This window comes from Eucalyptus grandis, chromosome 4, assembly GCF_016545825.1.
Source record: "Eucalyptus grandis isolate ANBG69807.140 chromosome 4, ASM1654582v1, whole genome shotgun sequence".
Taxonomy (NCBI): domain Eukaryota; kingdom Viridiplantae; phylum Streptophyta; class Magnoliopsida; order Myrtales; family Myrtaceae; genus Eucalyptus; species Eucalyptus grandis.
Window position 1 is genome coordinate 37,980,691 of NC_052615.1, and position 71,756 is coordinate 38,052,446.

The following is a 71,756-nucleotide window of genomic DNA, read 5'->3' on the forward strand; positions in this document are numbered from 1 at the left end:
TATTGAGGTGTCGAAGAATTTGTCTAGTAGGGGCTCATTCCAGGTAGTTAAGTTATTTGCCAGTAGGTCCGAAACAAATACAGGTTCCCCTCTTATTTATGGGCCATAGAGAAGTCCCCTTGGTAGCCACCTAGCTTCTCGAATTTTGATCTGAGATCCATTGCCAATCGACCACTGTAGATTAGGTAAGATCGCCTCCCTTCTTGCTAGTAGGCTTTGCCAATCCCAGGAAGGGCGGGTGCCTTTTTCGGCCTTAAGAAAATTTGTGGTTGGGAAATACAGGGCCTTAAACAGTTTACTCCAGAGGGAGGAAGGCTGTTGTAATAAGCGCTATGCTTGTTTACCAAGCATTGCCTTGTTGAAGGCTAGTAGATCTCTAAAACCCAATCCTCTCGAAGCCTTCATATTTTTTAAAACCTCCCATTGCTTCCAATGTATACCTGACTTCCTACAATCATTTTGCTACCTTCTGCTCAATAGATTTACAAATGGATATAGGCAATTTAAAAACAGACATAGAGTACTGAGATATGGCCTACATAATAGTCTTAATCAAGGTTTCCTTTCCACCATTGGAAATAAGATTCTCCTTTCACCCTTCAAGCTTGTTGTTCACTCTACCCAAGAGCCAGGCAAACATGTCCTTCTTGGACTTTCCCTAATCAGAAGGAATGCCTAAATATTTACCTGTTCTATCCAGCACAGGAACTCTCAATTCACTTGCTAGATTCTCCTTAAGGCGCGATGGGCAGTTTCTGTTAAAGAAGATCCCCGATTTATTTCTATTCAGTTCCTGTCCCGTGGCTAGGCAGTATAGATTCATAATGTTAGCCATATTTTGACATTCTTTAATAGTGCCATCTAAAAAGAAAATGGCATCATCAGCGAAAAATAGGTGAGAAAGAGTAGGGCACAACCTGTTTAGTTTGATACCCCTCAGGTTTCCCATATTAATAGCTTTGTGGATGAGTGTTGATAGGAGATTTGTCTGAATGATAAAAAGATAGGGGATAAAGGGTCACCTTGACGAAGACCTCGTGTAGGTTGGAAATATTGTAGTTGTTCTCTGTTGAATTTAATGCTAATAGTCATTGTTGAGATGCATTGGGAAATCCACTGGACCCAGGTAGGATGAAACCCTAGCTTAAGTAAATATGTCGTGAGGAAATCCCATTCAATTCTATCGTATGCCTTCTTCATGTCCGTCTTTAAAATTGTCTAGAAATTTCTTCTTCTTCTGTGAGTCTTGAGCTGGTGGAGAATCTCTTAGACCATAAGAATGTTGTCCTGGATTTGTCGTCCAGAAACAAAGGCGGTTTGTTCCAAGGATATAAGTTCGGGTAGTAGAGGTTTGAGACAATTGGCTAAGACTTTAAAGATGATTTTGTAGGCGTAATTACATAGGCTAATAGGACAGTACTGCTCTAAACTTTCTGGTGATGGAATCTTCGGAATCAAAGTTACTGAAGTCTTATTAAGGTCTGAAGGCAGCACACCTGACTGGAAAAAATTCTGAACTGAAGCAAAGATCTCATCCTGAATTATAGCCCAGTTTGATTGGTAGAATAAGCCGTTCAAACCATCCGAGCCCGAGGCTTTTGTAGAGCCCAATTGGAAGGTTGCAAGGTGAACCTCCTCTCTAGAAACCTGAGCTGTCAAAGCAGAGTTCATTTCAAGAGTCACTATACTCGAAACTTGGTCAAGAATGGGGTCAAAGTCTCGGTATCCCACTGTTCTGAATATATTTGAATAGAACTCCTGAGTTATCCCCTTCAAGTTTCCCTCATCTCTCACCCATCTATTGTTGGCGTCTAGAAGCATCCTTATTATGTTTCTTTGTCGTCTCTGAATGGTCGATGCATGGAAGAATCTCGTATTTTTGTCACCACATTGCAGCCAATTTATTCTTGACCTCATATGCCAATACTACTCCTCTTGGTGCCAAAGCTATTGAATTTCTATTTTGATCTTGGTTGCAGTAGTTTTATCGAAGTGGGTAACACTCTAGTTTGTAATTTGTTGAAGCTGAAGGTGCAGTTCTGAGATTATGTTTTTGGCTTTATAAAATTTACTATGACTCCATCGGTTGAGTGCCGAACTAACATATCTGAGCTTTTGTGGCAGATCAGAGTCAGAGCTGGTGGCTATGTCCCATGCGTTGGCAATGATTGTCTTGCAATCCAGATGTTGTAACCAAAATGCTTCAAAGATGAACGGCCTACATCTCCTTTTCCGAATGGCATCAGTATTCAAAAGTAAAGGACTATGAACTGATCCCATTGCTGGTAGGGCAAACACCTTAGCTTCGGGGAAGGTAAGACGCCAATCCAGGTTACAAAGAATCCTATCCAAATGTTCTTTAACAATTTCATCACCCGCACGGTTGTTCATCCAAGTGAACGCACAGCCCTTACTCTCCAAGTCTAATAAGGAGCAGTCATGAATTACCTCACGAAAAGTGTTCATTCTGTGAAAATCCGTTAAACGTTTACCTACCTTCTCCTAGTGATAAGATATCTTGTTGAAATCACCATCGCAGATCCAAGGTAGAGAGTTGCAATGTACAATGCTGTGGATCTCATCCCAAAGCTGTTGCTGGAACAGAAACATTGTTGGTGCATGAACACATGTCAAACGAAAAGGTAAGTTTTTCCCCGATTCTAAATATATCAAGTCTATGATGTACTGGTGCAAATGGACGATGTTGATAGAGATGTGTTTCTACCAAAATAGGGCCAGTCCTCCTGCTGAGCCGATTGGATTAACCAAAAAGGAGTTCTCAAATTTAAGCCGTCTCTGTAGTTTGGTAAGCATCTCTTGTCTATTTTTGGTTTCCATAAATAAAAAAATAAAAATAAAAACCAAGTCGGGTCTGTCTTTGGCCACTAGGGCCTTTAGGGCTAGAACTGTCAGGGTAAATCCCAGACCCTGACAGTTCCACCATACGATCTTCATTTCTTTGTTGGTGGCTTTTGTGAGCAAGCCACCTCAGCCCAATTGTTCTTCTCTTCAACTAGAAGGATTGGTGTATCCATTAGATGGGTTTCATCCCAGTCCTCAGTGATATGTATTCTAGACTCATAAGGATTATATCGTTTTAGCTTTTTAGTAGTACTTGCTTTTGTTGGAACTTTCGAGAGCTTTAGGTTTTTGGTAGTTGGGGCAAGTAAGTGCTATTCTTGGATACGTGGTAACTTTGTAGGAACCGAAGTAAGATCCCTCGTGGGAGATGTTGGAATAATAGATCTCAATTGAAGTTGATGCGAATGTATGTCACCATGTAGTTGCTGATCCTTGTTTTGTGTTTGTAGAGGTAGTACAGATAGGAGCCAATTATCTTGTCGCTACTTTTTATCACACATGAATGTCTAATATATTCCTTGGTTCTAAAATTGCAGGGGCTTTCTCACTTCTGGAAGATGGTCCAGCTTGCTGTCCATCAATGCCAGCTAGTCTGGAAGGAGCTTCAGTTGGAGGTAGCGCAAGGGTCTTGGGTATTAATGAAGGAGGGGTCTCTGGTATTTCATCCTCGGTCCCTTTAGATTTCTTTGGATTATAATAAAAGGTTAGCTAGTAAGGACTATGTTCTCTAACCTCGGCATGCAACCATTGACCAAAAGCCATTTGTTCTTTTCCTTCCATTTTTGCCTCTGTAAAAGGAATTTCCTGATAGTATGTGGCATAGTGGCCTAGCCTACCACAAGAGAAACAAAAGTGAGGGAGGCGCTCATACCGAAAGTCAAGCCAAAAATTTTTCCCGTTAATACAAATTAAGTGCCCTGATTTTAAAGGTTGATTAAGGTTGATATCCACATGAACTCTACCTACCCTGAAGTTAGAAATTTCCTTTGTGTCAAGTCTGACGTCAATCACTCGCCCAACATGTCTAACAACTTTACTCAGCATCTGTTTCGAGCACCATTCGAGTGGTAAGCCGAATATTTGGATCCAAAAGGCACATGTAGAAAAATCATAATAGTGTAATGGAGTATTTGGAATCCATGGTTTTAAGATAACCAAGTGGCTAGAGAAAGACCATGGACCACTCTCTAATATTTGCCTTTTCTCCTCTTTAGATTTAAATTTTGCAACATATATGCCAGTGTCTTGTTGAGTTATTTCTACCTGTTCTGTACACCGGGAACGTTTAAGAGTATTTTGTAAAGTCTGGAAATTTATCAAAGGGTTTGACAAAATTTTACCAACTAAGATAAACTTGCACTCTTCAATTTTCTGCAGTGGCGATGGGTCATCCCACACTTCAATTTCAAGGTCAACACTAAGATTGCCCAACCTGGTGCAAAGCGCGGCCAATTGTGAATCCTTCTCCAGGTCCTTCTCATCCATGGAATCAGGGTATGGAAGTAGATGTGGATATTGCGCACAAACAGGAGTAAGACAGCATGCAAAGGAATAGAACACGAAGGCCAAGATAATAGGGGAAAAGAAGATATGGTGATGCTGATAGGTATGAGTGAAGGTGGAAAATCGAGTAAGACAGCGAAATATGAACTCGCTAAGGAAAATCACATCTGAATTTGAAATTCAATGCAGACAGAGCATTCCAAGCAAATGCAATTTGGATGTGAAGGGCTTTGAGCAAGAACTAGTGGAAGCACTAACAAGAAGAAATGGCGGCAGAAATACGAAGGGGGATGACAATTGAGGGGATGAAGGGAGAAAAGCTTCGATTGAGGGGAAATCCATTGCGCAATAGGGTTTAGTTAGGGCAAAACTACCATTGTCGGTAGATAGTGAAGCTCTACATGACAAGAGGGTTTTCTCTAAAAGTCAGAGGGTATGTATCATCATCAGCTATTTTGAAAAGTATATATTTGGCGAAGATTTGATTTTTATCTTACGTACTCCATTGTTTTTAGCCTTAAACCCTAATCCTTTTTTGATCTTAAACCTTGGCCTTCAAGATTATGCACTTCTCAATCTTGCTACTTTCATTGCTCCTGAAGCTGTCGGTTGTTCCTCCATTGTTTTTAGCCTTAAATCCTAATCCTTTTTTGATCTTAAACCTTGGCCTTCAAGATTCTGCACTTCTCAATCTTGCTACTTCCGTTGCTCCCGAAGCTATCGGCTGTTCCTCCATTGTTTTTAGCCTTAAACCCTAATCCTTTTGTTGATCTTAAACCTTGGCCTTCAAGATTCTGCACTTCTCAATCTTGCTACTTCCATTGCTCCCAAAGCTGTTAGCTGTTCCTTTGCAAACTATATTGCTAAGTATGACAAGTTGCAGGTTGACAATTATTACAGCAATTGTTATTTTGATCCCCAAAATTGTTTTAGAGAAGATCCTTACGATGCTATTCCTACCTTTGCTTTAAGGGCACAAAAATACTAGAAGTGCCAAAAGTTGTATACAACAGAATACTAGAAGTGTTAAAAGTTGTGTACGACACTCATTTTAGTCCCAAAAGTTTTTGCTGACTCACTTTAGTGCCAAATTGGAGAAAAATGACCACTTAAGTGCAAACGGCGAGATATTCCAACAAAAATGATTGCATGACATTTATAATTAAAATCATAATATGACTTGGCAAATTTTTTTAAAACTCCAGTCCATGTGGTGTGCTTAAGTAATCACTTTTTAATAACGATTGGTGTTAAAGTGATTACTTTAAATAAAATTTAGTACTCAAATTATCACTATTTACAACTTTTAGACGGCGTCGTTTATGAGTTATATGTTGACCAGGCATGCTAGCAAGTCATGTAGGATTAAGAAATTAATAAGATATAGTCACGTCGGATTTCAAGTGACCCAAATCGAAGTTAAGCCTTAAGTGATCCCAAAAAAAAACTTGTAGCACTAAATTGAATATCGTACACGATTTTTAACATTTCGAGTATCCTTCTCCCTTGCTTCAAGCAACATTTTCAGATAAGTGTTGTTTTCCTCGTCCCAATGAAGAGAAACTTCCTTTCCAAGGCACCTCCTTGGATAAGGAAGGTGCAAAAGTCTCATGGGTGGATGTTTGTTTGCCTAAGGAGGAAGGGGGCCTGGGTATTCGGTCTATCAAGGACTATAACAAAGCCTCAATGCTCAAATTTATTTGGATCCTCTTTACAGATAAGGAATCTCTATGGTGCCGTTGGATACACTCCAACTATTTAAAGAAACATAACTTATGGGTTGCCCCTCAGCCTTCGATTTGTGCCTGGAGTTGGAAGAAGATCCTTCATCTTCGGGGTTGTTGTAGGCAATCCTTCGGTTGGGAGGTCGGTGACGGCCGGTCTACTTCATTGTGGTTCGATAGCTGGCTGCCTTGTGGCCCTCTTCATCTACAAGTTCCTCATTCTTTTTGTTGGACCCCGACGTTCTGCAAAGGCGACGTGCTTCTTTATATTCTTATGCTGGTAGATCCTGTAAAGTCCGGTTAGAGAATTGTGGCTTCTCGCTTCCTCCTCTTTCGGTTGATAGCGATCATTTTGTGTGGTGTCATGATTCTTCGAGGGCCTTCTCCGTAGCTTCTGCTTGGAACGTCATCAGAGCTTCTAAAGCCAAAGCACCTTGGACTTCTTTTGTGTGGGATAAGGATGTAGCCCCTCGGTTTCAATTCCTTTTGTGGCTTATTACTAAAAACCGCTTGCCAACGCAGTCACTTCTCCTCTCATATGGAAGGATTGATTACTCGGCTTGCACTTTTTGTAATACTTAGCCGGACTCGACCAACCATTTGTACTTTGATTGCAATTTTTCAAATACCATTATCTACTTTTGGGCAACTAGGTGCAATTTGCCGTGGAGGAACGGCACTTGGGCGGAAAACCTTGCTTGGGCTATGAAATTCCTTCTTTGCTGTAAGGACTTCTCTCACATGTCTTTCTCGCTATTCCTTTGGAGCTCTTTGCTATCTAATTTGGAAGAAGAGAAATGCTATGATTTTCCGAGGGAATCTCTTGATATTCCCGCTTTGAAGAACCACTTGATAAAGATGGTTAAAGATAAAGCAATTACCTACAAGGATGTCCCGACAATCCAAGGAATCGGCATCTTCGTAGGGGTTGGAATCTCGACCCTATTATCTTCACGTAACCCTTTGGGTTTTTATCATTTGATCTTGCTCGGTCGTCTCCGGTGCGGATGTTCGCTCTCGGATTCCCAGGCGTCCATGGAGGTCCGTGGCTGAATATGGTGGTCGTGTTGTGTCTGTTGTTTGCGCTCTTTCTGTCCTTGCCTCTTGAGGCTTTTGCGCGGCTCCCTTCCACTCTTTTGTTCGCATTGAGAGTGTAAGTTTTGGTGCCATTTGTGTACATTGGTCCTTAGCTTTTCAATATATTCTTACCTTTACCAAAAAAAAAAAACCTTCCTTTCCAAAAACCTTTTGTCATATTTGTCCAAACTATTAATTCCCAAAAATTTAGTTTATATTTGGTTGTCTGAATTTCTAATAAGGATAGAACTAAATAGGATATGATATGAAATTCATATTTTTTGCTATATATTATCCATTGTTTGATAAATTACAGTAATAAAATTGGATATATTCACATCATATACATTTAAAAGTTCACAAACGGATATGATAAAAATCTTTCACGACTTTTTTAATTATTTTATTTTTATATTATTTTTCCTCTCTTTTTAATTATTTTATTTTTATTTCTTTTTCCCCTTTTATCATTCTCTAGTAAAATGTTATCAAATAGTAAATTATACTAATATACCTAAATTTCTTTGTAGGAAAATCCGTTGATCTCATAGAGCTTAAAAGAAGAGATTTTTCGAAAGAAGATGCTGCTCTCTTCAGAAAAAACATCTTGATAAGCATTATCGTGAAATGCTTAAGCTCTTCTATCAAATCGGAGTTGATGCAAATTTAAAGCACGTTTTCCTGACTTCTATCCCCAAAGAATTATCTCAAACAGTAGAAAGAACATTTCTGTCTAAACAGAGAATGATCCAAAATGTTCCATTGGAAGAAATCCAACAAAAAATTCATTTGTGCCTTGAAGAACTGTGTATTAAACGACAAATGATCCAGACTTATGTCAATGACAATAGAGAACTTGACACAGCTTGTTCTCGCTAGAGGCTAAAGATTAAATGCTCCAAGAAAGATTGTGATGGTTCTTGTGAAAAATTTTCCAAAAAGAAGGAACACTTTAAAAAGCTCTGGATAAACAAATCCAGACATGACTCTAAGCATTTCCGAAGAAAGAAGAAATGATGGTCTTTTCCCAACCGTGGGCAGCTACGTTGGTTGAGAGTCTCATTCATCACCGAGGTCGAGAGTTTGAAACCCACAGTTGCTAATACATTGTAAGTGAAGGGCCATGGTGTTGGGGTCCTATACTAGTCTTCATCGAGTTATAGGCGTCAATCCTAAGGTGCCATCGGGCACTGGTGACCCTTGTGACCCCGAATAACGTAAGCGAAAGGGTCTAAAGGTGCCATTAGGCACTAACGGGCCCTGTGACCTCGAATAGCGTAAGCGAAAGGGGGTTCAGGCGAATTTCTCATTTACCAAAAATAAAAGTACATTGGTTTGAAATAAATGTGGCACCAGTTTATTAATATAGGATTTTTTGCGATGTAAAAATTTAGTTTAAGGTAAATGTGATGCGGATGTATTAATTCAGGAGTTTTTATAATAGACAAATTAGTTCCGAGTAATGTACTGTAAATATTTTAGTTTGAGGTTTTAGGTGATATTAACTCTTTAACATTTATGTAACGTTCTGTAATGTTTTCATACTATGATTTCCCAATGGAGCTTATATTCGGAGTGAGCATGTCGGACTGCCTAAATTGAGAAGTGCCTAAACTGGACCAAACTTGCTGATGTGATCCAATTCCTAGTTCCAATTTTATGGAACTGCTAATTTTTGGTCCATTTCTGGATTCCAAGGAGAACTGACCGATGGATCGAGACCAACTCTTTTTTTAAATATATATTTTAATCTTAAAAAAAAGCAATAAACTCTAAAATAGTAACAACTCTAATATTTTTTAAATTTTGTTGCTAAGTGATTTGTTCTTGGGACCAAACTAGACCGATCAATCGATTTACTTCCCGATCTTGAGAATGTCGATCTGATCCTAGGTCCCAAAAATTGAGAACATGTCCTTCTATCCAATTTCCGATTCTTTAATGGGACTAGATTGAACCGAGATCCGATCACCCCTAGCTTAGATCATCACTTTCTTTGCACTATGATATTTGAGCATGAAACAATCCACCTAAGAAAGCATAAGGAAGGTCCAAGAATCAATTCCAACAAATCATTTTGAGTTGTAAATTTCTTGCACAATAGTTATATAATAAAAATTCTATCTATTTTACCGAATATAAATAATTTGAAAAATATTTTTCTAAAATTTGATTATGAAATAATTAACTAATGAAAAATATTTTCACAATCGATAATAATTTGGGAAAAGACTACCAAAAACTCTAAATTTTGCCCAAAGTGATAAATTTACCCTAAATTTTTTTTGTGACATGAAAAACCCAAAATTTTGTAAACTATGACACATTTACCCCACTAAAGGTATTTTCATCTTATTTTTTATGTTTTTCTTTTTTCTCATTTTTTCTTCTTTTTCTCTCTTCCCTTCGCTAGTGAGGGTTGCCCTCGCCTAGGTTGGCTAGGGCCGGCCTCGTCAGCATCGGGTGAGGGTGGCCCTCGCCTAACGCCGATGAGGGCCGAGTGAGAGGTACCCCCTCGCCAATGTCAAGTGACGGGTGCCCTCGCTAGATTTGGCGAGGGAAGAGGGTGAGGGAGGCCCTTGCTCGACCTAGCTGAGGGCTGCCCTCGCTTGACGCATGAGAGGGCAGCCCTAGCCAGCCCAAGCGAAGGCAACCCTCGCCCGACGTCGGTGAGGGCTGCCCTCCACCATGGCTAATAGAGGGAAGAGAGATGAAGAAAAAAAATTTAAAAAGTAAAAAGATCAATATGTTCTATAGTTTATGATAAATGTGTCACATAAATAAAAGTTCAAGGTTTTTTGTGTCACGAAAAAAAGTTTAGAGTAAATATGTTATGGTTGGCAAAGTTCGGGGTTTTTTATGTAAAAAGAAAAATTAGGTAAATTTGTCATTTTGCCCAAAATTTGAAGTTTTTGGTGGTCTTTTTCATAATAATTTATTATTAAATATTATCATTAATGATAAAAATATTTATTTATTTATTTATTTATTTTACAAGCAATATAAACGATTAATTTTAGAAATTTTTTAAATTATTATTTTTTACGAAATAAATCGAGTGTAAACAAAAAAAAATTGATGAAGCAATTGACATTTTTTCGCATTCGATACGATGATTGCGGAAGATCAATCCATATCTGCACCAACGTCACGCGAAAAACGCAGTCGCGTCTTCCTGCCCCGTCGTCTTCACCTCTCTCTCTCTCTGCAAAAGACATGTCGAACGGCAAACCGGCGCTCCGCCGCGAGCCGCCGCCCCTCGCGGCCGCGGCCGCCTCCCTCGCCTCCCGGCACCACCTCATCGACTCCCTCACCTCCCACATCTCCCTCTACTCCTCCCGCTCCTCCTCCTCCTCCGCCGCCGCGATCCCTAGCTCCTCCGCCCCGCGGTCCTCCATCCTCAAGTGGCTCTCCTCCCTCGGCCCCCACCAGCGCCGCGCCCACCTCACCGTCGTCGACCCGGACCTCGTCCGGATCCTGATCCGGATGCTCGGCCACCTCCGCACCCGCGGCGCCGGCTCCTTCATCCTGCTGCCCGACCTCCCCGAGGGCGGCCTCCCGGGCCTCTGCTACAAGAGGTCCCGCGGCCTCCTGTCCCGCGTCGCCGCCGAGCCGGACGGGCCGGAGAGGTCCGTCTTCGACTCGGTGCTGCTTTTCAGCTCGAAGGAAGGGGAGGGCGCCGAGGGTTGCTCGGTCTCGGTGGATTGTCTCGACTCCGTTACCGTTAGCGAAGGGTTCGTGGAGAGTGTGGATTCGTTTGTGGAGACGATGGATAAGGTGTCGAATGGAGGGTTTTTGAGGGGCGAAGAGAGCGAGTTGGGAGCAGATTGGGTGGAATTGGGTTGGTTGAAGGCGAAGGGATATTATGCCCTGGAGGCTTTTGTGGCGAATAGGTTGGAGGTGGCATTGAGGCTGGCTTGGCTGAATTGTCAAAGTGGTAAAAAGAGAGGGGTGAAGCTCAAAGAGAAGTTGGCGATGGCTGGTGTTGCGGCCAATGTGTTTTGGAGGAAGAAGGGTTGTGTCGACTGGTGGTCGAATTTGGATGCGGAGGTGAGGCAAAAGGCGTTAACTTCAGTATTGGGAAAGTCCGTGAAAGCCCTGGTACACTTCAGGAACTTTCTTATATAGTTTCTCATCGAAAGGTCAAACAAGGTTTTGAACTGATCAGTTAGTTGTTGTCTGTTACTTATATGAACACTTTATGATGGATGGATGTTTGATTCTTTGACGTAGTATGCTAGTTTTCACTCCACAACAATTGTTTTCAATTGCCCTTTGTTAGGCATCTTGGTTGCTTGAAGTTAAGAAGATGGTATGGTCTATGGTCTAGTTTCTGACCTTTTTTTTTTTTTTTTTTTTTCAAAGACCCTGGAGATTCTGACGGAGGTAAAAAGTGCCTCAAAAGACAGGCTGTGGGCTTTCTCTCTGGAACCACATCCATCACTGAAGTACAATGAGAATGTGTCTTTGCAAAGAGTGGCACCAGAACGTGCATCTGATGTAGAGTTTGGTTCAATGGTTATGCATAACTCTATTTGCCAGGGACATTCTTTTTTCGCCAATGTCTTCAATCGTTTGCTTGTACTTCGAGATGCCATTACATTAAAATCGTGTCTGGAAAGTGACTTTGATGTACGGAAAGTATTTTTTAGCTCCCTGAACACTGTTGGTACTATTTCTGATTGTATACTAGCAAAACTGCGGGGATTTCTTGCGATTATATATCTTGAGTGCACAAAACTTGAGCTTCTAGGAGAAGAAAGTTGTAATTTATTGCCTAATAAGTCCAAGGAAAAGCATGGTGCATCAGGTTATAAAAAGAAAGGGAGGCCCGGTAATTTAAAGAGGCCGAATTCTACTGGTACTCCCAAAAAGGATCATTGTCTGACTGAAAAATCTTGCAAGGTAATCATTTATTTAAATTTGCTGACAGTTTTGTTGATGATGCCCCACGAATCTATTGATGATTCATTGTGAATAATTTATTAGGCTCATAATTTGTCATCCCCCAATACTTTGAAGTCAGCAAGCAAGATGCATGTGGTTCGTCAGGGGAATGAGTGTCAGTTGGAGAGGTCATCCTTGATAGTCGAAATGGTTGCAATGTTTTTTTCTTGTTCAAATGAAGTTCAAGTCTTCTGATTTTAACAGTCTATAACTGGTAGCATTTGGTCAGGAATCTGCCAAAGGAATTGTTGCTGGAAAAATCCAGACATCTGCTCGGAGGAACAAGAAAGCAAAACGTAAAAACAGAAATTCTGTCCTAGAAATTTCGAAGGAACATATAAATAATGAGAGGTCTTCCACCGGTGCTTCCTCTATCTCTAATACCTCTCAAGACAAGGCTTCAAAGTTGCTCGAGGGCACCAAGAATTCAACTACCTCCGATTGTGCAAATCATGATTTTAGCAGAGAGTACATCCTTGGTTCAGATTCATGTTCTTGCAGTTCTACATGTGGACCTTGTGGAGTAGAGGGGCAGGCCTCCAAAAGAGATAAAGAAGACTCCTCTATTGGTTCTACAGTTGATTTGGGTTTTGGCAGTTTGGAGTGTTCAGAGACTTCGAATACTGCTGTTGAAAATCCTGTTTTTTCTTCTGTATCAGAAACACTAAATGACAAATTAAGTTGTAAAAATATACCTCTCAATTGTTTCCCTAAAGAGACCGATTGTGTCCCAGTCAATGGAGAAACTGCCATTCAGAAATCTGTCAGCATAACTCAAGCTGATGTGAAATCTGCAGTTTCCAAGAAGCAAAGCACCGTCTGTGATTTGAAAGAGGACTCCATGAGGGAGTGGAGGAAAGGAGATTCCAATCAACCTGTACATATTTCTTCTTTGGAGTGGCTTTCACATGAGTGGCCCAATGTATCTAGCACTTACATTCCATCAGCTAACTCTCATCTCCCAACTGCCACTGATAGATTACATCTTGATGCTGGTCATAATTGGCACAATCACTTCCACCAACCTTTTTTATCAGTGGTACATCAGACAAGGAATCCTCCAATTGAAAGTGGGTGTAAACAGATGCTAACACGACCAGTACCCATGAGTTCAGATTGGCCCCCAGTGGTACGAAATGCTTGTGGAGTAGCAGCGTCATTGACCTGTGGTTATGACACCGGATTCCTCTCAAGACGTCATTCTACTTTCCATCAGGGTCTCACTACTAACAGTGGGCAGTATAATTCAATGGCAAACAACAATGAAAAGAAGTACTCTGCTGATTTTGTGGACATACCTGATTTGTTAAATACACAGGAACTCGTTGATGAGTGTGACAGCCACTGGATATCAGAAGAAGAATTTGAGGTTCATGGAGTGTCAGGGTTGGATTATAATCAGTACTTTGGTGGAGGTGTGATGTACTGGAATCCTTCTGATCATCCTGGGACTGGTTTCTCACGGCCTCCATCCCTCAGTTCTGATGACAGCTTCTGGACTTGGCAGGAAGCAGAGATGAATCGGACAGTTGATGATATGGTTGCATTCTCTTCTTCATACAGTACAAATGGTTTGGCTTCACCTACTGCTGCTTCATTTTGTTCTCCATTTGATCCTCTAGTTACGGGACATCAGGCTCTTGGGTATGTCGTGTCAGGGAATGATGTACCTGGTCAGACGCTGCATTCTTCATCACCAATTACGGACAAAAAAGGCGAGGATGAGGCTTCTGGATCTTCAGCCAGGTTGCCAGGTGATCTGGAGGGAAAGACTGGGGACCCACTTCCCTATCCTGGTTTAAGACCAATTATAATTCCTAATATGTCAAGGGAAAGACCAATCAAGCGAGGTCATGATCTCAGAAGTCCTCGTGTTCCTCCAAGTAGGCGGGAACAGCCTCGTATAAAACGGCCACCATCGCCTGTTGTTCTTTGTGTACCAAGGGCACCGCGTCCGCCTCCACCATCACCTGTGGGAGAATCCAGAAAACACAGGGGCTTTCCAACTGTTAGATCTGGTAGTTCTAGTCCAAGGCACTGGGGTATGAGAGGCTGGTATAATGATATTGGGAACTTGGAGGACAGTTCTCTGCACATTGATGGCACTGAAGTTGTTATGCCATCTTGGAGAAATAACAATATTTCAGCTCATCCAGTCATCCAGCCTCTACCTGGACGTTTGCTGCAAGACCATCTTATAGCAATATCCCATCTAGCTTGTGATCAGGAACACGTAAGTGTATACACTTGACTATGCTTCTTCCTTTGTTTTTGGTGGTACCGTCCATGGTGATTAGTGAATGGTGTTATGAAACAGCCAGATGTCGCCTTCCCTCTGGAACCACCAGAAGCAGACAATCGACCTTCTCGGACAGCATCTCTTTCTTTGATGCATAGCCTTCTTCACGATGAAATTGACTCATTCTGCAAACAGGTAGGAAAGTGGATGCAGAGTTTTTCCTGTAACATTTCCAGGCTTGTCTCTTTGGAGCTTCCTTATGATATCCTTTCCCGTGAAATTTGAATAATTTGGTTGGATGGTGCTTTGACTCTGTTTATATCTGTGGTCTTAGGTTGCTGCAGAGAATTTATACAGGAAGCCTTATATCAATTGGGCTATTAAGCGTGTCACGCGGTCCCTCCAGGTTCTTTGGCCCAGGTCACGGGCTAGTATCTTTGGTTCAAATGCAACAGGATTGTCGCTTCCCTCAAGTGATGTGGACCTTGTTGTCTGCCTTCCCCCTGTTAGGAACCTGGTATGAATAGATTTGCATGATTTTATAGTGTAATATGTGGTGTTCTGTAATTCCCTAGGTTGGAGAATTTATGCAAATCTATATCAGGAACCGATAAAAGAAGCTGGGATCTTGGAGGGGCGTAATGGTATCAAGGAGACATGCCTTCAGGTACATCTGCCAAGTGTTCTCTGTCCTCTGAAGCTTTCTCATCTTGCTTTCCAAATTGTATTTGGGCAGAAAAAATAGAACAGATACTATTTGAGAAGTACATCTCTTTACTCTTTTATTGACGTCACAAATACGCCACCTCACAATTCAAGGCTTGTTCAGACCTTTAAAATAATTTCTGTCTTACTAATACTTTAAGCTTTTTGGGTTGGAACTTCAAGAATGGTATTGGAGTCAAGTCTTAGTTCTTCATGACTCATTATTTGATAATTGGTTTACTATATGGTTCTCGATTGTCTTATTCTCTGTTCATGAATTCCACTTGACATTAGTCAGGTTTGCATGTGAGTTTAGTTAGAAGTATCCGATATCGGTTGACTTGACGTTAGTCTAGTTTGCATGTGAGAGTTTGGTTAACAGTATTCCATGTCACTTGGTAATGGGAGTTTGTCCAGATGTCATACATCTTTAGCCTCTTCACCAGAAATTTACTTAAGTCTTGGAGGTTGAGATTTTATTACTCTCTCTGTTTTCCTTTTATTGTTTATAGTTTGGGCAACATATGTTTAGTGTGAGTGATTTTTTATGTTTGAATTTGCCTATCATGCGTATGAGCTCATTGCATGAAATGAATGCAGTACTTTTCCTGCGTTTAAAGCTAAAACAAATAGCCAAATAGTTTTAGATTTATTTTATTAATGCTGATTTGTTTGTAAAAGGAAATTTCTATTATTGCATCTTCATTAAAGAGTACAATTTACCATTTTGTTATACGTGGGAGGACTCATATTGTGCCAATGCCTGTTTCAGCATGCTGCTAGGTATCTTGCCAATCAGGACTGGGTTAAAAGTGATTCCCTTAAAACTGTGGAAAATACTGCTGTAAGGCCATTCATGCTCTTCTGTTTTCACTTCTCCTTTGCCTTCTCTTTTCCGATATCCTCATAGTAGTACATTTTGGTAGATTCCTATCATAATGCTAGTGGTGGAAGTTCCGCAAGATCTGGTTTCATCCAGTGCTTCTAGTGTACAATCACCTAAAGAAGAACCAAGTCACAATGGTCAAGAATTATCCAATCTAGCACAAGCACATTCAGATGTGCAAGAAGATTCTGCCCCACAAGTGTGCCCCCAGACAAACTATAATAACACTGATAGTTCAAAATCAGTTCGTCTCGACATCAGCTTCGAGTCTGCTTCACACACAGGACTCCAGACAGCGGAGCTGGTAATTCGTTTTTCACTTACAGAGATATAGCTTCACATTTTAAAGTGTTAAGAGGATTACTGGAATCCAAGGGAAATTTAGTTGTGCCTTTTGTGAAGTTATTTTGTCAGAGATATCTCAATGTAATTGTTGATACCAATGTCAAAGACTGTTTCTTTAATAAACCGCAGAGAACACTTTTTTTCCTGGTTAGGGGTGTTATTAGAGTTATTTTCTTGGGTCTTTGATAATAGTCAAGCTAAATATTAAGGAAATGAATGTGAGTATCCCCATTAGCTATTCTAGTGTTTGTCATCTGGTGTTAGGCTTGTCCTCTTATATTAGCTGAACTTTAATGAATCACTGATTTTTCTTAGTAAAAGGTTAGTTGTTATGTTCTAGCTCCAAGGAGAAGAATATACCTTGCATGAATTTATTATGAAGGAGGTTCATTTGTATGAGCTGGAGCTGCATTGAGTAATATAAATATATATAGTTAATTTGTTTGGCTCAGCCCCAAAATTTTCAATTATTTCAAGATCTGGTTTTCTAATCGTTCAATTTGCACTATATAGACCTGCAAAAAGTTTGATATCATTGTTAGAGCGTGATGAATGGAATGTTGAGAAGTCATTATATTCAATGCTGTTGGTATTGTGTACATAGATTTGCACTACTTGCGAATGCAACAAACTTCAAGTGTGCTTATGCCTTGATATAAATGACTTTTCATGGGTATAGATGATGGCTGCACTGCTTTAAACATTTTGGGATAATCAGACTGCTAAATTCAGAAGTCTTTCTTAACCGTGCTTTTCCTGAAAATTTGGTCCTTGGTATCATAATATTCAGGTAAAGGAGCTAACTGAACGATTTCCAGCTGCCACACCTCTTGCTTTGGTGCTAAAACAATTTCTGGCTGATCGCAGCCTGGATCAGTCTTATTCTGGTGGTTTGAGCTCATACTGTCTGGTGAGTCGTGCTATATTATGTCTAATTATGTTCAACTCGTCTCAATAATGAAACTTATTATGGTTGATCATTTTGAGGAATTAACCTCTTTATAAGGAGATCTTGAAGACTGTCTGATATGTAGTAATTGCATTTACTCAAACAACTCAGCAGGTTACTTTGATTGAAGCTATCATGAAAATTGTCCATCCTTAGCAAGTGTTTCATTGTTTTCATTTCAGCTGCTGATGCAGACTTTGGTCTAATCACATAGCCTTTTAATGGAAGCTAAACCTTCAAAAATTTTATCTTCTTCAGAAAATGGGGCTTTTCAGTATCTTATTCTTGGAAGAGAACTAATATGATAGAAAGTCAAAAATAATATATTTTATTGTAATCTGGAGCAACTACAGATGTGTTACCAATATAATAGATCTTTTCTCTTACTTATAAAAAGCAAAGAACTAATATGATAGCTACTATATGTGATATCAGTTTTCTTAATTAATTCGGGATGAAGAATGAGGCATTTTTGAGTCTTGTCTAATATCATAAATGCCCTGATTGACTTGCACTAGCATGTTTCTTGACCGGATGACCGGCCAATGTGATCTTTTTTGCCATGTTGATTCTTCCATCCTTCCGCAGGTGCTACTGATTACACGTTTTCTTCAACACGAGCATCATCTTGGACGATCAATCAACCAGGTAGACTTTGATTTTTTTTCAGTCTCGATGCAGTAATTTTTACCTTTCGTATATAAAGCGATGATATTGTATGAGAAGCAGTAAAGCCATAGTGCATATTGTCAGAGATTCTTCTTCCCCTTTTTTCCTTTTCTATCTGTGCTTCTTGCACAGCTACTATACTCCATATAATTACCTTATTTCTTGCTGTGGAGAATATTTGTGCCCAAATTCAAGTTGCCTCTTCTTTGATTCATTCCTTTTTTCCCCCTCTTTGTGACTGGAAAACTGGAAGGTGATACTTTAAATGTTAGGTAGAGGTCTGCTGCTTAAGTAGTCTAGCTAATTCGAATGTTATGCTGTCCAGCTTTTGCCCTCTTGTTGATTTGAGAACAGCTTTGTTATGTGACTCCAACTGCTGTTCTAAGCAGTTTAATTAGATAAAACCTTACTGATAAACTAAGCAACTGTAATCTTTCATGTGATTCTGCATTGTATTGTTCAATATTTTTTAGCGCTATTACAGCCTTACTTCTTGTCGGACATGAAGCATGAACATTACTGGCATTTATATGTTTTGGCACTGCTTGTAGTAATGGATTGGATGTTTAAATTCTGCATTGTCTGGGAAGGCTTGGATATTGTCAACACAGCAAGCTGCAGCAGATTAAGTTATTGATGATAACCTGATATAAATGTATTGGTCCCTCTTTATCCACCCATTTGAGAGTACATCTTTATTTGGGCACATTATTTTGCGGCGGATTATAATGAACTGAAATTCGATCATTACTATTCTGGTCAGTATCTTACCAAGGTTGTGACGGTATTGATGGCCTATTTCCGGGGGGGGGGTGTGGTGAATTCTCACTTATTGCTTATGCGGGGAGCAAAACGGAATTTGAGGCATGGATCTCATCAGACAACAATTTCCACAAAAACATACGCTTTTGGTATCTGGTTCATAACGCATGTGAAAACACATACCTTATGCACTCCTCCTTGTGCATATGTTGGGTCTTACTTGTGATATATAGGACATGGACATTATCAGTTTAAATGCTAAACTGAGGAGCAAATGCACCATAACAGGAATCATGGAGAGTCTCTGGTACCATTTTAGACTACAGTTTTATGCAGCCAAGGAATAAATCTGCAATGCTTGTCAAGACTCTGGCATATTCCTTAATAGATGCTCCAAATTTCTTATCTTCTTATTGTATACTTGCTACAAGATAGATGGCTGGGATACTTAATATTTGTCACCTACTGCCTGTTGTGTAAAAGGTTATAAACGTTTTAATACTTCTTGGACATGTTGGACTGGTAATAATGCTTGGCCAAGATACTTGCCTACTAATAGCTGCGTGGAAGGTGTTAATATATCAACCTCATCATTTTCCAAATATGGTTTGCTCTAATAGTTGTTGTGATATGCTTATCATGCTGATTGATTAACAGGCATTTTTTGTGTTCTATGGATATGAGGTGTCAAAAAATGTTTAGGCCTTGCTGCAAATTTGCGTAATACGTTTATCACTTGATATTTGTAGCTCTATGTTGTAGTTGTTTTTGGCAATTGCCTTATTGTGGTCTGATTATTGGTGGCAGATTAATTCGTTTGATAAATTATTGGAGTTCAATTTTAATTTTATCTTGCTTGTGTTTATGTGAAAACCTTACTTTAACTGCAGTCATATTTTTTTGCAGAACTTTGGAAGCCTGCTTATGGATTTTCTTTACTTTTTTGGGTGAGTCAAAGCTAGAGTTTTCTTTTCCTTATTTACATGGTTTCAAATTATTCATCATCATGGACTATATCTAGTCTGTTAGTTTTGAAAGTTAATCCAGTTTGGCAGCAGTTATTGACGGGTATATAATTTGATTATCTAGGAATGTGTTTGATCCTCGTGAAATGCGTGTGTCTGTCCGGGGAAGTGGTTTATATCTAAAGAGGGAAAGAGGTTCCAGGTGACATATGCTTCCTGATTCTTTTTATGAACTCTAGATTGAAATCTGCATGATGGATGAGATATCTAAGATGACACCTTTTGATGAAATATCTTGCCTTCTGCAGCATTGATCCTATTCACATAGACGATCCGCTTTTTCCTACAAACAATGTTGGGAGAAACTGCTTCCGCATACATCAGTGCATCAAGGTGTGTGTTAGTGGAATTTCAATCATCTGGTGGGCATCTTGGCACAGTTATACCTAACTCATAACATGTGCATGTTGCATAAAGTGAATTGTAGAATATTTCCTCCAGAAATTAGAACTACTCAGTGCTTACCTTTATTCATCCTTCTAGAATATCTTCTGTTTTTCTTATCAGTAGAAGTATATCTATAAGAGGTGGCAAGGGGATGCCAACTTGTACAGAAAAATCTATATTTTCTACTGAAAGTTGTAGGCAAGGTACCTGCCTCTAAGAAAGGAAAAGCCAAATGAATGGAGGCACCTTATGAATGCTCAATAATTTAATATTGACATGTTCGCATTTTTGTCCAGAAATTTTGCATTTAGAGATTATGAAGAAAAGTTAAAACAAACAGGTTAGCGAGTGAAATTTCTGAAAATTTCAAACCGGAAGATTTGTTCAAAGTACTTAAAGAGTGGACCTAAATGAGTCTATAGGACTGATTAGTTACTATGAACCTAAAATTATAGTGAGAGTTTATGTTGCTTCATTTTGGCTCTGATGCTCAGTATTTTGTACTGGTAATATGAAGGAAACGCATATATCAATATAAGAACTTTTCATACTCTATCCTATCATGTACTTGGAATTTCCTTGTCAACAACTTCTTGTGCAGGTAGAGGATTTATCCTTTAATGTTATCTTTTCCATTTTAATTGATTTTTAATCATGCACTTCTGACCTTAAACGTATTTTAGGCTTGTATTAGCATCTTGAAAGTGTGATGATAATTGAGGAATTTTTAATTTAGATCTATTGTATGTTTATGATATTCTGGATTGTCACTTGTTGCAGGCATTTGCAGAAGCATATTCCGCTCTTAAGCAGGAACGAACTTGGATCCAAAACAATGGGGATGCATGTTCAAGGCCACCTTACAGGCTGCTTCCCAAAATCATTCCAAGCATCGATCCATCATGAGGTTTCTACAGTATGAGAATTCTCATCTTTGAGTGGCATTGGTCAACTGCTATAGTACAAGCGCCAAATGTAGTGGTTTCTATTTGGCACATTTGTGTGCATGCTTGCAGAAGTTTTAATGTCCCAGATGGTCGGACTGTTAAAGTAGAATATGCATGTCCACAGCCACACCTTGCCCGGGGCCCACAGAATGTGGGACAAGGTGACATTGCAGCTTTGGACGCTTATGCCTGGGCACTACAAAGAAACCCTTCTAAAAGTTTTTAATTGCTACATAGACTTTGCCTAGGTGTTCTCTTGGGGTTTGAGATAGCAGCATTCCTGCAACTCCCAATGTTGATGACAACGAGAAATTACATGTTAGCATTGCCATCGAGAAGCATGCTCACAGCAAATCGGTAAGTGAAAATCTGGGTGCTGCAAGGGGACCTTTCTGAAAGCTGTTGCTTGTGGCATGAGTTTTTCTTGAGGCGCTTCATCACACAGTGCAAAAGAGTTTTATGACTCACGTTGTGTTGTGTTTGAAGTATTTGCCAGAATATATGTTGGCTCCCAAGTTACAGGGCATAGCTGGAAAGCAATAGCTGAAGGGCAGAAGCTGGAAGGCACTCTTATGTATGTGGTCTTATGGGCAGGATGGTGAGTTTCCCGTTGCAATGACTGCTGCATAGTCTCCTGAACTTGCTATATTCTCCAACTTGTTGACTGATGAAATAGCCCCATCTAGCAATTGAAAAGTCTATTCCATCAACAAGCATGGGATATGGTGGAGACTACAAATTCTTCCTTTCGACGTTATCTATCTTCTCATGCAAAGCAGTGCTCCCACCAAGATATATATTAGCATACTAAGGACCACAACTCATTGAAATAATATCTGTAAGTTGGCCCATAAAATCAATTTGCTTATGGTAGCCTATAATTGCAATTATGGCTTCGTGATGTCATAGAAGGTTTCTGGCTTCGTAAGTCAGCTCATAAAATCAATCAGAGTGTACATGTGGTGTTAGTATTTTCTTTCTATTATTCTTGCTCTTTCAATTAAGGTGCAAGAGGGAAATTCCACTTTGCCTTCATTCTTGTTTGTGTAGCTTCAGGAAGTGTTTACCTGACTGTTTAAATGCATTCTTTCTAGGTTGCATTTGTTAAATGAAGAATGTCATTGATATCGGATTTTGGCTACTCTGCTCTTCACCAATCAACTGCTCTCACTAGGAGTTACTTTTCATGGACTGCAAAATCATGGTGAGATCCCTATGTTACAAGTGACATTAGCATGGCGCACATCGTGAGACGGAGCTAGTGTGTGAATGTGGTGTGTTTGGATTGGATGTTATTGTGGTTCATCAGATGAGATTCCATTCCAGACTATTCAATGAATGAAATGCTTAAATTTTCATTTTAGGACCTAGTTTTTCAGTGCTACAATTCAAAATGTCTTAGACATGCCATTTAAATTCTTTGCCTTTCCATAGTCACTCAAGGATATTTCTTGGTGTATTTCTTCCTGCAACTGCCTTCTGAGATTATTCTAATCGTAGAAACCTTTATTTGTAATTTGTAATTTGTTTTCCCCTTGAAAAACTTTCAAATGCTAGAAGAGGCTAAAGAAGCTGCGTTTTTCTGAAATAAAAGTCACCTAAAAAGGCAGCCTTATAAATAACAATTGTCCTGAAGACTTCAGAAGACTGCTCTGACTAATGCCCTTTTCTGGGGAGATGTGCTGCGTCTTTAACAAATTGTTATCGAAACTAATACACTTTGGACAGAGATTAAAAGGACGGGCGCTTGATCCACTAACATGAAGGTAATATGTTGCAATCCTACTATTGCATATGGTACTTGCTGCATTCTGTCAATTTGTAAGTCAATTTGCGCCAGCATAGCACCATTAGGTCTTATCAATGTTGCTTTGTTTGTGTGGGTATAAGCATTCTGGAATTGCACTAAACGATCAACAACGTGCAAAAGCTAATAGGAAATTTAGGATGTGCATGACAAAATTTTCGCTATGTCTTTATTTTTATTTTTCTATTTCACGGAGCAAGTTTGAAATAAAAATTCGTTTGATAACACAATTTCATTTTTATATTTCTAGGATAGATTTCTATTTCAAAAATAGATTTGAAACAGAAATCAAAAGTTAAATTTTTTATTTATTAAATTTCTGAAACAAAAGTGAGAAACGAAAACTCTCCTCATTGTTTACTCTCATCACCGTCTACCACCACTTGTTGCCTATGGGATGTTGGACGCCATTGTTAATTATTAGATGGTCGTTGCTCGCCACCGGTCGGTACCTGCTCATTGTCAGATGTCGAACGTTGGCTGCCAATGGCTATTGGGTGCTATCTATGTAGCACGGATACTCTCCGGAAGCTTTCGTGTCGTGTCCAACACTTCGACATGTGTCCGACACGCTCCAACATGTCTCGACATGCTCTGACACGCGGTCAACGAGTGTCGAAAAACCTGACACGTGATCAACTCTCTCCGACACGCGAGTCTAGAATTTCAACACGCGATTCTGATACGCATGGGTCAATTTTAAAAATTTTATAATACTTAAGGGGTCAAAATATAAATATACACAAAAAAAGTAATAAAAGAAGTACTAAAATTGTTAGAAATATACACGCACGGGGTCATTTTTTTTTTTTCAGTTTTGTTTTTTTAGAATTGTTTTATTTATTTTTTAAAGTCTTTTATTATGAAAGAAGTAATAAAAAAAAAATGCTATATATGATAAATAAATAAATTTAAAAATATCATTTCAGCATTTTCTTTAAACAATGTTTTTTTCCTCTAAGTTTTGTATATTATTGTAACAAATTAAAATAATGAATGGTATTATTTAATATTTTTCGTGTAAATTAATTCTAGGCTATTTTTATTATTATTTCTTTATGTATTTATATATATATATATAATATATAATATATAACGTGTTAGAACGTGTCGAAATTATCTATTTTTAAGAAATGACATGTCGGCGTGTCGTGTTGTGTCGTATCGCGTGTCACGTGTCCGTGTCGGTATTACATAGATGCTAGTCACCCTATGCTCGATGCCGGTTGCCTACTACTAGCAATCGCCCACCGGTTGACAAATAATGACTGCTGCCTCCCTAGAAATAGAAATTTTATTTTATTATCAGATAAATTTCTATTTTAGAAATAGAAATTTTGATTCATTTTCAAACACATTTCTTTTTTCGGAAACTCATCAAGAGAATAGAAATTGATTTACGTGCAAGAAATTTTGTCATGTGGACTCTTAAATCATGCGTGATAATTATTTTATCTCTCTATATTTCTATTCTTGGAAATGGGTTTGAAATAAAAATTCGTTTGGTAATGCAATATTATTTTTCAATTTTTGAAATAAGTTTTTACTCCATAAATAGGTTTAGAATAGAAATGAGAATTAAAAAGTTATATATATTTTTTATTTCTAAAACAAAAATGGAAAATAAAAATTCTTTTCATTGCTTGCGGTCACTGCTAACTGATTACTCACCCATCATTGCATGTCGTTTCTCGCTATTGCTTGGGAAATATTGTGTCGTTATCAAATAAATTTATATATTTTTAAAAAAAATTGTGTGGTTATCAAATCGTATTTTTATTTAGAAACTCATTTGGAAAAATATAAATAGAAAAATTTGTTTCTCAATAGAAATTGATTTTTGAAATTGAATGGTAATCATTTACGCACTTACTCGATCGAAAAACGACCAGCGGTGCTTGCAATTCAAATAAACGTGTCATGATTTATTTTATTCTTTTGGCGTCAAGTAGTGTTATTGGAAAATGTTGTATCTTGTGGCTACAAAGTTATATATGTTAATTTTGTCTCAATTCATGTCATTTTGAATTATAACAAGTGTCAAATCATGTCAGAAATTGTCGGTAGATGGTTGGGAGTAGACACAAGTAAAGGCACTAGGACATTATAGACTTGTAACAAATTGACTGTCTATCACAGTAAATTTATGTAAAGACGACGACAATTGTAAATATCTCGATACTGTATAACTGGTTATTACAGGAACAGCCTTATTTCGTTATTGCCATCAAACTGGCCATCAAAACTCATTCTCATCACAGCAGAGTGGATCAAGTACACGGGTGCACGTCCTCATTCTCTTGCTACTTCTACTAGTTGTTTTCCGACATTGCCACCGTTCAAGAGCCGAAATAAAGCCGACGGACCATCATCGAGCCCTTCCGCTGTATCCTCGATGTACACTATCTTCCCCTCCCTGATGTGAGGCAGCAGGAATTCCAGGAACTTGGGGTACGCGGCGAAGTGATCATAGACAGCGAATCCCTCAATACGGACTCGTTTGCAGATGGCGTGCATCAAGTTGGTGACTCGCTCATGCGAATCGCTACTGTACGGCGACACCATACCACACAAGGCTATCCTGTGGCGAACTTTCATGTTGAGTAGCACCGCCTCGAGCATTTTGCCCTCGACATTGTTGAAATAGATATCAATACCTTCAGGAAAACATCTGTCAATAGTTCAAACATGCAAGTCATCACAACTCTGTATTCTTTTTAATGTTGCAGCAGCTCACAACAACTTAACGTCGCGTTCTATATGTCTAGGACATGTTTTGGCATGAAGTTTCGATATTTAGGGAACCGACCCCTAGCTTAATGCAAACGTTTGATTCGCGAAAGAAACAGTCATGGATTCATAAAAAAAACTTGTGGCCACAAGCCTCTTCAAAGCAGCATCAAGATCGCGTTCTTCTTTGTAGTTGAATGCATCGTCGAAACCAAACGTGTTCTTCAACATATCAACCTGCGTATTTGGGCCAAAAAGAGAGCAGTGTATGTAGGTAAACAATTTTGTGGAGTATCACTTATGGTGAATTCATTTTAGCCCTGCAAATAAGCTAGGGAGAACAATAAAGTTCGAAACACAACAGCCCCCGAACCTTTTCTTTGCTTCCGGCGCAGCCAACAACATAACACCCCATCAGCTTTGCGAACCGTCCCACGATCTGTCCAATCGCACCAGCCGCCGCCGATACGAAGACGGTCTCTCCTTTCTTAGCGGAACATACCTTGTAGAAGCCAACATAAGAGGTCATCACCGGCATACCAAATAAAAAGACGGAATAGCAATTATCAGCTAATCGATGTTGGACTTCATTTCTTTCTTGTCGAGCGATACTGCCCGCTGAGGTATGGATAAAATATTTGCATAACTATTCACCGAGAAACAAAGAGCTACAGAGTCCCGTCAATTGACATACCAAGAATGCCAAGGTAGTAGGAAAGAGGCACATCAGTGTGCTCGAGGCCTTCAGGGTTGGTGATGAGACTGAACTCTTCTCATCCAGTCGTGCCCCAAACTAAATCGCCCACTTTGAAATTTGGGCTCCCGGAGTCCACAATTCTGGAAACTCCAAACCCAGTAATTGGCTGCATTTTCCAACATCACCTGGAAATAAGTCGCAACATTGAAGTGTGACAAAACGAGGAAAACCTAGATGTACTAAGAAATTCTAGTGGAACTTTCTTTTAAACAAATCACGAATTGAATGATCGACTCCTTTTTCTACCAATAGGAAATTGCCACATCATTAAATGAGTAAAACTTTAGTCAGACTATGACTGCATACAAGAGCCTGCCTATGAAGCTAGCCATTTCCCTTTTTCCTCATAATGCTAATGGCAGAACTTACATACTTATTCTTTTTAACATCGCTTTTGATATCATTTTGCATGAATTACATATTTGTTTGTCACATGACTTTTTAACTGACAGTGGGGTCAAGACACTTAAATTATATGTATGCCGATCATTATTTTTTGTTTCTAGTCTAATTGTCCAAGTTATACATTAAAATATATATATATACACGAGTTTCAAGTGGTCTCAACTCTTGCTTTCAAGTGTTTTGGATGGGCATGAGAATTTAGGATATGGAGAGGGGCATTTTTGGGAAAATGACATTTTCATATATAAGGGTATGAAATAGTTATTGGTCCCATCTTCACACTTCTAATTTTTATTTTTATTTTTAATTGTGGAACATATGGTCATAAATCAAATAAAGGATAACTTATGGAAATGTGAGAAAGATACATTTTGTCTCCATACGTTTGGCGTTTGTTTTACTGCATCCTGAAGTTTTAGTTTGGGATAATGACATGAAAGCTCACTGTACTTACCTTCAATGTTGAATGTGGTTGCTTAACCTATTTTTAATCAATCTAGTCCTTGAACTCTCAAAAATCCACTCAATCTGGTTATTCCTTTAAAATTCTTACACAGTTAGTTGATGTGATCATTAAATTAATTAACTTGACGTTGGATTTGTTCATGCCAATGTTCATGTGGCTTATGACATCTCTCTCTCATGATTTTTGCCCAAAAATGAATGTAAAAAAGATTCGTTGACTTGGGAAAACAATGTGACGATCCACATCATTATTTGGGTGTAACAAATGCAATGCACATGATGTAGCAACACACTAAACGGAAGGATTACATTGGACGGGTTTTTGAAAGTTCAAAAATTAAATTGAATAAAAAAGATCAGGAGCACATTGAATATTGAAGAAGTTCAAATCACCTATGTCTTTACCCAATTTTTTTTTCCAGTTAATAATGAGTCTTTGTTCACAAAAGTCAAATCTACTGCACATATCTGCGGCCAATCTCCATCACTAAATGGCGAAGATGAAGTGACATAAGGATTGAAGTGTAACATTCTTTTGTCAAACCCAAAAGCGTTATTTTTTTCTTTTTTTTTTTGTGGTGTTAGGTTTTATTTTCACTTGTGGGCAGGTGTATTTGGTAACGTTTTTATTCAAAAATTATTCCAAAGAACGAAAATACAAAAAACTATTTCTATTCCAGAGAACAATTTTTTAAAAGAATAACGCGTTTGGTAAACTTGTTATTGGAATATAAAAAGAACAAGAATACGTTTGGTAAACTTGTATAATTTTTTTGTTTCTTTTAATTTTTTAATATTTTTTATTGTTTTCCTTTTTTTTTCTTTTTCTTTCCTTTTGGTCGGTCGCTTGCCTCGGCCATGGCCGGCGACCGGCCAACGACGGCTGGCGGTCTTGCCCAGCCATAGTGAGGCTCACCGGCCCCGGCGAGGCCAAGCCTCGCCGTGGCGAGCTCGAGCTCACCCGGATCAAGCAAGGCCGAGCTTTGTCGGGGCCCGCAACGCTCCGGCGAGGTCGCCGGCCCTTGACGGCCGGTCACCGGCCATGGCCGAGGCTAGTCACCAGCCAAAGAAAAAAGAAGAAGAAAAAAACGATGAGAGAATAAAAAAAAATTTTGAAAGTATTCCAGAAACAATAAACAAGTTTTTTTTGTTTCTTGTTTCTGTTCTAAATTTGTTCTCGAGAACAAAAAATAGATTTTGAACAAAAACCCAAACAAACACATTTCTATTCTTTTTTTGTTCTCAGAAATAAAAAAATAGGAATTGTGTTCATAAACACAGGCCAAGAACACAAACAAATAGGCCCTTAATGAACCGTCGAAAAGACAAGTACTCCCCGAGAAGGCATCAAAAGTTGTTTGTTCATGTATCAATTTTCTGATAAATTTCAAAAAAACCAGGTAGCAAATTACTATCGTGGGTTCTCAAGGTAATCGAGCACCATACCCATGGGTCTCCCTTGTCCTCAATAGCGGAGAATACACAAAATTCGTAGCATTTACACTATACATAAACATACTTTCTCCTAGCACTACTCTGGTCGAAATTCGAGCAGTAATTTTCTCCTTAGTCACTTAAATTGTTAGGTCACGTGAGCATCACGGGTATCCATGCCATCCTATGGGCACGATGAATTGGATGCGCATATAGATGCACCAGACTGCTCACCTGTGAATGGATCTTTGAGAAAAGAACGATTAGCTCAAGAAATTCCTCAGGCAGAGACAATAGCTGTCAACTCTATCTACGAAACTTCAAAAAGACACACAAAAAGAGAAAATGAAAAGGGGGCTTTGCTTACGGAGCCGGGAGTGTAAGGCTTGAGCAATTCGTCGGCAGTTCGGTTCCTGAGGAGGCGCATGTAGGTGTCGCAGGACAAGTAGAGATTCTTCACCACCACCGCTTTCGACCCTCGAGGAACCTCCAGCTTCATCTCTTCCCTCCTCACCTCCATGTCGTCCACTGTGGGATAACAGCTCACGTAGTCACTCAGCGCCATTTGCTTGTTGCTTACCATCGCACCACGCTTCTCCATCCTCTCTCTCTCTCTCTCTCTCTCTCTAGTGCAATGGGAAGAAGTGCTGTCTTGACTCGCACGCGTTCGGAAACTGCACACATAAAATCAGTTCGTGTGGTAGTTGACATTTGTAGTCCCAAATTTTATCTGCGCGGTGCTGACATGTAGCTTAATTGACCAAAACGAGGTTTGATGCTTCATAGGCAGAGATCCCGCGTAGGGCGTGCCTTTGGACTTGCTGATCGATCAAATTTGCTGTAAAGTCACTTTGCAGCATTTCTTTTCTGTGGGTCTATAATCCAAACTTAGGACAGGCTACGCAAGCAGATGAAAGCGAAAAAGAAGCCATGGAGCTAGAAATTAATTGGTTAGGTCGGCAAGCAACATCAAGTGATGGTGATCGGGAAAATCACAACAAAAAAAGCCATAAGCTTATTGTACTTATGTCAATTCAGCTTTAAACCTTTTAATTGTCTCGATTTAGTCTTAAACTTTTTGACAATGTGCCAATTTAGTTATCCAACTAATTTTGATCGAAAATTACTGATATTGACAATTTTTGCAATTAATTTTTTTCTTTTCTTTCTTATTTCCATCTTCCTCTGCCGATGGCTAGGCTTCAACAATAGCTAGCAAAGACTAAACTGGCAAATAAATAAATAAAAATTGGACTTAATTAGACACAATTAAAAAATTTATAACTAAATTGACATGAATTTAAAAAAATTAGAATTTTTTTTAAGTAATTTTCCTAATAGTTGTCCATTGTTGATAGCACTTGTATTTTTTCATCATCGATGATCAGTATTTCGTAGAAGAATAAAGTCAATTGTACCTAGGTACCATCATGTGCATTTACTATTTGCACAAAAAGAGATGGTTTGAAGAAAACTGCATGGTGTTACCAACAATCCCCAGCCACCATGTTGAGAAAGACATTTCATTCTCTCACAACTCTATGGTTTCGGGTGAGGCTACAGATTTGGTAGCTAGACCTTTGAAAGTATGAATTGAACTAAGCTATGATCAATAGGGAAAAGAAAATGAAAGGATTTTGTTGGTTTATTTGGCAAAAGATGACAGAGATGACAATGGATTAATATAAAAAATTGAGAATCGTGAAAATTTACGCTTTTGCATCTATGCTTGGGTTGATCTTTTATTTCGATGGTTTTACTATCAATTTTTGTCAATTTAGTGTCAAACTAGAATTTTGTTACTATTAGAATTTCGTAATTTCTATGGTAAAATATCTCATTTTGCTTGGAGTTTTGTTGGAAGATATGATTCCTGAAATCATGCTCAATTATCGATAGACAGAAAATTATGTTTATTTTAGGATTAGAAAGATAGAGGAATATCTTTTTTCCTTTATCAATTTCTTGCTTTCCTTTATTAATTCCTTGCTCTGTAATTAAATACAGATTGTACAAAACACAAAATATACAGAATATACAGAAAAGTTTCTTCCTCTCGATACTCTCTTTGGTCTTCTGACAAGTTTTTGGTAACTTTTATATATATATGGAGGCTCCCTCTATCTATATATGCAAGCTTTTGGGGTGTACATTTTTTAATAGCAATCAATCGATAGGTTCTATTCCAGATAGTCAGATTCCAACCCATTTTATTGTCGATTTCACCATCGTTAGTCTACCTTACGAGAGAGGGAGTGTAAGAATAAGGGAAACTAAAAGGTTTCTTGGCTCATAGGAAAAGGTAATGACGCGGTTGTCCGAGTCCAAATTTTTGTTCAATTACTGCTGAGTTGGCAGTTCTTGCCAACTTAGAAGAAGTACCCCGAGCATTGAGCCGGTTCTCGGAAATGTTGGTGCCCAATATAATACCAAAAAGTACAGGTAGTCAATTGCACAAAAAGGATAAGTTCAAGTACTTTTGCAATTGTATTACTGTCCATTATTTAGTTATCAATCGGATTTACTATATATCAATCCATCGCCTAGCATAATATCTGTTTTTACCGTTAGGTATAATTATGTCAATTTCCACTATTAAATAGTATAGTATTCATAATATGGTAGTTATCTTAATTACTAATTCTATTTTCATATAGTTATCAATTGACTTCAATAGAAACATGTCATGTGATTAATTTAAATCATAGTAAAAAATAAATTACTATGGTCTAGTTCTTTTCTAGGTATCAACCAAACATTGGTAAATTTTCCTAAATACAAATAAACTATTTGTGTCCTAGTAACTTAGGCACCTGTAACCAAGGACCAAGCACAATCACCGGAATTTAAGATCTAGCCTTGATGGACCCCGACCCTAGTGCTAGGGATGCAAACACGGGCACTTGGGTCTTGACCAAAAGCATAGGCATCAATCTCAAGTTTGCAAAGGCCAGGCCCAAGGCCTTGATGCTTGTGCCAGCATCCCTAGCACCTAGCCCCAAGTCCAAGGTCCATAGAGGCCTAGCTAGGGACCTAGCCCTCAAGCTCGGGTCTCCAACACTTGAGCTCTCACTTAACGAGGATGGCCAAAAACACTAGTCCCCATGCTCGAGCCCCCAACTATTGAACTCGCGTCCTTGGTGCTTGAGCTCAAATCCACAAAGGCCAAGTCCAAGTCCATCAAAACCAAGCCCAAGACCTTTGTGTTGGCGCTTGGGCCCCCAATGCTCGAACTCAAAACCCCAAAGCATCTTGCCCAAATCCTTGGCACTCGAGCTGGGCCTCAATAAACCTAGGCACAGGCATTGGGGTCCCGAGTTAGGGCCTTAATGGACCAAGGTTCAAGTGCAAGGGATTTGGGCGAAGGCGTTGGGGGTGTTGGGCTTGGCCTTGATGGATCCAGGCTCAAACACTAGTATTAGGACACGGGCACCAAGGTCCTAAGCCCTGGCCTCAATGGGCTCAGGTTCAAGCATGAGCATCAAGGTCTTGGGCTCGACCTTAATGGTCCCGAGCATTGAGCACTCAAGCACTGGCACTGAGGACTTGGGTCCCACCTCAATGGACTTGAGCATAGTCATACGGATCCTAGGCTCGGTCTCAATGGACTTGGGCTTGGGAACATAGGATTGAGGTGTGGGCATCAAGGCCTAAGCCTGAGCCTTAGCATTGGGAACTTGAGCTCGAGCGCCGGGGGCGAGCCCAAGTGCTAGCACCCAAGCATGGTTGCCACAATCTTGCACTCGGCCTTTATGGACCCACGCCGAGTGCCGGGGGCCTCAATCGATTCAGGCATTAGCACCCGAGGCCTGAGCACTAGCATTGGAGTCCCGAGCCCGAGCGCCAGGGACTCAAGAACAAGCGTTAAGGTTCTCATGCCCAAGAACAAGCTATTTGTTATAATCATATAAAATACCACTTGATGTTAAATAAATGTCGTAGTACCCGTTAATATCTATGGATTTGAAATTCTCCATTAAGTATCAAAGTGATAATTATTATATTCCCTGTGCTTTTAATTTTAAGGGTCCTGGGAGCTGCGAAGATATTGACTCCGTAATAGCTATGTTGTTCCTGAAACTAAATAGTATGATAGGCATTACATTGCTCGAATCAAGGAGTATAATAGCTATTATTACAGCTTGGTTGGGTAGCAACTTAATGGCTATCATTTTACGACCTAATTCCATTACTGCAATCAGACGAGATAGTGTTGATAGAAATGCAACATCCCTTCAGAGATTGATTGTCGCGAGAGATATGCTTGTTGTCCAATGTATGAGGAGAATAGTCGACTCGTCACTATCAAATTCATGAGGTTTTTGGCATCGGCAAGTCAAGATTCCACCTACCGAGTATAATTCAAGGGCTCGGTTTCCATTTTTCTTTTTTCTTTTTTTCTATTTAGTATGATTTATCCAACTTTTAGATTCGGGACCTCTTATTTGTAGCCTGCAAGTAGTGTGCAATTGCAATGACATACTTTGATTTTCATGAGGGTATGATCTACGAAATTAGGCCAGTTTAGCCCGCGATTTGCTTTTGTTGGCAACTACAATGATCCATAGCCACCGTCCACCGATATCCTTTTATCGTGGGAGAATCTAATAATCAAGAAAGGTCATACATGTGAATGACTATGGACAAGGTACAAAAAGATTCGTTGGAAAACCTATCTTTGTCTTGGGGCCTGAGTGCTGGCAAATCTAGTCAGTGTTTGGTAGCATTAATAGAACGGCATTTAGGGTGGGCATTAATAATCAGAAGCTTATCTCTAAGGGGGCTCATGTACTCCATCTGTTGCCACTATATGACAAAGCTAGGAGCGGAAAGAGGGACTCCAACCATCAACCTCAGCCTTGGTAAGGCCATGCTCTACCATTAAGCTATTTTTAATTCACAGGTCACGTGATATGGATGACATTTGTTTTTTAAAGCCAGAAAACGAAAGCAAATAATAGAAAATTATTTCACTTAGCCACCTCATAGAATTGACAAGTGTCAACTTACCGTGTTTTTAAAGCCCTCCTTTATGTTAAAAAAAAAAAAAAAACACTGTAACAAGAACATCAAAAAGCTTTCTTTAGTTTTTCTTCCATTACTTACCAACCCAATGACTGCTGAGAGTTAAGGGTTAGCTTCGCATTGTTCTTTTTGGAACTAGGCCATGCAAGGAACTAGGGTTCCAAGTGCACTAGGGGAAGCATTACCGATGAAACAAATTGAATACCGGTACGGTCGTCAGCCTTTGGGAAATTGTATACGGCTGGAGCTGGCGGGGGATTGAATCTGACCTCTAAGGAAAAATATCAATAATGCGTCTATTGCATTTAGGCACAATGTGAATTTTTTTGTTTATTTAATAACATATTTGCATCTTGCTCAAAAAAATAACATATTTTGCATCAAATAAATTTCATTGAAGTTGGTCTGATCAGATATTACTGTGGAATTAGCCCAATATGACAAATGGACTTGAATTTAGGAGAAAGAAGAGGCCCTAATTTTATTTTATTTTTTTGAATTCTCAAAACCAAGCCCATGCAAGTAAAGCCCTTTTCAAATTTGGCTAACCCACTCATTCCTCATGCACACATGACGAATTTTAAATTAGGAAAGTGCATTTTGGGGCAAAACTGAGAGACCAAGATTTGCATATATCCCTTGTTTCTTTATATGAGAGCTGTATAGTAACTTAATCCCAAAAATGAAAAGCGAATTATTCTTTCTTGCCTTTCAAGATCAAGATCAACACCATTCTACCCAAAAAAGAAGAAGAAAATATCAATATCAATACCTATAAATTCCTGTGGCTAGCCACTCACATCGCACATCACTCTCTCAAGTCCATTCGCATGCTTTCGATCATGGATATTCTTGAATATACATGAATGTTCTTGCATTTCCTTACATGTTTTTGGCACTGGAATAATTTTGGCCTTTACATAGGCAATATTGGTATTTTGGGCACAATTTAGAACTTTAGTTAATTAGTCTCATCATTTGGTTAATTAGCTTTAACATTGATTTTGAAATTAGTTTTGGATCTTAAATTATTTAATTCCGGCATTATACATTTAATCAATTCATCAATAGTAATTTTTATAGTTAGAATTAATTAGGTCCTTTTATGAATTAAAAATTAAAAAAAAAATTAGATTAGGGTCTCGTTTTTAGTTGCATTTAGCTAGTCTTTGCATTATAGAATTAATTCATGTTTGATTCTATCTTATAAATCATAATATTTATTGTGAATGTCATTTAGTGATTTAGATTGTGGATACATTAATTGCGGCATCTAGGGAAGTCATGACATCATGTAGCCCTTAGGATTAATTTTGCATACATTATGTTGATTATATCAAGATAATCTCAAACAAGAAAATAGTTTAGGTTGTATTTCAGTTAGTTTTGCAGCATAGCTATAAGTGAATCATAATTAGTTAATTTATGTATCATTACATTAGCAATAGCCGTGAATATAGGTCATGCATAGACTATAAAGTTGCATATTTACCTTTTCTATTCATAGTTCACAACGGTCCTATCCTGGGCCATAGTAGCAAAGCCTTGTTTAATGTTGTCCGACAGAACTCAGTTTTAATTTTTCCGTTGTAATTTATTTAATGCAATGGCTATTGGATGCTCATCCTTATTGCTTTGTGCGCTATGTTTGATTACTTTTTACACGTTAGTGGTTTAGGATGATAAAATTAATTAATATTGCATGCAAACGCTTTTCAATAAAAGAGAAGAGGTACAACAATGACATTAAATTAATCTATCGTAATCAAACCCTGAATTTGGGAATCTCTAATTCAGAGGGATAAAATGTTCTCTCGCACCCTACTCAAGTTTCTAATTGAATTAGTGGTGCCTCTTAAATCAAATGAATTAATTGAGTGAGAAAATCAAGTTGTTATTGGTAGGGCTTAGAAGACCTTGTTCCAAGCGTGAGCACTATTTCATAAAAAGACAAATTATATCCCACAAAATAGATAATCACATGTAAAAAAATTATTATTACTAAATAAAAAGAAATAATTGATATCACTAGAAAAATCTATTAAATTTCAAAAATGAAAAAACACTTGAAATGTTGGCTTTACATCTAACAACAAAACTATTGTGCATTATGACTTCTCATTTGTTTTGCTCAAATTAAATTGCTTTAGAAAGACTCTCCAATGGCCTAAAAACATTAGTGTAGTTGCTTTCATCGCTCGTAACCTAGGATTGCAAGTTATCATGACTCCTACATCATTAGCATCTTTAATAGAATTGCTCATCCTATCTACGAATTAACATTGTTCTCATTAGTGAAGTTGCTTCCATCACGAACTTCATTTACCTAAGATAAGAGAAAAAAAAAATTAAGTATTGTATGTCTAAAATATATATGAAGAATCCAATTGCAACTTTAAAATTGTAAATGTCATATATTACTTATTGTTCAAATATTATTATTTTAATTTTTTTTTTAAATAAACAACAACTTTTAAAGTAGTGGAAACCCCACCAATTTGTTGACAAAGCATTATCAAATCAGCAAAGCCCGTATCACTCTTCCTAACTTCAAAATCGGTTCGGTGACTGACATTCCACCGACCCTTTTGTAAAGTGATCGTACGGTCATGTATTCATTTTTCCATTATGAATTGTCACATCTTGTCTAAAGGTTCCCTTGTAATCCCAACTCCTCGTCCTAGTCACATTTTCCTCTTTGCTAAAATTATTACAATTATTTTAGCATTTTGCACAACCTTTCTTTTTTTTCGATTATTCTATTATAAATAACTCCCACCAAGAATGAAATTGCAGACATTCACCACAAAGTTATAATCATTTTAATTGTTCATTTAACCTCTTTTTGAGTGTAATCCTCCTAACAAGTGCCAGTGTATTCATCCAAACTAGCAAAGAATCAGTCCACCCGAATCCTACAAAAGCTGTAGTCTCTTTTTTGGCGCGAGCGCGACTTTTTCCGTGAGCAAAGGTGCATAAGCTGCTCTAACGAGAAAACATAATCGAAGCAATAACTCTGTTGATTTGAGGAGGAATTTTCATGTAGCACCAAAGTTCCTTTCCTTCCAAAAATAATAAATAAAGGGATTCCATGTTAGCTCCTTGAATGTCACTTTTTAGTCTCTTCCTTCATTTCATGAATTGCCCAAGCAAATTCATGCTCCCATCCAGCAGCTGATGTTTCGAAACCCAGAAGCTGCAAGACATGCTCTCAGATTTAGCCTGGAAAATAAACTGTAGAAAAGCAAGTAGCTTTGAGATTCAGCTTCTCGCCTACATGATACACAAGTGCCATCAATGCTACACCATTTCATCATCCTATCAGAAGTTTACAACTAGTTTACAACTAGTAAAGTGTTTCCAACCCATCATATAGGGCGAATTGTTGAATATTTGGCTAAAACCAAAGCCGGTCTATGCCACACAATTGGTTCATCTATGCCATCTTAGCAATTTCCAAGCTTCAACTTGATTATTAGGATCACAAGTAGAGCCACTATAGATCATAAAAATATCAACGGTGCCATAACTTTTGTACTGTGTTTACTTGAGTTTTTTATTCACTTGATTGCCCATTATAGTTTCAATCCGATGTGGTTTCAATTGAAGTCCACCAAGAAAATTTCTTCCTCTGATGTAGCACCACCTAACAAAATGACGACTTTTTGGAAATCACTCTCTCTCCCTCTCTCTGAAAATCTTAGATTTCGTAAAACTTACGAAGTTTTCTCTTGCCCTCTTCCTCTCTTGCTCACTTTCGCTTAAAATAAATCATGCTTGGAAGCATAATTCGGTGACTTATACGACATCGACGATGACGCTCCTCTGTCATCCATCAGCATTCGCTCTTCTCTGTCCCCGCGCTTGCTCTGAGAGCTTGAGATTCGTTGGTGGAGTAAATAAAGAAATGGCTATAGGATTACTGAGAGAGAGTAAGAGAGAATTTTTTTGAGATAGGGCTCTTCGCCAACGAATGACATAAACCCTCTCTCTCTCCTTTACTTGCTTTGGGAATTCCAATTTCGTCTTTCACGAATTTTGCCCCAGTTTCAGAGTTAGGATTCTTCCCCAATTTTGGATGAATTTTGCTTTAATTTCGCTTAGCATCTCCAGTGCTAACTTTAGCTTGCCGGCATGCCATGTCAGATAGTTTAATTTATTCTAATGCCACTTTGGATTTCCCGAAGAGACAAATCGTCAATGGCACTGATGTGATCAATTTTTCAACACTTAATGAGAAAAAAAAAAGTTATGGCACTCAAATAAGTGCTATACAAAGGTTATGGTACTCCTACTGTTCTTATCCCCTCCTTTAGGCATTTTCTTAGATGAGATCAAACTATATGAGCATCAAATTGTAAGGTGGAATCATAAACTAGAGAAGTGCCAATGATCAGCCAAGTGATGTCATTTTACCATCACCAATTATATCATTATATGTGTGGCCTAAGAAAACTCCCCAGCTTCAACGATTTCCTCCATGCATTTTCGCTAGTGATCTTTACTTCGAGCTGCCATTAGCTGAAGCTTAAATCCAAATAGGTGTGCACCCAGGGAACCCACAAGGAGCCGCGACCTCGTAAAGATTACAATCACAATTCCAGTCAACTGGATTTCTTAGCCCAGTCCACCCTCACACTTGAGCAGAGATATCATTCCATGCTACCTTCAAGATCTACCTCTCCAAGTATCACTTTGTCATTCTAATTTCCGGGACACCACCATATGAATCACTCTATACATCTCTACTTCATGTCCTTCCATCTTAAGAAAAATAACTACAGGAGAAAAGTTCAAATATACTATTCAGCTCATCTCTACTTCATGTCCTTCTATTATGGCTATGATCAGAACAGACTCTCCTTTCCATAACAACCTAACAAAAGAAAACCACCTTTTGCACTGTTTTGCATGATGACCCAAGTTTCATGTGGATTGCAAGCTTACTCTCCACTCCCCACTGACTAGAAAGCAAGCCTTGCTTCGACTTCAACATGATGTTGTACTATGGTAAGTTGAGAAAAGCTCATCACAATGTTTGACTCTCCTTTTTGGGTGCTTTTGGAAGTCACTTAAAGCCAGCAAAATCGGTCACGGGTGGGTTCTAATCTTTATTTCTCTCGTTTGTCTTTCGGTTCCAAATTTCATCCACCACCCGAAGTGTGAGGAAAATGATCAAATTTGAGTTGGCACTCACTCTCATGGCCTTCCCCTTTTGTGAATTTGTCATCTTCCACTTCACCTTTTTTCCTTCTTCTCCTTTTTTTGATCTTTTTGAATGGACTAAAGTCTGGCGACCACAACCACGAGTCCTATGGGCATCTCTCGTCTTGGGCTAGCCAGAGAGCATCTCACACATCCAACACACTCAAGGTGAAAGTTGGCATTGACTTTTCTTTTGACTTTGGTTTAGTATCATGAAATATCTCAAATTAATTTATATATGACAAATTTACTCTAAATTAATTTTTAGGTCACTAAAAATCCCCAAATGACACACTCGCGACATATTTATCCTCTATTAACTTTCATCAAATTTTATTGTGAAATTGCTGAACTAGATGACATATGACAATAACTCAATCAGATTGGAATAAATTTATCACAAATATATCAGTTTAGAATTTTTGGTAGCCTAAAAAATTTGGGGTGAATTTATCATAGACGAATCGGTTTAGGATTTTTAATAATATTAACCCCTTGACTTTTGAACCCTAGGATCATTGGCATTTACATTTCAGTATAGCATAATGTAACTAAGGGATATCGAAAAGTCATTTGGACTTCAGTTTGGGATTTCTCACGCCTCGGATTGATGATTGTGGTATAAGATACCTTTTTCTGGTCATTCCCATGCTCTTCTGGCGAGCTCTCTCCCCCGGGGAAAAAGGTGAAGTTACTTTTCTGCACCGGCATGCCACCCCACTGAGGCCCCAATCTGTGTTCCCCCATGGCGTCGTGACCTTGGATCGAGGCTCTGGAGACCAGGGACGACTTCGTAGAGGTCCCCCATTGGCCGTGGTGCGCCAAGCCTAGACGGCCTCGATCCATCAAATTCTACACCAACCGGTGAATAGGAAAGGGGTCATCGGTATCGACACATTGGGATTTTTGGGGCCCTTTTTCTTTTTTGCAGTAGGTGTGCATAGCGCCTATAGAAATATCCATGTCTGTTTTTGCTTTTTTGCTGATTATAGTTTTTACTAAGCCAAAGAAGATGTATAGTGCAGTTGACTTTGAGACTTGTGGTTTAGCTGGTGAGTTTGTGTATGTCGTTATTGCTTTTCTGGAATCTATGTATGCGAGGAATTATAATATAAACAAAAGGACGAAGGACGAAAAACGAAAAGAGATCATTAGGACGAGACATGCAGCCGTCTATGTATAAAGTTAAAGTCAATCCATGATTACTTTTATATGAAGGATGCTGCCTGCGAAGCAACTAATATTATCTATGTTTAGAATATATATATGCTAAAATTGAATTGATAGTGCATGCAAGTGCGGGGGCCACATAGTGATATAGATGTCCAAAAATATTTCTGTGGACGATAAAATATTTATCGTTCATTTGTTTTTTGTAGAGATATAAGTCATCATTTTAAGAAGAAAAAAATTCAAATCATTCATTGTTCACGAAATAAGTAAAACCTTAATATCTAACAAAACAATTAATAAGTTGAAAGAAAAGCCACTTATGAAGAATTGTGCGGGTTTTGTTCAACTAGGTTTTAGCTTTAAAATTGAAAAAAAAAAAAAATGACATTCCAAGTAATTATAAATTATCAAAGATTCACGTTATACCAAAGAAAGTAAAAAGCCCACGCTCAAGTACTCGAAATTGATATAGAAAAAAAAAAAAAGAGCAGAATTACTTCAAAGAAAACTTTATTAGAGCTAATTTTAAATTGCTTTCAAATAATTTTAGAAAATGTTCAAACGTAACTTTTAAATTCGATGGAGAGTTTTATAGGGCTTTTTGAAGTCAATGCCATAAGGCACGCCCCTCTTCTTTTCAAAAAAAAGTACTCACCTTTTAACTAAAGGAAGTCCAAGTCAACATCTTTTTTATATATGTGGAATGCCCCGCCACCAAACTTACAAAATACGCTGATGAGTTATTTATGTATGCTCACTCACTTTACTTACCAATCCATTCATTGTCAAGAAAATATTTTTCAATTTTTTTCACATTCATATCACGAAAAATAAACAAATCAAGAAAGACATCTTCCATAAATTAGAAAACACCTTTAAAAGTGGGGAAATAACTTTTTGTCCTTTTAATTTCAACACTCATTTAAATTATTTATTATTTTCTTTTTATAAATTTGATCTCTTAATTATTATTTTTTCTTTTATTTTTTCATTTTTCATTTTTCTTCTTCTTTGGCCGGTCGTCGGCCACAACAAAGGCCGACTGACCAACCACCAGTGAGCTCAAGTGTCACCAAAGGCTGGTGAGCTTGCCTCTCAGCTCAAAGGCTGGCATCGTGAGTGGCAACTGGCTAAGTAGTTAAAAGGGAAAAAAGAAGAAAAAGAAGAAAAGAAAAATGAAAATAATTAAAAAATCATATTTTTTAAAAGAAAATAAAAAAGAAAAAGAACGCGAAAAATAAAAATAAAAAATTATCAAAAAGAGTGCATAGAGGAAAATCAAATTAAATATTGAATGGGGAAAAATATTTTCGACTTCATTTTCAAATTTCAACAGAATATCCAAAAATATTGAAAAATGGCTTTCTAGAAAACATTTTCCATAAACAACAATTTTTTTGCAAAACAAATGGAGTCAACAAATAGACATGACTCAAAAACGATGTGATTTAGTGAATTCAAGTTTATGCTAATGGTGTGCGTGTTGTAGTCATATCAAATCTTTAAGAACGATTACCAAGCGTGTATTTGATATAACCGTTGTTGTGCTATGATTATACTACTCTGTCTTATGTGTATAGTAATGCACATTTTTAATTCGCAACTCCTCAAATTTAGGTAAGACGGCTGATAAGTTAGAAAAACTTCGAGTGCGTTGCAGCTAAGAGCAATTTAATCAGTATAACCTGAAGTTAGGTTAACCCATTTAGTCTATTTAATTAAATGGATCCTGTTGACCTTATAATGATTTGACCTCCAATTAATCTATTTCGCCAAAGTTAATTAGATATTTCCATTCTTAATGTCTATATTAAAATAGATGGATACTGATGTTAATCTTTGTTATCTAGGTTATAATGAGAGTATACGTTTAGATTAATTGCAACGAAGGTTTTGACTTTTCATGATTAAACAAGAAAAAGGGAATTCAGCCGAAATTATTTCGGTCCTTTTTTCTAAAATTGGTTGATTTCATGTAAATTGTCATATTAAAGTACATCAATTTCGTGAACAAAAAAGCGCCACAAAAAATGTAAACCCTTATGTCCGCGTTTGATTAACTTAATTTGACTAATTATAATTAAATGGATTATTTGGATCGTATTCTGGTTGCTTGTTCATTAAATTGTTCGTGCTGGAGTTGACATTTATTTTATAATTACGTTAAACGAATCGTGCTCAAGTTGACCTATGTGACATTGTACTCTGATCTTGACATATGACACAAACACAATTCAAAGCATGAACTGAAGCTCATATCACTGGTTTAGTGTAATAATTGAGAGTAAATTATAACAATACACCACTCATTAAAAAATTTATTTGAACAAACTTATACATCATTGATTTGACATAATCCATTGTTGTAATACTGAAATCAAGGATCTATAGGACGACCAATGTATAAAATGGTGCCATTTATTATATTTCTCCGATAAACAATGCCAATATATTTCCATATGTTAAAAAAAGATAGATTCATTGAGTTTCATTAACAAAGAGATCTGAAGCCAACACGTCATGACATGCGATAACTCATAATCGACATGAATCAGCACATTTTCGCTCGTTCCTTACCTAAACGCTTCTTGATCAAGTCAAAACAACTCGGTGATAACTTGAAACATCACGACCAATCGACATGAATAAAAAGACGGGTGGATTGTCGCCCTCCATACCCCGTCCATAGAAATGAATATCTTTCAATCAATTTTTCAAATATGCTAAGGCTAATTAGTAGCTAAGCTGAGGAAGGCTACCGGCTACTCATGTGGTGCTGGTCCACCCAAAATGTCAATGAATTTTAGATGAGAGTTAAAATAAATACGAAAATAGACACCGCCTTTCAACCTAACCCCCATTAATTTGCTCCAGATCTCAAAAACTAAGAGCCATTTATGCTCCTCTCTAGCAATCTCACCAAAAGCGGCAGAAACAACATGCATGGCAGAAACTAGAGAGGAGGAGACATTGAACAGGGGCAGAGCTGCTGAACCAAAGCAGAACTAAGGTAAGCTGCAGCTTCTTTCTTGTGAACTGTCAGCAGTGCCAAAAGGAGCTTTGCTTTTCTTGCTAATAAAAGGGCCAAGTTGCTCCAATCTCTTCATTCAATGGCCAAAGCAGTTAGCTGCACCAACTTCAGAAACCATGGTCTAAATTGGCAAGCACTCTGTCAAAAAAAAAAAAAAATTGGTCTTGATTGCGTCCGTTAAGCAACTTAAAAACGAAGTCTTCATGTACGCCCGGTATCCCTCTACCAATTGCTGAATCTTTCGGGTTTTTTGGGCTTTTCTGACGTGGCGCCAGAACCGGATTCTGTGCAGAACTCCACGTCGAATTTAATGCTTCAACACTTCCAACTTGAAATAAAGGTGCCGAAGAAGCAACCACTGCAATGTCTCCCGCTTTTAATAAATTTTCGTAACTCTTCTCTTCTAACGCATGACTCCATTGACGGATGTTATAAATTCAGTCAGTTGTTACAGAGAAAGAGAAAAAAATGAACAACTGGAAACACGAAGAACCCTCAACTCAACCACCCAATAATAAGAAAAATTGAGGGAAAAAAAGGAAAAATTAAAAAGAATTGCAGTTAGCATTAATGATCAATTATGCTGGTAATAATAATAATAGTAATAATAATAATAATATCTTAACAGAATATCATCCGAATAGAAAAGTAACCAATTGACAGGGTCTTAGATCCAATTTTTTCGCTAAAAGAAGAACCAAAAATAATCGGGGGAAAAAGATTGATTTCTTCTTCTTCTTCTTCTTCTTCTTTTTTTTTGTCATTTTTACCTCTGAAAAATCGTGTAATCTAACTAACTCGATCATCTCTTGACTCGGTTCACGAATCGGCTTCGGACAAGGCCGAGTGCTCGACCTGGCTCAGCTGGTCGTCCTCGTCCTCGTCGACCGGGGCCGGGAGATTGAGATCGATCCACGCCGTCGCTCTGGACTTGACGTCGTGGTGGTGGTGGCTCGTCTTCTTGACGGCCCTCGCCGCCGCCGCCGCCGCCGCCGCCGCCGTCGAATTGATGGCGTGCGACCTCTTGTGCCCGCCCAGAGCTTGGCCCGAGGCGAAAACCCGGAAACAGAAGGGGCATTCGTGGACTTTAGAGGAGCCCGGGTTGGCGTTCTCGCCCACGTTCTCGGCGGCCGCCGGGTCGCCGAGTTTGCTCTTCTTGTGACTCGCCCTGTGGCCGCCGAGCGCTTGGTACGACCGGAACGTCCGGCCGCACGTCTCGCACCTGAAGTTTCCCCTGTTTTGGTTCCTCAGAGCCTTGACCGCCAGCCCTTCGGATTCCTCGCTCTCCTCTTCGTCCTCTTCCTCTTTCCCATCTTCTTGGTCGTCGTCGTCTTCGTCCTCCTCTTCTACCCAATCGTCCACATTCTCTCGTCCTCGATGGCTTTTCTCTCTCCTCCACTTGCCCCGGGAGAGCATCATGAGGCAGAGGGCGAGGTCCTCCTCCGTCGTCTCGTCGGAGATCGAGCTCGCCGACTCGGCCTTACTCGGCATGCGCCTCATCTTCTTCCGGCAGCGGTGATCCTCCTCCAACGAGAAACGCCTCTGGGTCGTCGCCTCCGTCGCTGAGCTCTTAAATCGCCTCCCGGCCAGATTCTTGGACGACTCTGTCTCGCTCTCCCTATCTTGCAGGACCACGGACCCGGCGTCGATCGCAAATTCCGGATCGGCCAGCCGAATGCTCTTCTTCGGGTTCTCCCGCAGGCCGTACCCTTGAGCTTGAAGCTTCCCGGCCTCCTCGTCTCCCTCCCCTTCTTCTTCCTCCTCCTCCGGAGAAGAAGACGAGGAGGGAGGCGAAGAACCCGACCGGCCGCGCGGCGTCTCGGCTCCCCTGAGCTGAACCGGCGGTTCTCGCTCTTCCTCCTCCCCAGGCTTGAGGGGGAGGGGGAGGTTCACCAGGTGGGACCTCATGTGACCGCCCAGCGCTCTTCCATTGTAGAAGCTCTTGGAGCAGAGCTTGCACTTGTGTCTCTCCATCACAGCAACAACAGCAGCAGACCAGAGGAAAACAGAGCGAATGAAAACGAATTGGCGATCTTCGAATGGAAGAGAGCTGTGTGAGGAGGTCGCAACTCGCAAGTGCTGCTTCTATAGAGAGAGAGAGAGAGAGAGAGAGAGAGAGGCAGAGAGGATCTGAAGAAAAGGAGTAGGTGGCAAGCATTCCACCTCCCCTCCCTGGGGACGATATTAAGAAGAAGAAGAAGAAGAATTTACGATATATAATTAAAACTGAATTAAGAATATTGGATTTTCTTGATAGGGAGTTACTTTTTTTTTTTTTTTTTTTTTTGGTCGAATATAGGGAGTTACTTAGCTGGGGCGTTTTCTAAAGAACGGGAATAATATTCAACAAATGGAAATTAGTTTTTTCTCGAGTAGCGAACCTAATGGTTCTTTTCTATTTAGGAAAAAAGGGGAAAATTCAGTCATTTCCCCCATCTCGTTTTCTTTTTTTCTATTTTTCTACGTTGTGTATTCCTAATAATAGCGAAAAAATAAAAACCTTTTGAAGGAAGCAGCGTCGAGAAAATGTAATGGAAAATTACTGTTGCAGCTTACTAAATAAAATGATAAATTGAATTTTAATTTTTTATTGGTCTCAAGCATGACAGGTGGCTAGCTTTGTCCAGGTCAAGGAAACTGCAGCTTTACCTTTGCCTTTGTGTTCTAACCACGAGGGCGAGAACGAAAAAGGGCAATTAATAGGAAGAAAGAAACGGCCTCGTCAGAGTCACCTGCCTGTGACACGAGATTCGCTGACAGAAATTACTCCTATGGAATTATAAGAAGGATTACTTAAAAAGCTGACCAAAGTTTTCCATTAATCATTTTCAAAGCCTCAAGATGCGAGTATCTATAAGACTGCCGTCAACTATTATGAAATGTCCGGTTGCTAGAATAAAGCCACGAGTCCACTACTACCAAGAGGCATTACGTCAATGCCACTATTTATCACTCGAGAGCTATTTTTTTCACAAAAAATGAATGATTATTGCTTGTATTACTCATAAAAATTAATGAACAGAAAACATTAAATTTTTGTTGAGAGTGAAATCACTTTTAAGAAAATGTATTTTTTTTTTTCGAAAAGGTAAAAGAGGAGAGAGAGAGAGTAAGAGAGGATGATAACGCATGATTAACATCAAGAGTGAATGTGGGTGGTTTGACCAAGAAAGCAGTGAACCTGGGTTGAAGCATCCAGAATTTTTCTAGAGAGAGAGAGGGGGAGAGAGAGAGAGAAGAGGCTCCTTGAAATTTGGATCCATGGGGGTGAGGGGGCTTGAAGTTTGGGAATGTGTGGGGGAGGAAATGGGCAAAAAAACCAAGTCCAAAGGAATTGGAGTGTTGCATGGGGGGATTGGGAGATTGAATGCCGTCCTGTGAGGGCATGGTAGACCAAGTCCTGGTCCTCTTGCTACACATCATCGTTGCTTTTCTCTTCTTCTTTTTAATTAGTTTTTTTTTTAATTCTATTTTTTGGTCCATGCTCTTGCTACATACCTATTGATTAAGACCCAAGTTGCTGAAAATTATTCTTTTTCCATTTTTTTTCCCAGTTTCTCCTTTCATTGTCAACTTTATTTCAGTAGTAGCTCATACCTAGCATCCGGTACCAACTCGATTCGTGGCTTGATGGGGTGATTCCAAACCAGGTGGGGGTTTAATCCGAAACTCATGCGTTAGCCAGCATTGTTACTAAAACAGGGCCTGATTTTTTTAGCAAGAACATGTTCAATTCTCAAAATATCAGTCAAGTGTATAAATGTAACTTGCGGCGGTTGATTTATAATTGCAATACTTCTTCGTTTAACCTTTTAAGAAATCTACATGAATGTTTTAGTAATTTTTTTTCAAGCATGATTTACATACTTTAATAAACTTTGGCCAAAAGAAAACCAGAGAATTACGCTGTAGGATCCATTAGTCATCTAATTTTTCCCAATAGAGTTCAAAGTGGAAAGTGGTAGGTCTTTTGAAATTTCAAGATGCCAAAAACCATTTGAATTTATGCTGCGCATACTACCAAAATGCAAACTGGTTAATTAAAATGAACGTGACCAAACCCAAAATGCAAACTATTCGCAGACTCTTCTAGAAATTCTACAAAATGTGAAGAGACGACTTTGAACCTTTTTATAAGATGTAGTACCCATTTTGAAACATATTTCTTATAAAAGGCAAAAGTAATGCCGTTTTTAACAAATCAATGAAGTCTGTCATGTGAAGAGTCCAAGCATAAATGTTCAATACGTTCTAAAAAGGATATAACTTTGAATCAAATGAAAGTAAATAGACGATTTTTTATTTGTATTTTTACTTTTAGCCTTGTGATAGAATATTAATGTCAATTCAGTTCTAAACATATTAGATGTCAATTGACTCCTAAATTTTTCGATATTGTCAATATAATCTTAAATCTTTAGGCGACATTCCAATTCAATCTTTCTAACCAAGTTCCACCGAGAATCACTAGCGTGGCGATCCATAAGTCCACGTCAACGTCCTGCGTAGGACACCGGCAATGAGCTGATGTCACACCATCAATTGCCGATAGTAATTAATCAAAAGGACTACACTAGAATTTTGCACAAAAATTTAGAACTACCTCAACAAAATTAAAAAGGTTTAAGACTAAATTGACATATGTATTATAAATTTAAGATTGATTAGATAATTATCCTATTGAGCAAGTACTCAACAATAGAGACGGGGAATATTATCTAAACTACGTATAATCAAACAAGTGCTTGTATCTAAATATTGGAATAATGACACAATTATCCGTAAATATTTCTTTTCCAATTTTATCATTGAATTCTTATACTTTGTTCAATGTGGTCCTTTGATGTATAGATTCACTCCAAATACTATCTTGAATTGTGATGGCCCAAAATTAAAATATTATTACAAAATAATCTTGTTTTATACCAGAAAAGCTTTCTTCAACCTTTTGCCGGGGAGACCCCAGGCAAGATTGCAAGCATGCTAAATAACGTGATACAATAAATGGCACTCTGAAAAGAAAAGACAAGAAAGGGGTTCACCACTACATGCTTCCTTCAATCTATTGCCAAATTCCATGTCCCTTGGAATTTTCTCCTTCGGTGGAACGAAAACACAATCATGAGTCGTCGAGTATACCAAAAATGACGTGGGATCTTTAACAGTATCATCTGACGGAAAATTGACTGAGGCCAGATTTAGGTACCAATTCAAAGTTGGTGCATTTTAATGAAACCCAAAAAAGACAACAACAACAAAAAAAAGAAAAAGAAATTGAGGCTAGAATTGAGACCTTGTTGAAGTTTAGGAATTTTTTTTAGAAAAAAATAGCCATTTCTATAGTTGAGTTGAACCCGTCAGACTGTTTTTTTTTTTTCCTCAAAAGTCTACTAGGAAATGCATCGACATATAAGCGATACCTTACAAGCACAATACAAGATGTAGACGTGATGAAATTACTGAGGCTCTAGCGAACGAGTTAACAGGTAAAAGAGTGCTAGAACGATCGCTAGACCAATCGCTAGACATGTGTTCTTATACTACGTGGGAAAAATCATCTCCCAAAATATTTAAACAGTTAGAGAAATGCATCGATAATGAATTTGTAGCTTGTTAATGCGACTCTTACAAATGTCAAAATTATGCAAACTAACTCGAAAATCAAAACTGAAAGTTATTGTCCTGAGAAGAAAACTATAGATCCATAAGGGCCGTTTTTTCAGAAATGACGTCAAAGGGTTCGTGTTTTTCTACATCGTCGTGATTGACGGTGTAAACCAAACAAGAGAGGCCGCCGCATGCCTTCTTCGTCCGGTCATCAACGCGTTCAGGGCCCCTTTCTCGAGCGTCTAAAAGAGGTGAGTTAATTGATTATTCGTCGGCCGAACCTCAAGGATGCTCATTGTCATATTTCTTTGCCAACAATCCTAACCAGACCTGGGTTGGCATAACGTAATCATATCTATAATTCATGTCGACTTAAAACATCTTAATTTTATTTCCACATCCCAAGTAATTGAATTGCTATGGGAAGTCATGTCTGTGTTTCTGCAAACAGATCGTGTCCGACATTGGCGGCCCTGACCCTAGTCTTTCCTCTCCAACAGGTGTAAAAACTATGGTGAATATCACGAAAAACCTAAATTGATACACCCATTGGTACATTCCTAACAAATTTACCCTCTGTTACAAAAAAATTACGAACAAGTACACTTCTAATAAATGGAGAGTAAACTCAAAACCGGTATACTCGTCAACTATCATATGTCATTTAATTCAGAATTTTGACAGTAAAATTTAATGAAAATTAATGCGTTACAAATTTATCACGGATATATAGGTTTTGAATTTTGAGAGAAATTTATCATAGGTGAAATTTTTTGCAGCATTGACCCTAAAAATTATGATCCGATACCAATGCATTTCTAAGGAAACGTAGTTAGAAGCATTGCCAGTGTGTGGGGCGCACTTACTTTCTCAGCCATCAATCTATAGATTCTAGCGTCGTTCATCATTCCGTCAATCACTGGACCGGCTGCCTTACCAACGAAGGAGTCTTTGAACTTCAACAAGTGCCCCCAATTGTAAGTTATCATCCATCCGCTAGTCAAGGAAGTGAAAGAAAAAATTGTGAATATCAACTAAATTATAAACTTTTAAATTTTGTCAATTTAGTTCTAAACTTTAGCTCAAAATTTCAATGCAATCCTTTCAATCATTTTTTTCTAGAAAATCATTGACGTAGCAATCCAATCATCATTAGACGTTTTACGTAACACGCCATCACATCTGCGATTTCCAGCAAAAGTTTGTCAAAATGACTACATTGAAATTTCATGCAAAAATTTAGAACTAAATTGACAACTTTAGAAAGTTCTTAAATATATTGGTATTTATACAACAAATTTAAAACTAATTAGACAATATTTTTGGAGTGATGATATGCAGATAATCTAGGACCCATAACTCATTGGATTTGTGGATTTGTGGATTTGTGGATTTGAGGACTGAATATATTAGAATGAGGATTTATTTACATGAAAATGAAGCTAAAAGAACCTTTTATTTAAATTCATAACTAATTGGAAAAATAAAAAAGACTGTACATTGAATGACGAAAAAAAGATAAATTGGGTCAAAGGACCCAGTCAGCAGTCAACGCGGAAAAAACTTCCATGTCTACTGGCGGGATAATTAGCGTTTATTCATCAGTGATTAAATATACCCAGAAATTATGAGAATTCTACTATGGCCCCAGTTCATTGAAAATTATTACAATTAAGTTCATATGTCTTAAGTATTAGAAAATTATTGTTCTAAAATAGCATTCTTGGTAACTAACAACATGAAACCATAAAATTTCCAACATAAAATTTAAGATACAAAACAGAAGGGAAAAAGTACAGTAGATATGCCACAACTTTTGTACTCACTTATTTTAATATCAAAATTTTTTGAACAATCACTTGAGTGATACACGAAAGAAAAAATGAACATTTAAGTGCCTTTAGCAACAAATTTTAGCAAAGAGTCCTACATGGCTCTTTTTACTGAATTTTAAAGTCCAACATGGACAAAAGACAAAAATGTTAGAATATTTAAATAATAAATTGCACATTTTATCTAATAAATTAAATTTTTAAAATTGTTGGTAGTAGTCCTATAAAATATCACATGATATCAAAGTTAAAACTCTCAAGTTCAAATTTTTATGGACTTTGTTCGCCTACCTAATTAATTTTTCATGCTCACTATTAAGCAAAAAGACAGACTAAGTAGCTTAACCTTTCTATAAAGTTGACTACAAGCAACAGAATCGATTAGCTCCACCACCTTCGGCCACCTCATCACTGCTTCCCCTTTTATTGAAAGCTCGACACCAAACTATCAGGCATATGTCACGGGCCGAAAGAAGGACGACCCGAGAGGTTCCCCAGAGTCGACCGTGACTCGTCCGTGGTAGACCTCTTGTGCTTGCTCGGATTCCCAACGAGCCTTCTCCCCGAAGTTTCTAGAAAACTCTAGCTTCATTTATGTCGGTAGCTAGTAGTTAAACATTTATGTCTAGTGGTTGGCACTTATGTCGGTAGTTGAGGCGGTGCAATCTCGTCCACCGATAGCATTCTAGATCAATGGATGTAATCCGAGACCCTCAACTATAAAAAGGGTGTCCTCCTTCATTTGTAATCATCCATTACTTCCGCAATACAAAGTTTCTATCTTTCCAAAGCTCTTCTCTCTAGATTCTTTCTCTCTCTACGATCCGGGTAAGCGAGCGAGTGAGCTTTCGACCGATCAAGGCTTGGCTTAGGTGCTTTGGCGATCCAATCTAATCTTAAAGTGCCCGAGTCACCGCGTGGTCACGATCCCAATCGATCGGCCCGTGACAAGTGGTATCAGAGCTAAAGAGAGATCCGTTTCCAAGAGATTGAAGAGCGTCAACTGTTCGAAAGAATGTCAAGCCAAGAAGCGGCTATAGTTGGAGAGGCCGGGCAAGTCAAAGAGACCCGCGGCCGATCAAAGAAGAGGGAGACCTCGGTGGATGCTGCGGCCACGTTCAATGAGAATATTGGGAAGGTCCGGAGTTATGTGCTCGAACTCATGGAAGGTCTTGACGATGTGCGAGACCGGATCATGGAGGTTGAGGGCTCACTCCGCGAAGACTTCATGACCGGCATCAACCAAGCCACGGCTCCACTGTTCGACAAGGACGAAGCTCTCGAAGCATCAATCGATGGTTTGAACGAGCGCATCCAAATAATCGAGGAGGTAAGCCCGTGTAGGGAAGAGGTTGAAGCCATGAAGGCGGAGATCCAAGAGCTCTAGACCGAGCTCGCCCTATGCAAGCTAAGCATCACGAACGGTGCGGTGCCTACTCAAGCAGTGCCCAAAATTGAGGTGTTGAAGCTAAAGGAGTTCAAAGGCAACTGGTCCGCCCAAGAGGTGGACAACTTCGTTTGGAGCATGGAACAATACTTCGACGCCGTCAACATCTGAGACAAGTCAACCAAGGTACGAACCGCTTCCATGTTCCTGTCTGATACGGCGATGCTGTGGTGGTGCAATAGGTGCGATGAGATTCGACGCAGCGCTGATCCCGTGAACACGTGGGACGACTTTGTGAGGGAATTCCACAACTATTTCTTCCCCGAGTTCGCTCAACAAGAAGCCCGAAGCATGCTCCATTGCCTCAAAGAGGCGTGATCTGAGAGTACGTGAAGGAGTTCACGGAGCTCACGGAGCTCAAACTCCAAATTCACAACCTAAGCGAAGAGGAGGCTTTCGGGGCGTTCATGGATGGACTGAAGCCATGGGCACAACTTGAGCTAAAGCGGCGGGACGACGTGAGTAGTCTAGCGTGTGCACTAAGCATGGCCGAGTCTCTCATCGACCTCACTAAGATTGAGCCGAGGAACAACCGAGCAAGAAATTGGAGGTCAGATCGACACGAGAAGCACTCCCCGAGGCGCGCATGATCAAGGTGGCCGAGCCAAAACATGGGGAGAAGGGACTTCTAAGCCGTCCTTCCAAAGAGGTCAACCACCGACGGACTACGCAAGTAAGTTCGATCAACCTCCGCCCTCTCCTTGCTTTATTTGCAAAGGTCCACACTGGACCCAAAAGTGACCGAAGAGGGGACGAATCAATGCTCTCCTAGCCATCGATGAGGTGGAGGAGGAGCCCAAAGAAGAGCGACGACAAACCCGACTCGAAGGTGTGAAGACAATCAACTCCGTCCGAACTTGATCACCACCTAAAGGAATCACACCGAACACCGACATGTTCTTCGTCAAAGTCGAAGTGTGTGGCCGAACACTTTACACTTTGGTCGACACTAGCGCGTCGAACATGTTCATGTCAACCAAGGTTGCAAAGACCTTGGAGCTTCGTGTGGAGCCAACTGGAAACATCTTTAAGCCGGTCAACTCGGAAGGCGTCCATGGTGTAGGGTCGACTTCGGATGTAGCTGTCAAGATTGGCGCATGGAAGGGCAAGATGGATTTCGAGGTAATCCCACTCGATGATTATGATCTCATCCTTGGTATTCAATTCTTCCATAGTGTGAGATCTATGATCGACATGAGGACCAAGTGCCTCGCGATCCTTGACCCGCAATACCCGATGACGATCCCCATGATGAAAGGGGTGGTCGACACCAAGACCATCGCAATGATCCGACGCCTCGACAAAGATTTGAAGTCCGTGAAGCAACTCAACAAGCTATCCGAGGTGAAGCCGAAGGTAGAGTTGGATCCTACTCCAACACACGCCATGCCCATCCAAGTGCTCTTCCCCGAGGTTGAGTACGCGCCGCATGCTCCGTCCAAGCCGAAGATGGAGCCGCGTGACAAGTCTGATTTCATTATCGAAGGGTGTGGTCCATCATACATGAGCATCCGCACCAAACGAGGTCGAAACAACAAAGCTCGTGCCAAAGCCCGTGCTCGTGTCAAGAAGGTCGACCGCCAAGCTGTGAGCGACGAGGGCATCGCTCGATTGAGTGGGAGAGAATGTCACGAGCTGAAAGAAGGACGACCCAAGAGGTTCCCCAGAGTCGACCGTGACTCGTCCGTGGTAGACCTCCTGTTCTCGCTCGGATTCCCAACGAGCCTTCTCCCCGAAGTTTCTAGAAAACTCTAGCTTCATTTATGTCGGTAGCTAGTAGTTAAACATTTATGTCTAGTGGTTGGCACTTATGTCGGTAGTTGAGGCGGTGCGATCTCGTCCGCCGATAGCATTCTAGATCAATGGATATAATCCGAGGCCCTCAACTATAAAAGGGGTGTCATCATTTATTTGTAATCATCCACTACTTCCGCAATACAAAGCTTCTATCTTTCCAAAGCGAGTGAGCGAGTGAGCTTTCGACCAATCAAGGCTTGGCTTAAGTGCTTTGGCGATCCAATCCGATCCTAAAGTGCCCGAGTTGCCACGCAGTCACGATCCCAATCGATCGGCCCATGACACATAGCTAGGGGTAAAATTGATTCTATGATAGGACTGGATCGATGGGAACTAATTTAGTTTTAGGTTCTAGAAAGAAATGGTTCAATTCCTAGTTTCATTTTTGTAGGAACTGAACCAAAATCGGGACTAGGAGCCGAACTGGGAATCTAAAATAAAATCCCTAATTTTTCTCCCAAATCGAAACTTAAAGTGGTGTTTATATTTTTATGTATTGTAATTTCTTTCATATATATAATGAGTGAATTTTTTATTTAATCTCTTCTTCTTCTTTTTCTATAGATATGGATTTTCTTAATGAGGAGATATCATTGGTATATAAAGTTTACCAATTGAAGCAGATTGAATATATGTGGTGAGGCTTTTCTAATTGTTTAGTTAATAGTTATTTTTAAAATTAAAAATATTACTAAGTGATTAACTAAATTGTTCTTTCTTTTAATTTCACTCGACTAGAATTTGAAACAATCTTTCAGGGATGGTTGAAGACTAAAGTTCTATAATTTAGGTTTTATATTACGTGTTTTGAAACCTTTATTATTCTTTCTCATGTTCATCTTTTATGGATTATTGCTATTGACAAATAGGAAGTGCTTATTTTTGTTGTTGCCTTCAATTTCATTTTGCTTAACTAAAAATGAAACAAAAAAAGAGCCTATTAGACCCTAAAATCGACCCTAGAATATGTGACAAGGTAGGCTCCATGTTCCACGTTTCAAAGAATGAGGTATCTCTACCAATGAGTAGGTTTTAGGTTCTAAGTGGATTAGGGTTTAGAAAACAAAATGAAATTATCCCCAATTTGTTAATTTAGGGCAAAACTAATGTCATTTGGCTCTAATGTTGCTCACTTTAATTCTCCAACAAGCCACATCGGATCGTTTATCATAAAATAACGTCACATTAGATTTTTTGACAAAGAAACTGCCGATGGTACTTAAGTGTGCTTTTTTAGAGTGGCATTGAAGTAAGACTCGAAAATTTAACATTAAAATGAAGTTATATGAAAGTTATGACACTTCTTGTGCTATTTTTCCTTGGTAAAAAGAGACCACATGTTTGCAGACTGACATGAACCTCTTAGACGAGAGAGTTTGTGTAACTTTAAAGTTTCCTTTTGTGTGCAAACTGTGTTGATAATGACATGAAAATTTGACAAACAAGGCTTCATTTGTTAATGTTTCTATATCTCTAATTTTCTGTTCTTTTGTTCCTTGGAATATAAATAGATTCAAGTTTAGTAACATCAGTTAATTTTTCTATTCCCAATAATAGAAAAGTAGTCGAGAATTAGATTTGGAACATAAATAAGAAGTACAAAAAGTTGATTCTTGTTCCTAGTAACAATTTCTCGAATAAGTTTTTTTTTAATTTCTTTTGTTTTCTTCTTCCTCTTCTAACCGGTCCTTTGCCCCCCTCTCGGGACTAGCCATTGCTTGACGACAAGCTAGAGGAGGAAAAAGAAGAGAGGGAAAAAAAAAAAAAAATATCAAAAAATTAAATGAAATTCTACATCACAAAAAAAAAAATTGTAAATCATACCATATGCATTCATGTTCTTTTTTTATTCCGGAAATAAAAAATTTGTGCAATTACGAAACTTTTTTTTTTTTTTACTCAAAACTATTCCAGGAATTGAAATGAAAAAAAAAAAAAAAACTGTTTTAAAAAAAAAAAAAAAAATTGTTCCCGAGAATAGAAATTTACCAAACACATCCCAAGAAACCACACATGCGGAATAAATCAGGGCAAACCCTAGTTTTATATTTAGAATGCTCAAATGAAAATTAGGTTAATAGGTTAAAATGAAGACTTAATGTATACATCATATAGTAGAAACTAAAATGGAACCGTTTGGTCTAATATTTGAAATTATACACAAGTGAGGAGCCATGCATGTAGGATACATAGGGGCAAAACCTAGTTTTAATACCACGTTAGTATATCCAAATCAAAACTTAAGTCATTTGGTAAGGAGAGTCTGAATGTGTATAAAACCTTGAGGTCACACATTCAACAGAATCTAAAAGGGAATCCTCTGGTCTAGTATTTGAAATTATTATTTGTCTGGTCACTACTTTTCCAAACTTACGTAGTGGTTTCTTTGAACTTTCGACCCACTATGGTTGCAAAAGTTTGGAGCAACTTAGTTATAAAGATTTAGGACGATCCCCTTAATCATGGTGCTCCAAAAGTCAAACTTTGGGTGGGTTGACCACTGTGAAATCCTCTCTCTCTCTCTCTCTCTCTCGACATGAACTATGCTTGGCTATAGTGTGGTCGAACGGAAACTTTGCTTATTTCCAGTCGGCGGGACTTATTAATTCTTCGGCCAAAGTCATGGTCCAATTCATCGCGTCCGTCGACTTTGGTCGAAACCGTGTGGAAGAGTCTCAATCTCGGAAAAAAAAATCACCTGGACTTTAGTGCCATTGGAAGGACTCGAATGTTCCCTTTTTTTTCTTTTGCGCGTGGAGCGCAATTGAGTATAAGCTTTACATAATGAAAAAATTGTGCCAAAAAAGGAATTGTGTAATTTTTATATATCTTTGTGTGTTTTGACGAAGATTACTTGCTACAATTTATAGTCTTTGCAAGATGACCATTGAGGTAATAAGTTATTACAATGTCAATTACAATAAATCAGGATCAATCAAAGATATGTGCAATCAATTCACAAGCCCAAGAGACATGATGAAACAAAGAAGATATGAAAATTTCCCGATATCATTAATAGCTTTATATTGGCATATCTCAACTCACGAGTTCTCAAATTCAAAAATAACGCATAAGATCAAGGCCGCACTCGGAATTTAGCAGAGGGACACTCGATGCCCGGAGAAGGGCACGATTCACCTACCTTCGTGAAAAATCAGTCCGATCAACGGTTTGATAGGCCATCTTATAAAATGATTCATGGCTCGACCTAAATTACCTAGAAATTAACATCCCTATACATGCCGGCCACCTTAATGATGCATGAATGTTTCTCACGTCAACGGGCTATCATGCGGCAGAATAAACTAAACAACCCCTATTTCAGCAATATATTTTTCCTTGTTTTTCAAGTGTACGTGATTATATCAGATTTGACCAAGTCGACACGAATTGAACACTTAGAAGCGAAAAATCACAGTTGGCACAAACCCATTTATTGGCACAAATTCGGAGATCACCCTCTCACTATAACCAAATGATAGAGAATTCCGACACTAATAAGAAAGCATCAAATAGGCTGGAAAATACGCAAATTATCAGATCGAAATATTTTTAAAAATAGAAAAAAAGGGACTGAGCTCCAAACGAACAAACGGGTTGGGCTTCTTCTAATCGAGCTTGTGCAGTAATCGTGTCGACCTACGTGACACGGTAAACAAACGGTTGCATTCGGGTTCAACCCTTGCGTGGGTGGATTCAGAGGGGTCTGGAGGAGGCCTCAGTTCTTTGAAAAATCCTTCACATCCACAAAGTTTGGGCCCACCAAATTTTCCAATTTTTTGAAAATTGAGAAAGTCCTTTGGAAAATTTAAGAAGGAAAAAAAAAAAAAAAAAAGAATTCCAACTTCAATTGTGAAATATATGGAATGAGAAGTAATTATTAACTTGAGAAATTATCTGCTTTGATGCAAATAGCATTATTATAATTTTTACCATTATATTGCGTTCTATTTTAGTAACATTGATCCATTGAAAACTCGCACACTACTTACTTTGTATGAGAGGTCATAAATGAGATAATTCTAATGTGGTAATGGTCCTAAAAGGTCGAGAGCGAGAGATGTAAGGGAAAAACTCGGAGGTTGTCGTATTTAAAAAATTGAGAAAATACAATAAACATGCCTAAAATTCACTCCACGACAACAAAAAAGGCCTAATTCATAAAAGGAAAAAATACCATAACTTTAGATTGATATCAATTCTAGCTCTTTCTGTCTCAAATATGCTCATGTTAACTTACTATTCAAAACAGTCATTAGTTGTTTGAAAGGGTAATTCCACGTATACATTACCCCCCGGTCGGCACTGACATGGATTTAAGGCACCAATTTCTCTGTTGCACCAACTTTCTCTGTCCGTCGTCTTCTTCCCACACGGATCCACCAACTTACCTTGCTTTTTGGAGGGCGTTGTAGTTCCTCCGAATCAGTTCAAATCGAGACAAAAAACAGGCAAAGATCTGTCAGTTGGGATTAAGAGTGAAAACCCAGAAGATAAAATAACTTCACCTAGGGATCCACCAACTTACCCTGCTTTTTGGAGGGCGTTGTAGTTCCTCCGAATCAGTTCAAATCGAGACAATAAACAGGCAAAGATCTGTCAGTAGGGATTAAGAGTGAAAACCCAAAAGAAAAAATAACTTCACCTAGGGCTTCGCATGCGAGGACCTCTTACCTCCACGTCAGCTTCCGATGCACTGCTGTGCTATCTACGCCTCCCTCGTCTCTGTCTCCAACCCTCCTCAATTCCCAGCCCTGCATCGCCAAAATGGCCTCCATCACTAGCCTCATCGCTCCCGACCCCCTATAATCATCGCCAACGACACCTACCGGGGGCTCACCATGTGCCAGGTTCCCGTGGCAGAAAATCCGTACGATCCTTGTAACCTGACCGAGGGGATGAATCTGATTGTTCTAGTGTGCATGCCCGACGAGTAGGCCAGCCAAACTCGTTGACTAAATTGAAAATAATTCAACTCAAATTGACTTATTTAATCCGTTTTTGACATATTCTATATAATATTAATCTAGCGATCAATTATCAATTTGGCTGCTACCAGACTCAACTCAACATCCATTTTTAACAACTTTTCTCCTAAAATTATCGCCTTTGATGACGGACAGGAGTTCAATTAGGACAATGACGTGGAGGTTAATTCAAATCTTGAATTGTTATTAATGAGGAAAAGGTACTTGTTTTCAAAATAGTAGTACAAAGGCTAACATCATCATGATGGTACCAAAATCATATATCTCACTCGAAGTACGAGGATGGAAAGGTATTTTTCATAAAGCACACGTCATGAGCTAAAGATGCATCTCTTCATCTTTGCAATCGTTTAGTAATGGAATATTATTTTTTACCCTCTTTAGATTTTGACATATCAACTATTAGTTAGAGAAAAAACGAATTAGAAAAAGTTGTAAATATTGAGAGAAAATATGACATACTATTTTTCTATCAAACATTAAATCAAGCACTTGGTGATGGCTCAGCATTACGCAAAGTCAAGGGGTACTCATGGAGAGTCAAAGACCACTACTCTACATATAGCTCAAATTCATCCTTTGAGCGGACCAAGTGCCCATCAGGTCTAACAAAATATTCTATCTCATAGTCTGGCGCAAGCCATTCCCTACCCAAAAAAAAAAAAAAAAAAAAAAAATCCAATCTGTGAGGACTGAGACCTCCAAGTAGAGGGTGGGCTTACAAGTGGCGACATAGGTGGAGTCTTGGTTTCGCCTGGCCGAGTGCTGGCTGAGCAGGTTTGCCCCAAGTCTCCAAGAGATTCACTTCATCTTTGGTCTAAGTCATATTCTTCTAAGTGGGTTGGGTCAGGGTAAAAGATCTAGACCCATTAAAACTCACATTTAATTGGGCTTTACATCTCCAATTCAAAACAACCCAATTTTTTTATATTTGACTAATCCATACCTTACTCAACCTGCAACATTTTGGTTAAAAAGTGAGTCTTCAACCCATTTTGACACCGACTGATAACCAAATAGAGCTTAGCCAAAGGCAAGCATTTGCTAACATACCCGGTGACTTGGGGTGATTCGATCTCTTTCTATTGTGGAGATATTTGGGGTTACGGAGAAAAGTGTGCTCAACACGAATGACTTGACGTGAATGAGCACAACTATCCAATGAAGGTCATGACCAACCATGCAACCTCAATTAACGGGGGTGCTCGAGCTCAAATTTGGGTCGCGCCACCTTAAGTGTCTATCCATGACCTCACTCGCCTCAATCATAGGTGGCAACCTCGACTAGTGGAGGTTGACTGTAGGGCACAAAGTGAGAGAAAAGGGAGCTCAATCGCCGTCCGTGCACTAAATGAGCCAGCAAAGCTTGGGAGATGGCTGAGTGAAGGCGGTGGCCAATAAAGAAAGCTTCCTGGAGCTTGAAAAACTAGAGCCGAGGATAGGGGCCTCGACTGAACTCGCCAGAGATGATTACGACGACTGCCAACTGTCATGGAGGGTTTGTCGGAGGTCATGGCAAGCTGTCAAAGGTTTGGGTGGCGATGGGTGAGCAGCAGCGAAGTTATGACCGAATAAGTTCGTGCGAAAAAAGGCGATGAACTGAGAAAGTTGTTGTCTTAAATCCACGTCAGCACTAACACGAAGATAATGTACACATGGAATTGCCATGTCAGATAACTATCGGCACTTTTGAACGACAAGCTAATAATGGTGAATTTGAAACTTGATTGAAAGCTAGTGATACAAGAATAAAGTTTGGATCAGAATTGATAGTGGACCTCAAGTTTGAAGTTCTTATAGCGAATTGGGCCAACAAAATAACTCAATTTTGAAAACTATGTATTTGCCATGTCAACTCAACTAAGATGACTAAAATACCCTCTCTTCTATAGAAAGAAAAAAAAATCAGAAAATTACACAAAATGACAATCGTTTCAAGTAAATTTGTCCACATCAAATCACCAGTCAAGACACGTACGATGGTTAGCAATGACTGGACCATCACATTAGAAATTTCATGCATGATTTAGTTAAGATTGTATTTTCACTTAAAGGCTTTGATCATATTAGTTCAATGGAAAAAATTAGGATTAAATTCAACTTTGTACAATAGGCCTATGACTAATTTGCATCTTTCTAGCCATTTGTGGTCACCCTAGTGGCCACCCTTCTCACCTAGGAGTAGGAAAGTAGAGAGTACATTCCCACCTTCTTAGAGGGGCTATGGTGAGTAAGGAAGTAAGATTTCGCAACCTGCGCTCAGCACATAGCACACATAGGGCACATTTGGTAACGATTCTGTTTTCCCGAAAGTAGATTCTTATCAGAAATTATTCTTTTTTATTCTGTTCCCAATAATAGATTCTAAGCATTTTAAGTCGTTTGATAGCTGTCCAAAATTTCTAATTCTAGAATAGAATTGCGTTTGGTACCGTGCTTATTGATTATGTTCTAAATCAATTTCTTTTAATTTTTAAATAATTTTTATACTTTTTTCCTTTTCTTTTTTTCCTTTTTTCTTTTTTTTCTTTTTTCTTTTTTTCTCTTATTCTTCTTCTTCTTCGGGCCGGTCGCCGGACCGGCAACCAGCCAGACGAGGGCCGATGACCTCACTAGAGCATCGCCGACCCTCGGCGAGGCTGGCCCTCGTCGGCCAAGCCTCGCCGGCAACTAGGCGAGGCTAGCCCAACCCTTACTCAGCCTCGCCGAGGCTTGGCCTCGCCAGGGCTGGGCAAGCCTTGCTGGGGCTGGGCGAGCCTCGCCAGGGCTGGGTGAGGCCTGCCTGGCCACCAGCAAGGCTCGCCCAGCCTCGCCGGTGGCTAAGCGAGCCTCGTCAGTGGCTGGGCTTGCCTTCGACAAGCTCGTCGAACCTCGCCCTGGCTTGGCAAGCCTCCGACGAGCTCGCCGGACTAGTTGTTGATGATCGGCGAACGATGGCGACAGGCAATAACGGGCGAACGGCAACAAAGGAGGAGAGAGAAGGGTTCCACTTTTTTTATTATTTCTTTTGTTCCCGGAATAAGAATCAACTTTTTTTTAATTCTTAATTCTACTCCAAATCTGTTCCTGAGAAAAAATTTGTTCCTAGGAACATAAATTTTACCAAATGCGATTATGTTCCCATACTGCTCTCGAGAACAAAAAAATCAGAATCAGTCACTGTTTGGATGGTTATCAAACAGCACCATAGTGACTTATAATAGATATATGATAGAACCAGACAAAAAACAAAAAGAATTTACCACTTTGCCAATGAAATTGTGTTTGGCTTAAGGTCTTTCCAAAATCTCCCCTACTAAGTTATAGGGGTAAGCAGTTTTAGGTTCTACATGAAAATTAAAATCTACCCGTAGAAATAGATTCCCTAATTTTTGGAACCTAGAAATTAATTTCCATATTGAGGAACTTGGAACCTACCCTTCATTCCTATATAATAAAAAGGGTGGGTGTAAGAATCCACAGCTAATCATTTTCTTCAAGTCACATGCTTTCTACCACATTGTTTCAAACGAAGTTTAACCATAGCATTCCTCTAGTTTGGAACTAATATGTAATTGATTCAATTAGGGAATCATGAATAGTCATTTGTCCAGTCGTTCCATTGGTTTCTAAAGTAGTCTTAAAATGAATAGGTTCTAAGGTTTATTTTAGGATTTACCTAGGTTCCATATACACTCTTAATTGAATAATTCTAGTGAGTTATCAGCTCTAATGATCATCATTTGCTTCAATTCATTTATCACAACTCATAGTTAGACACACGAAGATTATGAAATTTTAACAAAATAAAAATTTCAGTCATAGATATTGCCAAAAATAGAAGCTCAAATTAGTACTTTTATATTACACACTCATCATTAGATGCCATAGAATTCTACAAAATCGCGCGAAAACACGAAAACTTATTTTAAATTTCGGAGAACCTATTCATCGAAATAGGTTCTCCATTTTTTGGAACCTAAAACCTACCCTACATATACTAGAACCTAGAACTGGACCACTTTCCATTGGTCCAATTCTTAAATTTTGGATTCTATCCTGAAATCATACTCACCTCTATGGAGCTATAAATCATTTATTCTTTGCCCCAACATAGGAAATGTTTTTGTCATTATTAACTAGGGTATTCACGTTATTAACGAGATCGTTGTGCATTGATCGTTGTGCATTTATTTTGTCCATGCGTAAGTTAATAAATACACATGATCATTAGTGGACGCATTGATTGAAAAGCCAAATGGGTCAGACCTGGCGACCTCCATGTCGGATCATTAGTTTGCATTCGTGTTCGACACAACTCACAACCAATGCTACAACAAGAACAAACATTGCAAAGATAATTTGAAAAATCAACTTCAACCGCTTATGAAACCCCTTTCATTTTATCCTTCTCGAGCGCAAACATTTTTATATTCTTAGACATTGGAAATACGTACGTTCGGCTCGTATGCAGTCACATTGACTGTTTGATTCAAAGTTGGACATATGTAGAGACGCATGCATGGCCGTATGCATGCTAGCATCTTCTGCAGAAACTTAAAAATGATCATAAAATGTAAAGAAGATTCTACAATGCACGATCTTGAAGCTAGTGAGTAAAGACAGTAAGCACATAACGAAAAAGACTATGCAAAGAATAAATAACACTGCAACATGGATTGACCAAACCTCTTTCTATTATGAACACAATTATGTTCCCGTTAATTTACATCGGGGAAGAATTAAAAAAATAACTTAAAACAAATGGTCAACTCGCGTACTTGTAAATTTGAACTTCTCTTACTTACATAAAAAAAAAATGGAGGGTAAGAAATCAAGATCATAAATAAATGGAGGGCTAAAGAAAAAAAAAAGAATCCTCACTTTGTTGCTTCTTCGGCAGTTGTTGAACCAATCCCCACCTGCAACCATGAAGAAGACCCTCCACTCATGTTCACATCCTTGAGTTCGCTCAACTTTGCAAGCTTCACCTTACTCTCTGCTTCATCGTCGACTGCACTGTGAGTTGTTGCGATGTTACTATCATCATTGTAATTATTGTCCATGTTATTATTCTTTTCATTATCATTCTTGTTGCTGTTGAAGTCATTCTCTTCCATGTGCTGATTATTATGTTCGCTCTCTTTAGGATGCAGCCCCAGCCATGACTGCAAGTACATCTCTGCGGACACTCGAGCGAACCGGGTGGTGGGGCTGTGCATCGGGTCGCGCCGGAGGTCATCAGATGGTGCCGGGAGGTTCAGGTCGAGTTTCAGGTTGAGTGGGTCGTCAGGGTCGATGAACTTGCCGGGCATCTGCTGGATTTGCTCCATCTGTTCATGCAGGTGTTGCAACTTCGCGAGCGCCGGTGCGTCTGCGGGGTTCGACGTTATCCAGTGGCATCTCTTGTGCCCACCCAGCGCCTGGCCCGAAGAGAAGACCCGGTGACATATCGAGCACTCGTGCACCTTCGACTTCCTCTTTGAGGTGGACGGCAGCGAGGAGCTGAGGCCATGGTCGAATGGCGAATTCGATGCCATGGACTTCGTCATGAAGAACTCGTCTTGTGTGATGGCGTCCTCGTCGGGTACCCAGTCGTACGCGTGGTCGACCCTCGCGGCGAAGCACCCCTTGACCTTCTTGTGGCTTGCTCTATGGCCTCCCAATGCTTGGTGGGAATTAAACACTTTCTTGCATGCTTTGCACTCAAAAAGGCCCTGGCCTTTATTGGGGATCACCCCTTTGGCCTTGTCCGTGGTGGGTGGTGATCTGAAGGCGAGAGGAGCAATGAAACTTATCGGCCTCCGGCGCTCCTCGTCCTTGCTCGCCGATGCACACGACTCCTCTGGCTCTGCCGAAGATGGATCCACCATGCCATTAGACAACATCATTAGGCAATTTGCTAGGTCTTCCTCTTCACTTGACGGGCAATTGGAATTAGCATTATCAACCTTCACTCTCAAGGACCTTTTTCTTTTAGACCACTTGCACCCCCGCCTCCTTGAGACGCCATCCTCCTCGTCCTCGGATTCTGGGGATGACGAGTACGAGTCGCCGACATCCTCTGAGCCCGCCCCGCACTTACCGTGCTCAAGGAACGACTTCCAAGAGGAGAACTCCTTACCGCAGTTCTCGCACGCCCGGCAGCTCTTGAGCCGATTAGGGTTGGCCCGCAGCCCATACATGCGCTTGCTGCTGGGAGGCACGTTGTCCCCGATGTTCTTGTCCTCCCAGTTGCTCCCGGGGTCCTCGTCGTCTGTGTGCCCGCCCTCGTCGCCGATCCCGTGGGCCCTCATGTGCCCTCCGAGGGCCCTTCCGCACATGAAACCCTTCTTGCAGATCTTGCAAAAGTGCTTGAAATTCAGTTGTTGGTCGACAATCAATGCCATCAGGAGAACCCGATCAATCCTAAGTAAAGATGCAAACCAAAAAGAAAAAGGAGGCGAAGGAGAAGAAGAAAAGAAGAAGCGAAACCTAAGAGCAGAAGAAGGGTGATGATGAAGAAGATGACGAGGATGAGGATGGAGGTGTGTGCTGGAAAGAGATGGAAAGGGAGGGCTTTTTTCTGTGGTTAAGATTGAGACAAAGGAAAAGATGGGTTGGAGTTTGTTCTTTGTATAGTGAAAGTGGTTGTGAGGTTGTATGGTGAAGCAACGCCAGTCCTAGTTTTTAGTTGTGGTTGTGTGGACAGAGAGAGAGGGAACGAGAAACGATGGAGAGAAACGAGGTTGTGCTGGGGGAAGAGGGGAGTTGGTGGTGGTGACAAGTGGAGGAGGGCGAGGGGAGGAGGGGGTGGTGGTGGAGACTTTTTCCACGACCGTGGAGGGGGTGTTGCTGGAGGTGGCGCCGCCGCAAACGGAGGCGTAAGGACAAGCTGTTCCCGGGGGTAGGGGAGCGGGGTTTGCGGCGGACCGCTTGTCCCCAGTCAAAAGAACTAAAAATGGGATAAGTGACGAGGGAGTGAGTTCGAGTTGAGTTTGAGTTGAGTGAGGGAGTTGGTTCTAACTGCCACACACCTATTCATGTCCCTTCCATTCCAAGCCAAGTAAAACTAAAGAGAAATTGAACTCATGCTCCTCCCTGTCTGTCGGTTGGTTCAAGCCGCTTTTCCACAAATACAGACATTAGTATTAATAATTTTTTTTCTCTTTTATTTTCCCTCTAATCTCTCTAAATTGCAAGTGTAAGGACAATTTCTTGTCCTAATTTTGGATCTCTCTTAGTTACTTTTCTTTTGGTCTCTCTTACTAAATTATGTGTGGTCCACATTGACTCGAGAAGTACAAACGAAAGAGTTCCATCTTTTTAATTTTAGGTTTTTACCAATGATAGAGTTGGTGTATGGAATCGGTCAAAATCACTTGGGAGTTAATTTAGGTAAAGCTGATTGCTATATGTCTAGAAGACATGTGATGATGCAATGACACCTTCTGGTATTGTCACCAAAGGGAAGCCACATGACTTCCGAGTTTTCTGCCCTTCCATTAGTTTTTTTCCAAGTATAGAAAAACCTTGGATCACTAGTGTATGATTTACTTATAATTTTAAAGATTAAACAATACTCGTCGATTATGATATAATTTGATAGTAGTTATCGTTTTTGTTCCAAGAAATTTTCATGGTTCATCTATACTAAATAAATTTTGTTCCCCAAAGCTTAAATCTCCCACCGAAACAATTGAAAAATTTATGGGAAATTTTATCGAGCCATTCATAATCAATTAAATTGGCCATGCCATCTTCCATAGTTCGATATAGGGGAAGATAACACAAATTATCTTTGAATTTTAATCATGAACTTTTGAATATTTTCATATATTTTAGGAATTGTATTAAACATTTACTACTGATTCAGAGATTACAATGAATAAACTAAAAGTTAAGGAATGACATTACACATGAGACCAAAGTTCAAAGACCACATTAAATCAATTAAAAGTTAAAAGGCGAGATTGCACACTGGATCAAAATTTATGAGCTTTTTGTGCTATTGTGCCTTTGATGTGAGAAGGAAGGAATTCAAAAAATGTGGTTACAATTTCACCCTAAATTAAAATTACTAGAAAACGACATGTATTTTATAACTTTAGCATTTCTCCTCATGCAAAAGAACATCAGATAGGGCGATAAAGAAATGAGGCGTGCGCCCCTTTACATATATCTATATCTATACCTATTATAAAAGTATGAACACTCAGCCTATTTTCTAGACTTTTTCAATTTTCAATTTTTCCCTAAACACATATAATGTGTGACATTTCGATTCCAACTATGCCATCACCTCATTTAAAGGTCAGCCTGTTTTGTAATTTTCGGTAATGTCTTAAAAGGCATCTCGTCTAAATTTTTTCTACTTCCATTTCTAACTCTCAATAAAACTATTTTGAAACGCTAATCTCAACGAAACTAATGCTAAATCTTGCTAAAAAAAATACTATCAAAGACCTCCATTTTTCTTTGCTTTTATTGATCTAATTTGGTTCTTACTTTCCTTATTCTACTTCACTTTAATTGCTCATCATTGTGGCCGTCATTAATTATATACCTCCAAATAACTAAAGAAAAATTAAGCTGAAGCAAACATTTACATAAGTTATTTCAGGCATATTAAGATGTGTATTTATTTAAATAAAAAGGGTGAAAAAGAGAAAGCATATATTTTTACTATGTCAATGAATTATGTAATCTTATAGGTCTTGATTACAGGATTAATCATATCTAACTATCTTTTTTTATTAACTTTATACTGATCTAATTTTGATCTTAGTTTCTTTGTTCAATTTCACTTCACTTGCCCTTTTCCTGTTCATGATCATCGCCCTCATGAGTTCCATTCATCGTAATAACCAATAAAAATTAACATAAGTTATCGGAAAATTCTTATAATATATAATTCAATAATTAAAAATAGAAAAAAGAGGAAATATATATCATTACTGTATATTAATAAATGAATCGAATATATTGTAGTTTATAGTGAAATTCAATTTGTTTAATCCTATTCAAGTATTTTAAAGTTAAAGTCAGGATAAGAGTATTTAAATTTGAATTAACCCACTTCTTAGTAAATATTATGCATGTTAATCTTATTAATAAATTTTACATATCCAATTACATTTGGAATCAATATTATTTTTGTATCTATTATATTATAGTTAAAAGTCAGATATAAGATAACATTCACTCATGTGCTCGCCATGTGGCACTTAATATTACTTCTACGATTGTTACTTGGCAAGTCACAAGATGTAATTGTGCCGCATACCCCATATTCAACCAATTCGCAATAGTTCAATGATTTGTCATCCTCAAACTTCTATAACTAATTAAATATTAATGTAATCTTAAATGTATCCGACCAACAAAATAGTTAAAAGATAAAATATCTTGAAATGAGTTTTTATTATCCTTCGCAAACATTTATCTCTTTGCACTTATCTCCTTGATTTTAAGTATGAAGGGAAAAACAAATAAAGATGAAGTATCTTGAAATATACTTTATGCATACAAATTTCAAATTAAGTCAACGAGGGATATATATCTCATTATATAATCCTAAGTAGAAGAGGAAACCGTCTAAGTTTCTCCATTTAGTGTGCCATCTCCACATGCTTCTCCTCCTTTGTGTAAAATATTTTGTGACTTAGTGCACTGATACTCCAAGCTTTATGCTTCTTATTATGTATCATTAAAGAAAGTTTAGCCATGACTGATCAAGCACTCTTACAAATGGCGTGATATAAGCACTAAAATGATCATTTTCACATATGTTTGTGTCCTGACGTTTGTATCCGTTTATGTCATTTCGTTTAAGACTCATCCTAAAACTTACCCTGCTATGCAAGTTCATTTTTGTTAATAGTAGGAGGAACGAAAACTATAATACAAAAGATATGAAAAGTTATTGAACATCATTTTCTTTAAAAAATTATGTTTGGGAATATATGAAAAATCGGAGGAATTAAAGTGTGGTGGAATATAGAGAAAGTATTTAAATTTTGAAAAATTAGAACATACATTGCCGGCGAAACGTAAACATTATCCAAACGGAGTTATCCATCCTTAATTTGAGCGAGAGATTGTATTATACAACCCTCAAATCAAGGGTGGATTACACTGTCTGTACTAAGTTTTTTACACCACCTGTATGCTATAATATATACTGAAATTTTGTGAGAATGAGATGGAGGGAAAACTTTGAATTTGTGGGGGCTTCTCTAGGCATTTTCTTTCCTTGATGCTCCCAAACAACGCCTAAACATATGATAAAAATCCGTGATATTATTGATAGAGTCTAAAATGATGACATCGTGTGTTTACATCAATCGTATTATAAATAATAAAACTTGAATAATACAACAGGGTCGTTTCAATTGAATGATTTTATAAAAATATAGCTTTTGTAGTAATTGAATTTCATAGCTATTTTCTCTAGATTTAAAAGAAATTGCAAACACTTATCTTCGCAAATATGATATTAAATAATCATTTTTGGCGTATCACTAATAATTGAGAGGTTACATCATTAAATGACAAAGGAAAAGATATCAAAGTAAAATAAAATAAAATGAAAATAGTTTTACCCAAGTATAAGAAGAGATGTGTTTATTCGTACATAATTTGTTTTACTTCAAAAAATAAAAATAAAAGTACAAGTAATCTTTTTCAAATTCAGCAAAAGTCCAAGATACGACAAATTTCTATTGAAAAAGACACTGTTCATCAATACTTTCCGGCCTAGACTTCTCAGATGATCGTCAAAGAGTTGAGATTTCACGATGGCGGGACCCGAGAACTTCAAGTTGGTCTTAAGCGCTGTGATTAGCCAGTAATCTCCGGATTAAGCAAAGTCATTTGCTTCCGTCAGCGCCACTGGTTTTAGTCTTTAATCAGTCGCTCATCATTCGCTTGCTTCGGATCAAAGCATTCGAGTAAACCTACCCCCACTCGCTTAATTAAGGAGCGACAGGGATTAATTGAGGAGAGAAGTGAGGCACCGACTGCTAAAAAGCAAGAAGCCCTTTTTGCTTCGCCACCCGTCGCATTCGCGATTTGTTGTTTTCCCGATGTACCGACTGGGTGTGAATCCACTTCACCACAACCTTCGATAGGCTTGTTAAAATGGATTTTAAATACATCTATTAACCCATATTGGAAAGGCTAAATTACTATATGATTCAGTTATAAATAGTAAATGAGTTATAAATGAATTTAGAATTATAAAACCCAAAATAATATGAGTGTTAAATGAGTTCGTAACTTATTTAGACGTAACTCACATTTATGACTCTATTTTCAATCTGTCTCGCCCTCACTCAATTTTGTGCTCGCTCCCTCTGCACTTTCACCTCCGTTTTAGTATAAATTTTCTTAGAAAGATTTAATTATGAAAATATTTTAACAATATAGGTCAGGTCGGATATGAGTTTAGTCAATATGGGTCACTAGTTTATATTGCATATAAATGAGTTAAATGCGTTAATTTCGATTGGATCATTTTCAATCCAACCAACCTATTTGACAGGTCTAATCATAAATCACATGAGTACATGTTGGGTCCATCAAAATCAATGGCTTTAAATACACGGGATTCGCACGTATCCAATACATCTCAAATATTTCTTTACCCCATTTTGGAGAAAAACTTGCTAGTTTCTGAATTTACTAATCTGAATCTTAGTCGTTAGTTATGTGGATCTCTATGTGAGACCCACCCTAAATTTGTATGAGCAATTATCATGATCGATCTCATTTAGTGAATAATCAAAGACAAAATCTCCCTCCCTTTCAAAACGATACTCGATCGGGCAATAACTTCAAGGCCAATCTCATTTGGGTTTGGGTTTCCCTCAATTGATCTCCATCGTTGATCATGTGGGTCCCATATAGATTTAATGTGAACAAATCATATGATCAAGGGCAAAGATAAACCGAGTCACTCCACCTTGATATGTACAAGTATTTTCTGTAATTGGGGCCTGATTTGTAAGTGACCTGACCGCGCGTCATTCCAGAGAGTGAGACCGTTTGAGACCAAGCTTTCATGTCCGTAAAAGTTGTCCCCACTGAAATTTGACTTTCTTTCATTAATTTATACTAAAATATTGACCCAATAATTATCGCGGGAACAAAAAATAATTTAACGATCACAACGATATCAATGTGTTTAATACATTGAAAATGATATTGTAGCTTACTTAAATAATTTTATAATTTTTCAACATTTGTAGCGCTCTCAATAAATTTCAGTGGATCTAAATACATTTTTAAAGTACAAGTTTAGACGGTTTTACATTCTTTTTTCAATATATTTTCCCTTTAGTCAACCGATGATAGATTATGTTTATATGTAAGCATATGTGACAAATTTAGAGTTGGGAGATTTATTAAAATGATTAATTCGAGGAATATCCATGTTTTGTCACAATAATCCTAAGGATAATAAACGATATACTATGTTAACTTTAAAGGTTTTGATGAGTTAATTAGTTAAAAAAATAATTAAGAAACTATTGTCTCACTTGTAAATAGTGAATTCACGATAATGTATTTGCAGTATTCACATGCAATCATTGTCATTAGAATTTCGAAGTTATATGTCAATAGTGTAAACTAATTTATTTATTTTTGGAATTTAAATATAAATTTTCAACTTATAAATTATTAACATCAAAGTTACAACCGGCCGCGGTGGCTCCGCTGGATAAGGCCCTGCTGATCCTCAACCCAGAGGTGAAGGGTTCAAAACTCGGGGAGAGCGCTAAGTGTATTAAGGGCGCGCATGACAAAATTTCTGTTTCTCGATTTCTCTGTTTCTTTGTTCCCCGGAATAGGTTTGGAACATAAATCCGTTTGGTAACGCAATTTGATTTCTCTATTTCTAAAATAGATTTCTATTCCAGAAATAGAGAAATTGAAGAAATCAGAAGCTGAAATTTTTAACTTCTCAGTTTTTGAAATAGAAATTAGAAATTGAAATCAAACCATATAAAAGAATCTTGCAACTTTCTTGCTAACTTAATTCACTCATAACCACAACTTCACAAA

General features: G+C 38.7%; 4 protein-coding genes across 13 annotated transcripts; 1 reads left to right on the plus strand and 3 right to left on the minus strand.

Moving 5' to 3' along the window:
• The first annotated feature begins 10,313 nt into the window (after positions 1-10,313).
• Positions 10,314-22,543, plus strand: LOC104442273. Of its 6 annotated transcripts, none has more exons than XR_005550642.1 (16): positions 10,316-11,267; positions 11,532-12,071; positions 12,156-12,263; positions 12,343-14,346; positions 14,431-14,547; positions 14,687-14,869; positions 14,957-15,019; positions 15,830-15,901; positions 15,984-16,247; positions 17,079-17,198; positions 17,826-17,885; positions 19,575-19,615; positions 19,758-19,835; positions 19,942-20,026; positions 20,861-21,865; positions 22,122-22,543. XR_005550642.1 is itself a non-coding variant. In XM_039311705.1 (15 exons), the coding sequence occupies exons 1-15, from the start codon at positions 10,383-10,385 to the stop codon at positions 20,984-20,986; spliced, it is 4,746 nt and encodes a 1,581-aa protein (XP_039167639.1). In that variant the 5' UTR covers positions 10,316-10,382; the 3' UTR covers positions 20,987-22,543. The 6 variants fall into 6 exon arrangements, 1 of the variants encoding a protein (XP_039167639.1); XR_005550643.1 differs by having other exon boundaries at positions 20,861-21,625; XR_005550644.1 differs by lacking the exon at positions 12,156-12,263.
• Positions 22,544-24,999: 2,456 nt separating this feature from the next.
• Positions 25,000-29,319, minus strand: LOC104443269 (2-alkenal reductase (NADP(+)-dependent)). 5 transcript variants are annotated; one of them, XR_005550462.1, is made up of 4 exons: positions 28,993-29,319; positions 26,259-26,446; positions 25,938-26,066; positions 25,000-25,801 (listed from the first exon to the last, which is right to left on the minus strand). XR_005550462.1 is itself a non-coding variant. In XM_039311311.1 (2 exons), the coding sequence occupies exons 1-2, from the start codon at positions 29,224-29,226 to the stop codon at positions 26,338-26,340; spliced, it is 324 nt and encodes a 107-aa protein (XP_039167245.1). In that variant the 5' UTR covers positions 29,227-29,319; the 3' UTR covers positions 26,120-26,337. The 5 variants fall into 5 exon arrangements, 3 of the variants coding, with proteins under 3 accessions (XP_039167245.1, XP_039167246.1, XP_039167244.1); XR_001986677.2 differs by having other exon boundaries at positions 25,000-26,066; XM_039311311.1 differs by lacking the exons at positions 25,000-25,801; positions 25,938-26,066 and having other exon boundaries at positions 26,120-26,427.
• A 14,285-nt stretch (positions 29,320-43,604) lies between these two features.
• On the minus strand, positions 43,605-45,233 carry LOC104442274 (zinc finger protein ZAT9). The gene has a single exon (XM_010055639.3). It carries the CDS (start codon positions 45,031-45,033, stop codon positions 43,879-43,881), a length of 1,155 nt encoding a protein of 384 aa, XP_010053941.2. The 5' UTR covers positions 45,034-45,233; the 3' UTR covers positions 43,605-43,878.
• An 18,155-nt stretch (positions 45,234-63,388) lies between these two features.
• LOC104442275 (zinc finger protein ZAT4) lies at positions 63,389-65,710 on the minus strand. The gene has a single exon (XM_010055641.3). It carries the CDS (start codon positions 65,096-65,098, stop codon positions 63,590-63,592), a length of 1,509 nt encoding a protein of 502 aa, XP_010053943.2. The 5' UTR covers positions 65,099-65,710; the 3' UTR covers positions 63,389-63,589.
• Between the last annotated feature and the right edge of the window lie 6,046 nt (positions 65,711-71,756).

What these genes read in the sequence shown, in the direction of transcription:
- LOC104442274 (XM_010055639.3), bottom strand. Translation starts at nt 45,033, where the DNA reads ATGGAGAGACACAAGTGCAAGCTCTGCTCCAAGAGCTTCTACAATGGA.
- LOC104442275 (XM_010055641.3), bottom strand. Translation starts at nt 65,098, where the DNA reads ATGGCATTGATTGTCGACCAACAACTGAATTTCAAGCACTTTTGCAAG.
- LOC104443269 (XM_039311310.1), bottom strand. Translation starts at nt 29,226, where the DNA reads ATGGAGAAGCGTGGTGCGATGGTAAGCAACAAGCAAATGGCGCTGAGT. An exon ending in AGCCTTACACTCCCGGCTCC is followed by an intron (nt 28,872 to 28,992) that starts GTAAGCAAAGCC and finishes CTTTTCTCAAAG; the next exon opens with ATCCATTCACAGGTGAGCAG.
- LOC104442273 (XM_039311705.1), top strand. Translation starts at nt 10,383, where the DNA reads ATGTCGAACGGCAAACCGGCGCTCCGCCGCGAGCCGCCGCCCCTCGCG. An exon ending in CATCCTTGATAGTCGAAATG is followed by an intron (nt 12,264 to 12,342) that starts GTTGCAATGTTT and finishes GCATTTGGTCAG; the next exon opens with GAATCTGCCAAAGGAATTGT. An exon ending in GATTTTCTTTACTTTTTTGG is followed by an intron (nt 19,616 to 19,757) that starts GTGAGTCAAAGC and finishes TTGATTATCTAG; the next exon opens with GAATGTGTTTGATCCTCGTG.